Below are 72,089 nucleotides of genomic sequence, written 5' to 3'. Positions count from 1 at the left end.
ACTCCTTACAGCGCATGCGGCGCCTCTATAATCGCTTTACACCACTGCCACCACTAGCAAAATTTTGAACAGAGTTCGTGATGAGGCAGGAAATGACGTCGGAAAAACACAAAATCTCTGTCTCAACCTTTCTTTGTAATAATACGTTATAAGTAAGAATTCTCTTAAGTATGCAGGATATGATTGGCACCAATACTTGACATGCTTTTATGGACGAATGGCGGATGGCCTCCGTGGCGCAGTTGGTGAGCGCGCTAGCGCGGTGTAATGACCCAGGAGTGTCTCACCAATGCGGTCGCTGTGAGTTCAAGTCCAGCTCATGCTGCCTTCATCTCTGGCCGTACGTGGGAAGGTCTTCCAACAACCTGCGGATGGTCGTGGGTTTCCCCCGGGCTGTGCCCCGTTTCCACTCACTCTAATGCTGGCCGCCGTCGTATAATTGAAATATTCTTGAGTACGGCGTAAAACACCAATCAAACAAATAAATAAATATTGATGAATACTCATTAAATAGTTTCGCGTGAGGACACCAAGTAGTGGTGAGGCTAAGCCTAAACAAACACTTAAACACCTGCGTCGGACAGACTCCAAGGATCAAGCTTGTCTACTGGTGACAGCGATGTAAAGCAAGAGTGGAGAGCGGCACATGCCCTGTAAGGAGATGGAGCTATAGTCAACCGCCTACTGTCTACAGATTTGGAATAGATGCTTGAACATCATGGATTTCTTGATCTTAAAATCCATTTAATTTGTCACGCTTCAAAAGTAGCGAAGAATACAAGACTGCACTGTAATTTGTCTTTACTTACATGCATAACACTTTCCATCTGCTAGCCAAAAACACACACACACACGCTCACACACGCGCACACACGCGCAGTCGAGTGAATCAGGGGAGATAAATCTCCAGCACAGGTGACGGTGGACCCGAACTAAGTCCTAAACGGGGTTCTTGATGCCCTGAATGCTCATGATTAGTTGTAGAGTGAAAGCGAGATTGATAAGCTCGTCGGACAAACGAGAGATCAGAGCTGTTCTGAGGCGCGATCAGATGCACATTTATATTGATGAAAAATGAGAGATAATACCTAATATGGGGGCGAATGCTGCTAACTAACGTTCTCTCGCGTGAGATTATCCGAGCTGTGCCGGAATTAGGCTGAACTCTCATGCACGATGTGTCATGACCCGCTTTGCCACATGAGAGACTCGAAACGCCCCCCTGTTGTCAGAAAGTATACGAAGTAGGAAAATAGGACGGAATCATACAACGAGATGCAGTCAACAGCTTCCAGTGATGTAGGGAAGACACAAGGTATGTTCTGAGCGACTGAGTGAACTCACTATACAAATCGTGTACCATGCTAAAATATCAGTTGTCGATAATAAAATATGTATATCAGCTGCGCTTTGATTGCAACTGTTCATATAGCCAAAGCTACGATCTAATTCAACACGATGAATACACACTGCCTCTAGCCCCGGACTAATCGGAATTGGACACAATTATGAAGCAGAGAGTCAGAGATTCTGGAGGCTCTATCTATAGTTTCTTACAAGATAATTATACTCATTGTAAAGCTTAAGACACTAAGAGTGAATGCGTTTTATGGATTAATTTATTTGATTTGTTTATTTCATAGTTGTTTAACGCCATGATCTTTATTTTTTTTAATTTTTAGGATGGTGGGCAGTTTTATGGGTTGAAAGGATAAACCACCGACCTTAGGCCAGTTGTTGACTAACTGACGAACAGTCCACGCACAGATGTGTACCGGACGCAAACTGCTCAAACGGCCACATGCGTGTAACATGTGATGTAGCTGCTCACTCGCTATTGTGTACACACTGACAATGTTCGAGGCTATGTACGAGTTGTGAAGGTTCCCAGTAAAATCTTGTATAACAAGCTGAACGTGACTCGTCTTGTTACATCTCTGTAATGGCACAAAGACTCTAATACAAGTGCTGCATGGTGTCAGAAGGTGAGCCTGTAAGACGCTCCAGATCTTGCAGAGACAAAATTTAGTCTGAACTTCTCATACCTCGCCAAATGAAAACATTTCTATAAACCTCTCGACAACTGGACACCGGGTAACCCCGACATGGACCACAACAACGACTCTGTGGAAGTTTATTTTGCCGTGTGTGTATGAGCTGTAGTGTCCTCGAACATTACCGAACACTTTTTAGAACAGAAATAGCCTCCATGAACTGTACTCTACGTATCAAATAAGCTATAATTATGGCCGAGGCAGAAATTCGGGTACAACAGCCTGCTCAGCATCAAGCTTTGCCAATGTCTATACTAAAGCCGCCTCGTCAGCTTGATATGGACACAACCAACCTTCCTGACCATTGGAGGAAATGGAAGGAGGAACTTACACTGTACATGGAATTGGCAATGATTGGAAAACCTGAGGATTTGAAACTCAAACTGTTCAAATACTTAATAGGACCGCAGGGTAGAGAAATCTACTCCACTCTGGAATTTGATCAGGCTGAACAGGATCGTAATCTGAATGATGTCCTCGCCGTTTTTGACAGACATTGTGATCCTAAAAAGGATGAGACGGTGGAAAGATATCATTTCTTCACGCGTAATCAGGAAAGTGAGAGCTTTGATAAATACTTGACTGATCTGCGTATACTAGCTGCCACATGTAATTTTGGTGAACTTCACGATTCCCTTATCCGTGACAGAATTGTGTGTGGTATCTCAGAAATCCATCTCAGAGAGAGATTACTGCGAGAAGCTGACCTCACCCTGGATAAATGCGTACACATCTGCCGCGCATCTGAAATATCCAAGAAACAGAGCCTAGCCCTGAATGCCCAGTCAGCTGTACACGCAGTAAGCAACAAATCTGACCCAAAACAGAAAGCACGGAAATCCAGAAATTCTAAATCCTCTAATTCTAAACAAACTGGAAAATCTGGAAAACAGAACCTGCTAGAAAGGCCGTGTAATTTCTGTGGACTGCGACATGAGAAAAGACGCCACAAGTGTCCGGCATATGGAAAGGAGTTCAACGCATGCCATTCCAAGAGCCACTTTAGTTCTATGTGCCACAGCTTGCGTAATCTCAACTTTGTGTCAGAAACTTTGTCTTCTGAGGAAGAGGATTATTTTGAAATAAACACCGTTAACTTTACATCTGAAACTCTGTGCCTTAATTCTGTAAATGGACAGAGTTTTCCAAAGCGGATCTTCGCTACCATGCTGGTGAAAGGTAAGCCAGTAAGGTTCCAGCTTTACTGCGGTGCAACATGCAATGTCATCCCGTCACATGAACTTGGAGACCTCTCTGCATACAACATTCAGCAAACCTCACAAATGTTAACTTTGTACGACAAGTCTACAATAAAGCCTGCTGGCAAATGTTCGGTGAAATTTCAAAACCCTAAAGATGGAAAACGGTACAAAACTGAATTTGTAGTCGTGAACGACAAGGCATGTTCACCGATTCTGGGCTCTCAAGCTATCCAGGCCATGAACTTAGTACATGTGAACTTCTTGTTCACATGTACAAAACATCTTGTCAGTGAGTAAGAACACCTCTGAATCTACTCACAGTCCTATAACACTGGAACAGCTAAAGAAACAGTACAGAGACGTGTTCCAAGGCACTGGTTTGTTAGAGGGCAAGTATAAGATTGACATTGACCCCGCTGTTACTCCAGTTGTGCACCCCCCTCGTAAAGTCCCTGTAGCTCTTAGGGATAAGCTCAAAAGTGAACTTCAGAGACTGACTGACTTAAACATAATTGCCCCTGTTACTGATCCGACACCGTGGGTATCTAGCATGGTGTTAGTTTCGAAACCGAATAAACTCCGGATATGCATTGACCCAAAGGATCTGAATCAAGCCATAAGACGTAGCCACCACCCCATACCTACGATTGAGGACATTTTACCCGAACTCACAAAGGCTAAAATCTTCTCAACCCTTGATGCTAAAAACGGGTTCTGGCACGTGGAACTTGATGAGGAGAGCTCCTATCTGACTACTTTCAATACTCCTTTTGGGTGGTATCGTTGGTGTAGATTACCATTCGGTATTTCCTCTGCACCGGAAGTCTTCGAACTGAGACAGGAACAAGCTCTGGAAGGCTTGAAGTGCGTCAAGTCCATACACGACGACATACTGCTGTATGGAGAAGGTGACACCTATGAAGAGGCATCACGTGATCACGACAGAAATCTTGAGAACCTAATGGAACGTTGTCGTGAGAAGAACACTCAAATTGAACTTTGACAAAATCAAGTTTCGCCGACCGGAAGTGACTTTTATGGGCCACGTGATATCTGACAAAGGGCTGAAGATGGACCCAGAAAAAGTGCGAGCCGTAAGCGACATGCCCAAACCAACAGATGTTCCTGCTGTACAGAGACTGTTAGGATTTGTAAACTACTTGAGCAAATTCTTACCTCAGCTTAGTGACGTCTGTGGGCCGCTAAGACAGTTGACACTGAAAGACACTGCTTGGCACTGGGATGCTACTCATGATGCTGCACTAGAGAAAATCAAGACTTTAGTGAGCACTGATCCCGTACTACGCTTCTACGACGTGAAAGAGGAACTTACCTTGCAGTGTGACGCGTCCGACACAGGACTTGGAGCCGCGATAACACAGAATGGACAACCCGTTGCATTTGCGAGTAGAACTCTGTCTGACGCAGAACGCAGGTATGCGCAGAGCTGTTGGCTGTAGTATTTGGATTGGAGAAATTCCATAACTACGCTTATGGGAGACATGTGACCATACAGTCGGATCACAAACCCCTAGAAATTATAGCCAAGAAACCTCTCAACAAAGCTCCCAAACGACTACAGCGAATGTTGCTTCGTTTACAAGTCTACGATGCTACAATCGCCTAGCATCCTGGAAAAATCATGTACTTGGCAGATACACTGAGCCGGGCACCACTTCCTCACAAGCCCAGTTCATTTGTTACTGAAATGGAAACTGTTAACCAAGTCTCCAACCTACCTATAACACCCACGAGGTTACAAGATGTGAGAGACCATACTGCTGCTGACAGTGGTTTCCAATCTCTAATTCGAGTGATTCAGGAAGGATGGCCTGAACGTAAGGAAAACTTACCCAGGGCAGTGGTACCCTACTTCAACCTAAGAGATGAGCTGACAACTGAAGATGGCGTTATTCTCAAAGGTCAGCAAATTGTCATACCTCAATCTCTAAGGGCAGATATGCTACATCGTATCCACTCATCACATGTGGGTATTGAAGGATGTTGCCGTAGAGCTCGAGATTGTGTCTACTGGCCAGGGATGAGTGCTGCCGTTAAGGACTTCATTGAGAAGTGTGACATATGTTGTTCCTATGCAAGCAAGCAGCCAAAGGAAACCTTACATCCGCATGTAATCCCTGACAGACCATGGGCGAAGGTAGGCAGTGATGTGTTTACATTTGATGGCAATGACTATTTAGTCACAGTGGATTACTACTCCAATTTCTGGGAACTAGACTACCTGGAAAATACAACCAGTTCTACCATAATCCGTAAACTGAAAGCCCAGTTTGCCAGACACGGAATCCCAGAAATCTTTATGTCCGATAATGCATCCTACTACACATCGGAAGAGTTTCACAAGTTCAGCCGAAAATGGGATTTCCAGATGAAAACGTCCTCTCCAGGTTTCCCACAGAGTAATGGTAAGGCTGAAAATGCAGTGAAAACAGCTAAGTCCCTGATGCGGAAGGCAAAAGCGTCCAGGACTGACCCATATTTGGCAATTCTTGACTTCCGCAACACCCCGACACAAGGTGTCGACGCTAGTCCTGTCCAAAGACATGAGCCGTAGAACAAGGACACTGCTCCCGACTATTCCAAAACAGCTTAAACCACGTGTTTCCCTCTTCTCGTCGAAGTTCCGACACCAGCGAACAACAGAATGTACTACAACAGAGGTACAAGAGACCTTCCCATGCTAAGGAAAGGGGATGTGGTACAGATTCAGCCGCAAGGACAGGTGCGTGGACAGACTTGGCAAAAAGCCCAAATTACCGGATCAGTGAACAGTAGATCATACAATGTGGTCACTGAGGACAATCGAACATTACGCAGAAACCGTCGTCATCTGCGCAAGTCTGGTGTAAGTTTCAGTGTATCACCTCCCTATTACACTGACTCCCAGACACCCGATCAGCCGACGTCATCAAGTACGCCAAATGGAGAACGCGAAGTTCCACCTGTAAGTGACATTAATGCAGACCAACGAGTTACTAGGTCTGGTCGTGTGGTGACCAAACCGCACTGGTTTAAGGACTTCGTGATGGACAAATAAGTGAACCATATTATGGACTGTTAAACCGTGAAGTGACAGTAGTGATACTGACATCCCGTAGATGCCATACGCGTTTCGAAATGACTTTGGTGATTTGTGTTTTGAACTGTATATACAATGATTTAATCAACATAAATGAACATTGATGATGCAGAGACTCTAAAGTGAAATGGATCTCACTCTAACTTACATTCTATACTGTGGTGATCCAACTGACTTTGGGTAACCGCTTCGATGTGTTTTTACATGCTTTATAATGCACAGTGTTGCAATTCATTTGATAATGCATTAGCCCTCATTTCATCTGTTTATTCTTTCTTCCAGCTTGAAAGTTCTGAGCTAAAGGTTAAATGAACCCAACCAGTTATATCTGTAATGTTCTTAACGTAATTGCATAACGAATAACTCTAAAAAGAAGGGAGATGTAACATGTGATGTAGCTGCTCACTCGCTATTGTGTACATACTGACAATGTACGAGGCTATGTACGAGTTGTGAAGGTTCCCAGTAAAATCTTGAATAACAAGCTGAACGTGACTCGTCTTGTTACATCTCTGCAATGGCACAAAGACTCTAATACAAGTGCTACAATGCGTAATAATTACAAACATATACAAACATCCAGTTCCCCCCTCCCCATTCAATTTAGTATGTATAATTGTCTAAGCTCTCTCATATCTAGATGACTGGCTTGAAATCGCAAGATTGACTCACTGGATTCGTTTTATGCACTTTTCCAGACTCACGTCCGGTTTCAGAACTGAGTCATGTGCCACATTTACCCCACGAATGTAACGGCTTGGATACCGATTTACAACACCACTGAGTACACAGTTGTGGGATAATAAAAAGGACAGTATTCGGGCTGAGAATATAATTAAAGCCTTTCATTTTATAACTGTATTATTTATTATCGGAGAGATCTTTTGATTTTGCTAGTGTAATGGCGCACTCAGGATTAATGGTTGTTGGATGCAGCACGCCGACAATACGCTCAGACCAGAAGTCCAAACAGCAGAAACCCGAAGTCAACTTCGTTCTTTTGCGTTTTTGACGTTTTGAAAAGGGCGAAAGATAGAAGTTAACTTCTAATTGTCCAGTTGGGAAAAGGTCGAAAACGCGAAAGTGCAATGCAAACACCCGAAAAAACCGTCAGAAGTTGTACAGGAAGAGAAACAGGAACGTTACACTTTCTTTTTTTTCCCTTGCATTTTCTTACTTCCACCTCACACTTTTTCGCATTTTTGACCTTCGCCCTTTCGTCTTTTTGCGTATTCGACCTTATATTAGAAAGGTCGAAAGTATGAAAACGCGAGTGGCCGCAACCGTCTTCCATAATTCAGCACTAACGTACAAACATCGCCCAAACACGAGTTATTTACCTCTGGATCTCGTGAAAAATTTCATTCACTCAAAATGTCCTCATACATCCAGAATGAATGAATAAATGAATGAATGAATGATTATCTTTTAACGCCACACTGGCAGTATTTCAGCAAGTGTCAAGGATTTGGGGTGATACTGCTACAGAAACATTTTAGATTGTTGATAAACTATAAATTTCTGCACTGTTATTTTTTTAATCTAGTTAAAATATATCAGAATTTTCTTTGTTTTGGATAGAACTGAAAACCTTTCGCCCAGTGTTATTATCAACCCACTCTCACTGGAGGGTGAGAAAGGTCAAATTGTACGTGGAGGTATGGCATGGTACTGCGTGAAAGTTTGAGGTTGAAGGTAACAAATCTACGACAAAAATAGTGAGGAAAATTAATGCGCCCGTGTAACCTGGATGGGGAATCGCAGGCTTATAAAGAGTGCGTGGTCCACTTTTCTCTATTTATGTACATCTGTCATGGTTTGTCCAGTGTAGACATGCGATAGAAATAATGGTTATACTTGCCTTTATAGCCACAACAATAATAAACTAGAGCTATACCTGCCCCGTCACGGCCCCCAGTCCTCACGCATTGTTTTCAGTTCCTGCTCCAGTGCATTCATTTTGCGAAATGACTATGTGTTACAGTCGATCAGCAACACAGTTATGCTGCTATATTAACATACACAGCCCGTTTTGGAAAATCATGGCTAGGTATAAGTAAGTACACGTATATTAGTAAGCATAAATTTATTATTTTCTCTTTAGTCTATGAAGTTTAAGTTAAAATGAATGGGCTTAAATTTCTATTTGTGAAATAGGGAGCTGTCATTTAATAACATGTCACGTGAAACCTGTTGATAGTGGCTCAAGTTGTTCAACTCCCCACGAGAAGAGCATATCTTAAGCCTCAATCTGATGCAAATTATAGCTCTCGTAGTTATATGATATATAGTCGATTGAAATTACGAAATATTAAAATCCCTCTTGACGAACATTTTTTCAGGATATCAATACAAAGTGGGTGCACACAAAATGTCTTTAATCGTCCGAGCAAGAACAATATAGGCTGTAGCCTACAGCCTATAATATTTATTTATTTATTTCATTGGTGTTTTACGCCGTACTCAAGAATATTTCACTTATACGACGGCGACCAGAATTATGGTGGGAGGAAACCGTGCAGAGCCCGGGGGAAACCCACGACCATCCGCAGGTTGCTGTCAGACCTTCCCACGTATGGCCAGAGTTGAAGCCAGCATGAGCTGGACTTGAACTCACATCGGCCACATTGGTGAGAGGCTGCTGAGTCATTACACTGCGCTAGCGCGCTAATCAACTGACTTCACCGGTTACATGTGACAATTTGCCAACTGCTATACTGTTGTCGATGCTCTGTTTTTTTCTTGCCATGTCGTATTCTTTTTGTAATGTATCTGTAGATGTATTTATTTTTCATCTTCCCTGTGAATAACACAGGCGTGTGCGCCTGCAGAGCACTATCGCCGGAAGTATACTAACACGTGACAATTGATCATTAAAGGAGACGATAGCAAATGTCTTGTCACAGTTTTTTCCACGGTTCCGTTGTGATCGTTGAATCATAATTCCCTTTATACTTAATTATATCATAATTTGGTTCTGTTGAGTTCCTGCACAGAATTAAAATAGCTTTAGTTATATGTACAAGTTTTTAGAATCACGCAAGCTTTCTTACTTCCAAAGTGATATCTATTTACATATTAGGCTTCCGAGCTGAACTCTGTTTTATTCAGCAAGGTCTATTAAAAAATTCTTTCCAGAGAGGGGGCCTACATTTTGTCATTTTTCTTGAAATATGTAAATCAGAGCTAAAATTTGACAAGAACATTCTTACAGATATTATCCTTTACGGTTTTGAAGTTTGTTCTACTAGGTCATTTGGTTTGGTGGCCATATTGCATTTCGAGTAAAACCTTTAAATATATTCTTCCCAGAACCAGTGAACGGATCCTTGTGAAATTTAATATGTATGTAGTTTCCCCTGGGTTCTGCCCGGTTTCCTCCCACCATAATGCTGGCCGTCGTTGTATAGGTGAAATATTCATTTTCGGCGTAAAACCCCTGTCAAATAAATAAATAAACAAATAAACAAACAAATAAATAAATAAATAAATAAATAAATAAGTAAATGTAGCGCGATACTAGTTACATAAAGTTTGAAGAATGCAAAGTTTAATATCCGTTAAAACTTAAGACGCTCACCATTTGTCGAATATAACGCCGTAAAAAGTTTAGAATTTTGAAAGTCAAAAAATAATCTTAGGGTCTTGAATTTACATAATATCAGTGACCTGTAAATCGATATCTATTCGAGCTAGAAATCACACAAGATTGTACCAGAAGATTTACTCTATTCGTATGGTTCTGCTGTATTAAGCTACTTTCAATAGTTTTATTTCTACAAGTTTTTTGATGGTATCAACCTATTTCATAAATTTAAATTTACATTCATTAATTTATCCTAGATTAGAAGGGTTGGTGGACAATTGTATGCTCATTAACTGCCACGGTTACTGTCCATGATCTCTGATCGACTGTTACAACATCCAGACTGCTCTGTACTGAAGCAAAAGCTCAAACTATGTCTATGTTGTCTTGTCTGTGGTAATAGCTTAATTTAAAGGAGCTTTTCCTTCAGACTTTTCTTTATTTTCTGGAGATAACTTATTTATCTTATCTTCAAATAAGCACATTGTACTGACTGTGTGATTTTAGTTATGTTTTTTTCAGGGATTTATTCAGCTTGTGGCCATGGGAAGCACGCTGATGTATATTTTTAGTTACGGGGTACACCGGATGCTGGATTATTGTAAACTTTGAGCTATTATAGCAAATTTTGCACTACAAGTTACCAAACATTAGCAAGATGGCACCGAAAATAGTTCTGCCAAGTCACTTTGTTGGTGGAAGTCATTAACGTGTAGACCTTTTAAGATGATCAGGGGTAAACTGGCTCGAGTAGTGGAATACAAACCGCTACAATACATTAAATTGGATCAGCATTGGTCTGGAAAACGCCAACCATTCAACATGATATGACTCGCGACATGATGACGTCAGTGTATGGGTCCCGGAGATGGACAAAGTACATGGTTGCACTAATTCTGAATACAAAGAACACTTGAGGAAACTTACAGGGCAGCTTTTATCCATGCAAGACAATGAAAGTGCAGTTTTATGCTTACGTGCAGCTGTGTTTAAAACTGAAATACTGTCCACAGATGACTTGCAAGAGAGAGAGGAAGTAAAATTCTGGCTGTCAGGCAGCCAGTGTCCCGATGTTAAGTACTGCACTCACAGCTTGTATCCGGTATACCCTGAACTGGTTCCCCTCGGCATTTCACTGGCTTCTTGCAATTCTTGCAAAGTAATATATGCTATTTATCAGATCAAGACTGCAGGAACTGACTCAAATCAGTTCAGCCTTTCAATGTAATTCATATTTGGTGTCAAACCTCTGTGTCGTGTTATATCAGAATACACACAGCTAGTAAAAAACTTAACAAAAGCGGAAGATAATACATAAAAAGTAAAGTAGTTAGTACCACTGAGATTTACAAGGGTAAATATTTTTTTAATCCTTAAGTTTGTTAGTAAAAAGCTTTCAACTGACAGGCTTAACTATCCCTGGCTTATAACGAAACATAACCACATTTATGCCTGTAAGTATAAATGGTGTCACTTTTCAATAACAGCCTTAATAAAGTGTTTCCACCCAGTCACAGAAATCTACCAGACATGACGTCCTACCCAGTCACAAATAACAACAAGTGTGCCATGCTATCCAGTCACAGAAATCTAATAGTCATGACGTCACACCCAGTCACAGAAATCTACCAGACATGACGTCCTACCCAGTCACAAAATAACACTATGTATGACATCATATCCAGTCACAGAAATCTAATAGACATGACGTCACACCCAGTCAAAGAAATCTACCAGACATGACGTCCTACCCAGTCACAAAATAAAACCAAGCATCCCTTCCTATCCAGTCACCGACATTTAATAATGACGTCCCACATAGTCACAGAAATTCACCAGACATGAAGTGCCACCCTGTTGCAGAATGACAGCAAAGATGACATGCCACCTAGTCACAAGATGACACCAGACATGACTACCAACCGGGTAACAGAAATCTACCAGACATTATGTCACAGCCAGTTACAGAATGACAACAGACATGACTCCCCACTTAGCCACGCAATGGCACCAGATATGGCATCCAGAGAATCACAGAAATATACAAAAGATGAGGCAGCCAAAGGATAACTCCAGATATGACTACTGTGCAACCCAACCTGGTCCAACAGGTACGGCTCAGCAGTCCTAGTCTTAGACGTGTGATTTTCTTGTCCTTTTTTGGAATAACACGCAGTTAGATTTACAGTAAACTACAATGACTAATTAACACGTTGATTGGCTAGGCTAGAAACATATTCAGCTTCAGTTTTAGTCTCTGGGACTTTAGTTATGACACATCCGGAACAACGCGGCCTCTTAAAGCACGACTTGTTAGGATTAAATCTCATATGGAGCTGAGCAGAAATCGGCTGTGTTAGTACATGTAGTTAACAGGCTGTTTTGGACACATGCTGTAGACTCGTACAAAGATGCTGGGGATCAAATTTGTACCACTAACTCTGATGTGTCTAACTGTCCTAAGTATAACTGGCAGCGTCTTTGCAAAGAGCAGGTGAGTTAAATGCGCTTGATCGTCTGTGTTGTTGTTCATAAAAACACTGACTACATATTCAGCTACTGTTCAGTATAAAGTCGTGATCTTGTGTAGGCTTAGGCGCGTTGTTTTGACCAGCAACTGTTAACTACTATTTTATTGTGAAGGACCGGCCCCTGTTACGGCTGGCGGGGGGGGGGGGGGGGGGTGGAGGACGGGGGTTAATATTTGAGTCTTTTTCTAATGTACCGTACATTATACATCTTACCCTGCATATTGTAGCGGATATATAAGCTACGTTCCTCTTCTGTACTAACCACCACTCTGAACAGCAGCGAAGTGTGGATCCGTGATGCAGATGAAATCCAATCTGTGTGGCTCGAAGTCCGTGTCCACTGGACTACGACCGCTTTTGTATGGCCTTTGAAAGCAACAAATAATTATCACTTTATTTAACAATTGTATAGACTTATATTCCTTCACTCAAAAACTTAATCCCTTAATTTTAACAGAAAGTCTGCTGTCTGAGTGATGCTAGAATGTATTCTGCTATTGCAGCAGACATATTCCGTTAATTTAACACAAAGATTTTATTAGACTAACCGGATATTAAATTGGATATGACAGAAGATTGTGTTATAACAACAGAATACATTCTAGCATCACTCAGACAAGAGAGTTACTGTTACAATAAACAGATTAATGCTTTACTGTTGTTACGTGCGTGCAGTAGCCTTCTTGGTTTGCAAAGACAATAATAAAAACACACTACAAAGTACACTTTGCAACGTAACAATGATTGTAGTACTGAGTGGTAAGAAAAAATGTACACTGTTTTTTGCTTTATTCTGAATGATTGATCCACTTTATAGGACAGCTTAAGCGTTTTTTGTGAAGCGTGGTTAACTTTATTTCAGTAAAAGTTTGACCATCAGAGATATAATAATAAGCTCTTTCTGTGTTTCTTAAAGTGTGTTTTCACAAACTAAGCTTTAGGTGAAAAAGTAAATCTTATTTGTAACAAATACAGTACACAGGTGACGGTGCTGGCAAATGTAGATCAATAAACATATCACCATCACCACTAAACGCCCCCCCCCCCCCCAACTTAACCTCCACCCACCCTCACACTCCAGCGCTACTGTAATTGTACAGCAAAATGGTCACAAATTTGTCAGGCTGCACATTAACCATTTTTGTTAACACAATGCAGTGATTGCTAGACACCGTGACCTATACCCGAGTTTTTTTCACACGAATGCTTTGACCGGTAACCAGACCGGCAACCAGACCGGTAACCAGGCCAGTTACAATGAATTGTAATAATCCAGGTACTACTCTCCAGGTAATGGGTACATTCGCAAGATTAGCTGGACATTGCGGGGAGATAATTTATTGCACCTCACGTGGAGTTCTTTCATGAATAACAGAATCTATTACTGTTTTCCACGCTGATGGAAAGACAGGTTTCGATTGGTTACAAATGAATGTAAAAGAAAAAGGAAAATATCAACAACAGGTTTAATGAATTTTATGGTGTATATTATTGATTAGAGGCGATTTCTTACCATTTGAAGCATTTAACTGAGCTGCCGTAAATTGAGGACTTAATTGAGGAATTGAGGACAGTGTGATAGCTGGCAAATGGTTACTTGTAACCGGTGAAATACGGTCTCCTGTCAGTCTACATTACCTGTCCTAAATGTTCAACTAAAGACCTAAACAGTCCCCACTAAGACCAAGACTTCATCAAAATTATATACCAAAATGCACTGATGTTAATTGCAATATAATATACTTCGTTGATCTGGAATTAACCAAAATAATGTGTTGTCATCGTATTTAATAAGCATGCAAAAGGAACCGGTCTTGGGGATTCATCGTCCACCAGCAGAATACTGGTTCATGTACGCCTAAAACCTTTTTCTCTTTGTCACAGAAACACACCAGGAATTAACTTCTTGTACGCCCCTATCCACAAAGCGGATTTGATCATGACAGTTTCCTGTTATTCTTCTCCATTCCATCAAATATGTCGTGGAAATCGCTTTTCATTCGAGACTGCTGGGTCATTTCCTTTTCCCTCGGGAATTTAACCGCTCTTGTGTATGTAGTAGATAGAACAACAATCAAACCTTTGTAATTTACCGGTGCACATTCATTAGCCACCCTTCAGATTTCTTTCATGACAAACATAAACACTGTATAGGCTGTCAGCGGCCGATTCCACACAGCCATTTCTGACTTAAGTCAAAATTTGAAATGCGATCTTAAAACATTTCAGAGAATTGTGTCTAAATTTCAACTTCTAATGACAAAAACTGAGCATTGTGAAAAGGTTTTAAATTCTGACATAAGTCACAAGTGGCTTAGTAGACTCTGCCTCTGGTTTCTGTACATCGCCCCTGGATACGGCGTTGTGTATACTGAGACCGGATGAGATTTCACGTGTTGTGTCTGTATACTGTGAATGAATAATGTGCTCAGCTTGTTGTCTGTACGCTGTAAAAAACAAAAGGCGTCATGTCTGGTGTATGGATGTTGTGATTAGATGGGATGTCACGTCTGGTGTATGTATGCTGTGAATAGATGGGGTGTCGTGTCTGGTGTTTGTAAATAGATAGGGTGTCGTGTCTGGTGTGTATATGCTGTGATTAGATGGGGTGTCATCTCTGGTGTGTGTATGCTGTGATTAAATGGGGCGTCATGTGTGGTGTATGTATACTGTGATTAGATGGGGTGTCGTATCTGGTGTGTGTATGCTGTGATTAGATGGGGTGTCGTGTCTGGTGTGTGTATAATGTGATTAGATGTGGTGTCGTGTCTGGTGTGTTTATGCTATCATTAGATGGGGCGTCATGTCTGGTGTATGTATGCTGTGAATAGATGGGGTGTCGTGTCTGGTGTATGTATGCTGTGTTTAGATGGGGCGTCATGTCTGGTGTATGTATGCTGTGATTAGATGGGGTGTCGTGTCTGGTGTGTGTATTCTGTGTTTAGATTGGGTGTCGTGTCTGGTGTATGTATACTGTAATTAGATGGGGCGTCATGTCTGGTGTATATATGCTGTGATTAGATGGGACGTCATGTCTGGTGTATGCATGCTGTGATTAGATGGGGTGTCGTGTCTTGTGTATGTATACTGTGATTAGATGGGGCGTCATGTGTGGTGTGTGTATGCTGTGATTAGATGGGGTGTCGTGTCTGGTGTGTGTATACTGTGATTAGATGGGGCGTCATGTGTGGTGTGTGTATGCTGTGATTAGATGGGGCGTCATTTCTGGTGTATGTATACTGTGCTTAGATGGCGTATCACGTCATACCATGGCTAGTTTGAGTCACTGAGTGGTTTAACGTCGTACTTAATATTTTAGTCATATGACGACAAATGAGCCTTTAGATTGCATGTAATGTGCCTCCTAGTTGCACGACGGATTTCCACCGGTCTTTTATTTAGTGTTGCTTCACTGAGACGCCTTACCGAAGGCAAGTAAGCAGCCCCGCCCGAACCATTATACTGATACGGGTCAACCAGTCGTTGAACTATCCCCTTGCTGAACGCTGAACGCCAAGTGTTAAGGCCTTAGGTGTGACTCGACCCAGGATTGACCCTGGATCTACCATGGCTCGTTTGTATGTTGTGTCTGATGAATTCACTATGAAGTGCCTAATGTAATTTATTTAGAGCTACATCTGTACCATTAAATGAACGAAAGATGACAATACTCGGTGTTCATGTATATAAATTACAAACAAGAAAGTGAATTGGCACACAGTTCTTTATATGCGGAGAGAAACCAACATGGCTCCAATATCTGAGTATTTTTAACCACCAATGTTTTCATGTCAATATATCAAGAGAGATGTAATTTCATCTATTTAGTCAGACATTCTAATAAAGCTTACGTGAAACGTTTCCATTTTATTTTGAGTCCCTTGTCCTGTATATGCCAAAATATTCTGTTAGTTTACCTTAGTTATACCAGGAGGGCATTGTTTATTGTGCAAGAAAAATAAAGTTGTACAACTTCCGAGTTTCCTTAGCTCAACCCTAAAGTAATTTCTTTCTCTGTCAGTTTAATTGTGAATTTGCCAATACCTTTTGTTAATTTTATTACCGAACTTTATTTGCATATATAAACATGTAATAAAGTGATCCTTTGTTCTGTTTTCAGGCAAATCTGCTATAAAGTACAGAGAAACGACAGAAAGGAGAAATACTGTGCCCGGCGAATTTTCGGGATGTAAGTGATACCCTATTGTCCATTTCTCCATATATGTACACGTATATTTATTTATATATTTATTTATTTATCACCATGCTCAAGAATTTTTATCTGATATAACTGCGGTCATTTTTATGGGTTTAGGAAACCGGACCGCCCAAAGTAAACCATCAACCTTTGACAAGTTACTGGCAAACTTTCTCTGTTGTGATAAAAGTGGAATTCATCGAACATCAGACTGAGCAAAACAATCACAAATGATCGTATGAGCGCCACTGACCGTCTTCTGTCATCAAGGTATCACCCTCAGTGTCTCTCAGCACGACATGTGTCAGATGGATCAGAGGAAAAATTCGATAACCTTCTTAACTATGCAATCATTCCAAATATTTTAACAGTAAAATCTCTGAAAGAAACGTTTAGAACAAGTCAGTGTTTTGGAGGTGGGGTCGCCTTGACCTGCATTTCAAGTCAAAAATCCTTGAACAAATGTCCTAAACGACAACTCATTCAAAATATTTTATATTTTTATAAATCACGAATACAATATTTTCTTGAAAAACACGTTTAAGAGCAATTTATTGGAAACCGCTACCCCAATGACTACGTTTTCGTAAAATTAATGGTTATTGTATCTTCAGGCCTACCAAATATATTTGTTGCTCTTAAATACAAGGTTTACAGCACAAAGAGTTAACCAGAGAAGCGTCAACAGTGTAAGAGTTGGCAAATGGTCACAGGTAAACAATGATTTACGGCCTCTAGTCAATTTACTTAAAGGTTTTATACTAAATGGCCGAAAGGATAACGTGCCAGCGCGGCGCAATGACCCACGGGTCTCTCACCAATGCAGCAGTTGTGAGTTCAAATCCAGCTCATGCTGGCTTCCACTTCGATCGTACGAGTGAAGGTCTGCCAATCACCTGCGAATGACGGTGGGTTTCCGCCTGGCTCTGTTCAGTTTCCTCCCACCATAACGCTGGACGCGTTCTCAATGAGAACGACGAAAAACACAAATCAAATAAATAAATAAATGGATAAGTAGATAAGTAAATAAATCAGATCCAGCTGTTGGCCGCCAAGATATCCCATAAACATTTTGATAGGTGACCAGAACAGGCCAGAACGGTCACTGGTCGAGGGATATTGTTCCTCTGTCGGAACCCTTTAGTTACTAAAAGCCATATACATGATGTTTATTTCTCTTCTTTTACGTATAAACAATGACCAAACTAATATTTTATATTTTTAATGTAACTAGTTTTCATTATTTTCCTCTTTTATAGATGCTGTGAGTATAAGTACAGATGGGTGTGTACATACTCCCGGCGCTCGTACTGCTGTACTGGGTGGAGAACCAAATACAACTCTTCGCCGTGTAAGGAACGTAAGTATACTTACTTATTTCGTTCTAATTCACAATAATGCACAATTCACTGAGCAGGAATGCAAGAACAGTGGTATAAATTGTAAAGATGAGTTCGCTGGCAATTGTTCTTACTCTTTATCACAAACAATGTTATTACAAGAAAAAAAATGAATACATATTGCGTAAAACAAGCCATTATAGCAATTCCCCTGCAATACTTATGCTACCGTACTTATAACATATTTAGGTCACTTAAACCTAGTATACACTTGTAAATATTTTCTTGCCAACATGAGCAGCCTCGGTTTTAGGCTTTGTTTGTCAAAACCCGTTTGTTAATGCACAAAGTAAAACTGGTTTCTTGGGCATTTTCTTGTCTTTTCTTAAAAATTTCTTAATTCAGAAAAAATATATTCTCTAACGCAGATCAGGGAAGGATAAATCACTGCAAATAGATAGGCCTAACGCAAACATATAAATGTCTTCACTGAAAGACAAAATATCTTTAAAATTTTAAACTTATAAGAAAATAATTCTAGATGGCGAGACAAAATAAGAATTTCTTTATATTTTCTCAATTGGGTAAAATACGTTTTTTTCTCTTTACAAGAAACACATGCATGGTCACAATGCATGACTTCAGATATTCCTCGAACCGAATTTATTTCGTTTTTCTACATGAATACACTGCTTGAATTCGCTCTACATTTTCATTCCCTGATATACAGATGGGAAAAATGAAATTTCTCATTGAAGACATTTTACGAAAATCAAAGACAACCAAGAAAACTATTTTAAGTGTGTAGCCACATTGTTAAATTCAATTACAAGAAATGACTGTCATGTTTTTTTTTTAGGTTTATTGGGGTATAAACAAAAAAAACAACAAACAAAAAAACAACAACAACAAAACCCTGTATAAACTGTTTTATGAACCACAACGTGGATTCGTAGCTACGCGGTCAATCCTTAAACAAATGTAAGAAATCCTTAAAGCTAGTACACGTCATATTGTTGGATGATGCGTACTAGCTTTATTTAACGATAGTCTGCTCTTCGAAGAATCTGCTGAGGTACACAAACGATAGTTTGTTGGTTTCGGTGACAACGGCTACTGTGATAAGAAAGGGTAATAACTAAGGCTAAGACTTCCATAATTTCTCAATTCTTCTAGTTGTCCATTGTTTCCAATGTTTTCAGACAAAAAAAAAAACAACGCTTGTAATGACACGAATACTGTGTTTTTGGTCTTTTATCTTTTATGACCACAGCGTGTGAGAGGAGCTACAAACAAAACATGACTTTTATTTTTGTCGTTATTTATTATTTTATTTACGTTTGTGTTTTTCTGCAGCTATTTGCTCGTCTGGCTGTTTGAATGGGGGCACGTGCAAACAACCGAATGTATGTCAGTGTAAACTAGGCTACAAAGGAGCAACCTGTGGTACACGTGAGTAGAACAATTCGCAAAACAAAGATGCTTGTAAAATTCAGAATTCTGTTTCTAACATATAGTTGTTTAGCCTTGATCTTGCTTAGTGTTCACCTCTCTGTGAATCTGCTTAAAATTTAAAGTGAACATAAATGTTACAAACGGCAAGCGCGCAGCGTGAAATGCCCTTGTAAAATAATCAGATATTTAGATATTGGATAAATAATCCAGGTAATTTGTCGTGAACAACAGGAGCCACTGTATAAACGTAGCTCCTTGTTCCACGTCACGAATCTGATCTCTTTGTATGTGTCACAAAACCTACCACAAATGTACAGATGTTTTGCATATTAAATTATTTATTTAATTGGTGTTTTACGCCGTACTCAAGGATATTTCACTTATACGACGGCGGCAGCATTACGGTGGGTGGAAACCGGACACAGCACGGGGGAAACCAACGACCATCCGGAGGTTGTTGGCACACCTTCCCACGTACGGCCGGATAGGAAGCCAGCATGAGCTGGACTTGAACTCACAGCGACCGCATTAGTGAGAGACTCCTGGGTCATCACGCTCCTGGGTCTAGCGCACTAACTAACTGAGCCACGGAGGCCCCTTGCATATTAAATGATGTTTTTGTTCCAAGCAAGGTTAAAGGTTCAAAAGAAGAGAAAGCGAATACAGTAACCATAGTTATTGGAAGAAGAGCTGGAAAAATGCTCAAACGCTACAGCAATTGTCTTATGAGGCGCCTGGTAACTAACCGTAAATAACAGCTTTTAAGTCTTGAATTTTGATGCGACCATGACTACGGCGAATTAGGAAAAACGGAAATAGCATGCTGTGTAACTCGTACCTTGTGCTCTTACAGAAAGAGTAAGCCCCTACTTGGTTACAATTACTTAGAAACGTCATTGTATTTAGTGTCTCATTGTATGAGGCCGGTGTCTCCTTGTATGGGCCGGTGTCTTCTTGTATGAGGCCCGTGTCTCCTTGTATTGGCCGGTGTCTCCTTGTGTGGGGCAAGTGTCTTCTTTTTTCAGGACAGTGTCTCCTTATATCAGGACAGTGTCTCCTTGTATCACGACAGTGTCTCGTTTTATGAGGCTGGGGTCTCTATGTATCAGGCCGGTGTCTCCTTCTGTGAGGCCTGCGTCTGCTTGTATCAGACCGTTGTCTACTTGTATCAGGCCGGTGTCTTCCTGTATCAGGTTACTTTCTCCTTGCATCGGGCCGGTGTCTCATTGTATCAGGCCAGTGTCTTCTTCCATCAGGCCGTTGTCCCTTTGTATGACGCTAGTGTCGCCTTGTATGAGTTCGGTGTCTCCTGTCTTGTTAGTGTCTTCTTCCATCAGGCCGTTGTCTCTTTGTGTCAGGCTAGTGTCGCCTTCTATGAGTTCGGTGTCTCCTGTCTTGTTAGTGTCTACTTCCATCAGGCCTTTGTCCCTTTGTATGATGCTAGTGTCGCCTTCTATGAGTTCGGTGTCTCCTGTCTTGTTAGTGTCTTCTTCCGTCAGGCCGTTGTCTCTTTGTGTCAGGCTAGTGTCACCTTCTATGAGTTCGGTGTCTCCTGTCTTGTTAGTGTCTTCTTTCATCAGGCCGTTGTCTCTTTGTGTCAGGCTAGTGTCGCCTTCTATGAGTTCGGTGTCTCCTGTCTTGTTAGTGTCTTCTTCCATCAGGCCTTTGTCCCTTTGTATGATGCTAGTGTCACCTTCTATGATTTCGGTGTCTCCTGTCTTGTTAGTGTCTTCTTCCATCAGGCCGTTGTCTCTTTGTGTCAGGCTAGTGTCGCCTTCTACGAGTTCGGTGTCTCCTGTCTTGTTAGTGTCTTCTTCCGTCAGGCCGTTGTCCCTTTGTATGATGCTAGTGTCGCCTTCTATGAGTTCGGTGTCTCCTGTCTTGTTAGTGTCTTCTTCCATCAGACCGTTGTCTCTTTGTGTCAGGCTAGTGTCACCTTCTTTGAGTTCGGTGTCTCCTGTCTTGTTAGTGTCTTCTTCCATCAGGCCGTTGTCTCTTTGTGTCAGGCTAGTGCCATATAGACGTGTATTATTTAGGCCATTATTAACGTGTCACGGTACCAAAATTCGCTTGTTCATTAGAATGTTAGACTTATCACCACGTTTCCTGTACCTGGCAATGGGCGGTGGACTACTTTGGGCATACCGGTTTACTTTGGGCATACCGGTTTACTTTGTACATACCGGTTTACTTTGGGCATAGGCCTACCGGTTTCTGCCAACCATAAATCTTTACCGGACTGAATCATAAGGTAGAAAAAAGAAAAAAAAGATCCTCAACAATAAAATACTAGTAGATAAGCAAACTACCCTCACACTATAGTTTGCCCGTCTGAGAGTCAGCCTACATTATACGAAGGAAACAGAGGTTCTTATTCTTCATCGCCTTGATTTTATTGATAAGCTCATCCAAAGAGGAAACTATCCAGCTGCATGCCGAACTCCACTCTATAGGATGTTTTGTTACTGTACCCAAACCCGTAATGTAGATGAAATTAATAAGGTGTATCTGGTTTTGTGGTTTTAGCCCAGTGTTCATGGAAAAAGCCGTGTTACCCGGGTTTGTGCAACCCCAAGAATGGAAATTGTCAGTGTTCCACAGGCTACGGTGGAAGCTCATGCGATATTTTGCGTATGTATTTTATCAAAACATCAGGTGGTTCAAAATTATATTAGACAATACCGTTATTAGATTAGCATATATTTACGATTTTAAAAACACAGTAACCAATACACTTGTACAGAAACATCCAGTGGCTCAGCAGCAGGTTTAGTATTTAATATGCTTTTACATATCAATATCTGGGCCAAGTGAAAGTGAAAGTGAAAGCTTGGTGTTTTCACAGTTTTCAGCACTAGAATTCCCTGCTATGTTCAGAAAGTGTAATTCGTAATAACGATAATACTGTTAGTCTGACATAAATGATCACAAATGTTAGAAAAATAGATGAACAAAAGATATAGTAAAGGGTAAATAACAATGAGAGTGCAGTTCTGGAGCTTAATGCCAAGGATTATCTTTTCTGTAGGTTTTTTACGTAGTTGACGAAAAGCGGTGGTACTCTCTCAAAATTCCTCCCTCACATTTATTTAGTAATTTACTTGATTGGTGTTTGACACCGTATCCCAAAACATTTCACGTATACGACGTGTAGAGAAACCCAGGGTTAACTCCTGACCATCCATGGGCTGCTGGAAAACCTTCCCACGACCGGAGAGGAAGCCAGCAGGAGCTAGACTTGATACATGCACACATAATCTATTATACCTCAGGCCTGTTTCTGACAGATATAAACCTGTGTACATCTGTCTGTTCCCTCCCCCCCTCCCCACTACCACAACCTTGTGCACATCTGTCTCGTACCCCCCCCCACAACAAACCTGTGCACATCTGTCTCGTAACCCCCCCCCCCCTACAATCTTGTGCACATCTGTCTCGTTCTCCCCACCTGACAACAAACCAGTGCACGTCTATCTCATTCCCCCTCCAACACAAACCTGTACACATCTGTCTTGCTCCACTCCACCACATGCCTGCGCACATTTGCAAAGATATCCTGCCGTGATATGACTGAAATAATCAGGAAAGCAAGGTACAGTTTGAGCAAACAAGCAATAATAAAGAAGAAAGCGATAATAACACTGTGTGTAACTTTATCCTTTTTTACCACATGCAGCCCCCAACGAGAGACCTAAACTGACAACTACCAAGGCTACTCTTTATGAGCTGGACAGAGAAAGTGCTCGTAAAATCTACAGTCTTGAAGTGGATGCGACAAACTTAACCGGTGTGGAGAGTGATAAATTCTGGACGAATCTTAAACGGTTCAACTCCATTGTCATTCACTGGGAGAGTTTTCATGACTCTACAACAGATTTGCCAATGAAGCCGTCCTACATTCAGGAGGCAGAATTTGGAATAGTCGAGGGAAAGGCGAAAGTGTCGCACAAGAAATTGCAGATTGGAGGTCAGTAAAACTTTTAATCTTATACAGCAGTGTTTGTTGATTTCTCCCTTCAGTACAGTGCAGTTAAAAATGTATTTATTTATTTGATTTTACGCCATACCCAAGAATATTACACTTATATGATGACGACCAGCATTATAGTGGGGGAAAATCGGGGAAACCCACGAGCATTCGCAGGTTATCGGCAGAGGAAGACAGTATGAGCTGGACCTGAACTCACAGCGACCGCATTGGTGAAAGGCTCCTTGGTCATTACGCCGCTCCAACGCGCTAACCAAAAGAGCCACGCACGCCCTCAGTTAATAGTGAAACTTATTTTTAATATAGCAGCCTCTCACCTATGTGGTCGCTGTGAGTTCAAATGCAACTCATGTTGGCTTCCCATCTGGCAGGTCTGGCAACCACCTGCAGTTGGTCGTGGGTTTCCCCCGGGTCTGCCCGGTTTACCATAATGCTGGCCGCCGTCATGTAAGTGAAATATTCTAGAGTATGCACCAATCAAATAAATAAATAAATAAATAAAAAAATGTTAATACAGCTACTTGGCATTTTTAACTGTTGTCAGTTTCATCCTGTTCATAGTTATGCATGATCAGAATATTAATTAATCATATAAATCAGCTTTACAACTTTAAATGGAATTTAGTAGAAAACGACGCAGCTAAGTGTTATCAGTGGTCATATCGTAATTAATGGCATTCCTTCCAGGGGCAGGTTGGGTCATCAAAAAAGGACAAAGCGCAGACTGCAAACCAACTGTAAGCTGGAAGAATCCGGAGACAGGCATCCACAACTGCACGGTCCAAGTGCCTTTTGACTACCGTATAGACGATCGTGATATGTTAAGTATCGTCCTCCAATCCTAAAATCCACCCATGGATTTATCTTAACGTCTACATAAACAAGTATTTTATCTCTATTTTCACATCCACATATGGAAGATACCACCACAGATGACCCTAAATATGTCTTGATATGTGTGTGTTTTGATACGACATGGGGGCTGAGTTTTATCAGCCAAGAATACATAAATTTTCGTCATACCTTAACCAGAACTACTGAGCTTTTTGTGATCTCGCCGCGTTCGTCATGGAAAGGATCCCATATTGACAAGTGATCAGATAAATGTTGTAGCAATGATATAACTGCTTGACGAACAAGAATGCATATACATTTGTATGCTTGGGGTTTTACATCATATGATGACAAGGTGTCATTAACTGTGCGTATGTATGCTGTATTTTCTTGTGGCAAGTTCATGGCAGTATCCAAAATACCACCGCCGCCGCTGTATCATGTAGAAGACACCAGACATGGAAGCCTACGCAGTCATACTGTACTGATATCAGTATAACCAGTAATGTTTCCTTGCTCTGATCTCTCAATGCTGATTGCCACACAAGGCAGCAGCAATTCTTTGGTATGGCCTGACTGTGGTAAAGAAAGAAAAAACATTCGAGTCAGCAGAAATGGTCAGATCTATCGCTGCATTGTAAAAGCGTTACATACGACCATAGGAGCTATGTAACGTATGATTTGTCGCTTGATATTACCTTAACGGGACAGAGATTCGATGATAATTAATGAAAAGATAGAACTACAGATGTCTTAATTTGGCGTTTCAGTTTCATAAAAAAAACTTTTAGCTACCATGTGTGCTTGTGTACGAATGGTAGACGACTGTTGGACATGACGCTTTGATAATTATAATTATAACTATAACTATAACAATAATTATAATTATAATAAAAGCTTGAAATCATGTGAGTAACTTCGACTCGGAGATCAGATAATCCATGTATACGGATATTTTGTTATATATGTATGTAACCTGGGATCCGTTTTGAATTAAATTACATGTAGGACTACATGTACTTAAACTGACGGCCAAAAGAAACTTTACAAAGAGTTCAAATCAATGTTGCCAAAGCAAAAAAACAGGATGACTGAAGATTATGATATATTGAAAAGACCAATGACTTTAGATATTGAAAGTCTTGAGTAAGAACAAACAAAGCAGCCCTCAAATCATTTTACAAGTGAACAGGGGTAGAAAAATAGCCATTCCATCTTGGCTAACAAGAGTATACAAAAAGCTGATTATTTTTAAAATCAGTCAATATCAAAACCAATCAATATCGCTTGTGGCCACCCTTTGCTTCATTGTATGCAAAAACTCCGACGCATAGAAAAAGTCAGTCGTCTGATGAGATGGCGTGGGATTTGTTGCCATTCATCTTGGAGAGCGAACGCCAGTTTTTGCCGGTTGGTTTCAAGGTGTGGCCGTTGTCTTACTCGACGACCCATGATATTCCAAAGGTGCTCTATGGGGGACATGTTTGGGGAACGTGCAGGCCATGGCAAGACGTTGACGTTGTTGGCGCCCAGGAAGTTCTGCACAACTCGAGCTGTATGGGGTCTGGCGTTGTCATGCTGGTACAGGACACCACGTGGCTGCTGTTGAAGGAATGGCAGGACAACAGGACGTAGAATTTCGCTGTCTGCCATCGGCTCGGAACAGGCAGAGGCGGCTTTCATCCGTGAAAACAACACGTTGCCAATCACGTCGCTGCCAAAGGCGTGCAATTCGAGCCCATCGCAACCTCTCGCGACGATGTTCGGCTGTCAACAACTGCCCTCTGAATGGTCGACAGGCCCTAATTCCGTGAGCCATGAGTCTCCTGGACTGACCCGGTGACCTAATGCATTGATTGATGATGGCCTGCCCGATGCCTGTCCCGTATGTCTGTCTGTCACGTTGCTTCAAGTCTGGCACAGTTACACGAGAGCAGTCGAAGGGCCTTGCAATTTGTGAATGGGTGGCTCCCATGGATACCATACCCAGGGCCCGCTCGCGTTGTTCTGGAGTCAATCGAGGCATTACTTTGGTGGTTTTTAGTCAGTGTGCAAGCCCAGCACACTGTGTGTGACGTTTTTATACACTTATTACATGTGTAGTTGCGGGCATCCATGGGTCACGTGATTTTTAAAACTTTCTTCGTCGTCTCAAAACAATTCGTGTGGGCGTATATGACACTTGTTACACATGAGGATATTCTTCGTAAAATGTCTTCCTACAATAATTTGGTATTAATTTGCTGAAAAGGCCGGTTAAATTTAACTCACGGAGTGGTAAAGTTTCTTCTGGCCGTCAGGTTCTATATGAAGGCCTGCAGAAGAACATTGCTGTTGGCGTAAGTGTATGCCAATCTCATATCGCACATATATACATGTTCAAGTAATTGCAATAAAACATTGTTCGAAAAAAAAATTGTCATAACATTTTTTTTTTCATTTTTTTTTCACGTTCTCATTATTTCCACGCAGGCTTGAAATCAACGTAACTGCAAAGAATGGTGGATTTCGGACTATTCAGAGTGAAGGGAAAACGATGTTTACGGGAAACACCATCACGAAGACTCTGACAGTCCTGTTTGATTTAAAACCTCCGACCCATTGTTACCTGAGCCATTCGTGTTCAAATGAGAAACCGTTGTACCTCATGGGCGGTAATGACATAATCGAGGTAAGCTGGCGTTTGACACGGAAATCCCACACAGCTGTCCTGGGTGGATGGGTGGGGGGGGGGGGGGGGACGGGGAGGGGCTGCTCTCCCCAATGCGGTTGCTAAGAGTTCAATTCCACCTCATGTTGGCTTTCCTCTTCGGCCGCACGTGGGAACGTCTGGCAGTAACCAGTAACCGGCTCTGCTTGGTTTCCTTCCACCGTCGTATAAGGAAAATTTTCTTGGGTGCGGAGTAAAACACCAATCAATTAAATAAATAAATAAATAAATAAGTAATAAATCTTCTGAAAATTTTTTCTTAGCAGTTTGTACAGGGTTAAAAAAATGTGAAGAAGCGCTGTAGGCCCAAATCATGAGCGCTCCATTGTATAACTGTCATCATCAAATCATAGTTCACAACCTCCAAGCAATAAGGATCAAAATAGGGAAACAGCTAGCTACCTATTCGCTACCTCGCTGCCTCGGTGTAGACGCTTCTAGGATAAAAAAAAAATCCGTAATATAACAGTTATGCTGTCTATAATGTAATTATTATGTTTTATTACACTATGGGTATTTATACACACTTGGGGCCCATTATATAACACTATTTATTTACTTCTACACTAATATATTTGTGTAAAAATAGAATTCTGCTTTTAGATGATTAAGTATCTGTTCCAGGCAGTGTTCACTGCTGGCTCAGTGATCTAAAGTGTTGGTCGTCGATATGGATCGGAGTTGTTGACCAGTTAGGAATCATGATCAAATCCAGCTTCTGCTGATTTTTCCTCGGCTTTAGAATTTGTTTCCCTGGTACCTCGCCCGGGGCTGAACATTCTTTTTATCTCCTGGCAGCATATCCAACCATTAAACAAATATATTTGAAGATTCATGTATTTTACTATTGGTATCAGGGAATATATCTCTGGTATGTTAATACCAGGTTCTAAAAGGTCTTGAAATTGGAAATTTGTCAAACCTAAACGGGTGTAGTCCAAACTGGTTTATTTTAATATGCTTTTGAGTTTGAGTACTCTGAAACGGTTCTTTCACATTATTAGGCCCAGGTAATAAAGTAGAGCTTTATCGAAATAAAAAATGTCCGTTGTTCTTATTGTAAAAGGTGTTTTCAAAGTTGCAAGGGCAGGACATCCCTGGTATGATCTGGGGAAGATGTAAATAGCAGATTTGAGAACCGATTCCATGTTGGGTGCTGTGTGTTACAAAAAGGGCACCTTGATGCAATGCTCAGAAACATGCGTAGGTCAGGCTTACCCACAGTGTAACATATATTGCATAATGGGCAGAATGCACTCAGCCAAGGCCACCGAGTAATAGTCACTACATCATGGGTAATGTAATAATATTTTACTATGGGTAGCACTTTCTGGTGGTATACACGCAAAAAATAGATGTCTTAAATTTTACAGAATATCTGTTATCTGTCTTCAGGGAATGATAATTCATCATAGACTTTTTCTTAGACTAACAGAAAAATTTGGCTAAATATCCCACAATATTGTGTTATAATAAGAGAATACATTCTAGCGTACACTCAGACAACACACTTTCAGTTAAACTTAGTGTAGTGCAATTATTATTACATTGCTCTATCGGCTTTTATGTGCTGTATATAGGTAGACACCAATGCGGTCGCTGTGAGTTCAAGTCCAGCTCATGCTGGCTTCTTCTCCGGCCGTAAGTGGGAAGGTATCTCACCAACCTGCGGATGGTCATGGGTTTCCACCGGGCTGTGCCCGGTTTCCACCCACCATAATGCTCTCCCCCGTCGTATAAGTGAAATATTCTTGAGTTAGGCATAAAACACCAATCCAATTAATAAATAAATAAATGTATAGGTAGACCCTTCAATCTGCCTCATGCTGACAGCGTGACGTGTATAATCTCATATATCGTCTATAATTTTATATATCGTCTATAGGACGAAATCACGGTCAGCTGGAATGGATGGAAAGACCCTAACTCTGGCGTGCGCAAGTATGTTATCGAAGTGTTTCAACTGATGGCGAACCCATCAAGAAATCTAACAGAGCACGGAGATCCGATTCACACTGTCGAAGTGGACAATGGTCAGGACCAGTTGTCTTACATACCATCCCTTCCAGGTATGTACTCTATCGTATTAGAGGTCAATGACCTGGCCAACAACTCGCGGTACGCCAGACGTCTCTTTCTCTACGACCCAATCCACGCCGTGGAGATCAACACGGACGAAGGGGCGCAACTCTTTGTGTCCAGTGCTTCAAACATGTCCGGTCACCTTTGGCAGGTAAGTTTGACGAACAACATCGAGGTGAGATGGACAAATCATTTCGCTAACAGGTTCCATGAAAAAAATTACCTACTGAATCCCGTGTCGCCATTTCCCAAGATTGAAGATGACAGAATAAATTTCCGGAAGGAGGTCGAGTACGCTCTCGATGACCACGACGGGCAGAGAACTGTGCTAGGTATTAAGAACGTTCACGGAATCATCCGCTTCGAGAGAGCATACAAACGGTATCAAGGTTATATTGAAAACTGCGACGATCCTACAGACGCATTTTCAAAGATTCTGACGGATGAAACAGACGTTTTCAACGTTAAACGCGAATCTGGGGACACAATCTGCATATGGGTGACAGCGTGGGATGTGAAAAATACGCGCAAGACAGACGTAACGAGAGTACATTTCGACGACACCATGCCAACTGTAGAACAATCAGGTGGCTTTCAGCTCAACATGAACTCAACTGAACACCCCTTTTCTAGTCGGTAAGTGAATTTGTCATTTTCTTTGCCCGCAAATCTTCGTTTAATTTCGCCTTCAACAACGTTCGCCTTGGAATATTAATGACGGTCATGCCGTTTCCTCAACCCACTAGCACTGACAGCGCATGAATCTCGCCTGTGTGTTATATCCACCACGAGATTTATATTCAACACGTAAATAGTCTCCACTTCGTGCATTATATCCACCACGTACATTATCTCCATGATATCCATCGCCTGCATTATATCCATCACCTGCCTTATCTGCATCACGTGAATTATTTTCCCACGTGCATTATATCCACCACATGCATAATACCCACCACTTGCATTATATTCACCATGTGCATTATATCACCACTTGAATTATGTTCACCACCTGCATTACATCCACCACCTGCATTTTATCCACCACCTGCATTACATCCACCACCTGCATTATATCCCCTATCCGTTATATTCGCCACCTGCTTTACGTTAACCACGAGCATTATATCTACCACGTTCAATATCTCCATCATCATAATATCGTGTGGATCGACAGTGCATTATATCTTATGGGTCCACGAGGCATTGTACCCACAATATATTGTATGGATCCACAGTACATTATACCAAAATGTATTGTATGGATCCACACTGCATTACATCTACTATGTATCATATGGATCCACAGTGCATTATACCAACAATAAGTGGAATGGATCCACAGTGCATTATAGCAACCATAAATGGTATGGATCCACAGTGCATTATACCCTCCATATATCGTATGAATCCACAGTGCAGTATATCCACTGCATATCGTATGGATCCACAGTACATTTTACGCGCTATATATCGTATTGATCCATAGTGCATTATACCTACCATATATCGTAAGGAACCACAGCGCATTATACCTTCCATACATCGTATGAATCCACAGTGCATTCTGCCCTCCTTATGTGGTATGGATCCACAGTGCGTTATGCCCCCTCATATAATGTATGAATCCACAGTACATTATACCCACTATATATCGTATCGATCCACAGATCCTCTATATGTGGTATTGATCCACAGTGCATTATACCTACCATATATCGTATGGATCCACAGTGCATTATACCCACCATATATCGTATGGATCCACAGTGCATTATACCTGCCATATATTTTAAGAGTCCACAGTGCATACTATTCAGCATATATCGTATGGATCCTCACTGCAATATACCCACTATATATCGGATGGATCCACAGTGCATTATACCTGCAATATATTCTAAGAGTCCACAGTGCATACTATTCAGCGTATATCGTATGGATCCTCACTGCAATATACCCACTATATATCGGATGGATCCTGAGTGCATTATGCGACAATATATCGTATGGATCCTCAGTACATTGTGCCCACCACATATCGTATTGATTCACAGTGCTTTATACCCAACATATATTGTAAGGATCCGTAGTGCTTTATACTCAACATATATTGTATGGATCTATAGTGCTTTATACCCAACATATAGTGTATGGAACCACAGTACATTATACCCAATATATGTGGTATGGATTCACAGTACATTATACAGTACATTATACGCACTATATATCGTATGGATCCAAAGTGCATTATTCTACCATGTATTGTATGGATCCACATTGCATTATAGCGTCCATTTATCGTATGGATCCACAGTGCATTGTACCCACCATATATTGTGTCGATGTGTGTCTGCCGACAGGAAAGAAATGTTCAACGTAGGTTTGATGTGTCTCTGTGTTATGTTTTTAGAGTAACCTTGATCTCTGAAGACCTGGAGAGCGGAGTGAACAAACTCCGATGGAGGGTCATCAATAACCAGACAGGCTTTATGTACGGCGAAGACTTTTCAAATAATCGATTTAATCAGGTGAGCTGACAAACTTCTTGAAAAACCCAACAGTACATGCGCTGCTCGCTGCAATCAACTTCTTCTGCCTTATTTTAGGTCAGAAATCTTGAATGTCAGGCCAAGACGGCGTGGTCGGAAGTCTTGCCACAAGAAGAACAATAATAGCTTTTCAAGTGTAGATGAATGTTGATTTAAATTAAGGTCCACCAAGGCACATAAAACCATTAGTGGTGAAGCAGATCCAGCTTATTTTTCGCTGTCGGGGATTATGGTAATCAGTGTTTGAACAATTGTTAATAGAACTGAATTTTGATGAACTAATACAAGTGGCAAATTGGGCTTTCTTTGCACATTTTGTTTTGTTGTTTTTGTTTTGGCATATTTCATATTTTAAAATTTCTCCTGCATGTTATGCATGTTTTTCATCAATGATCTAAAATTTTCGAAAATGGCGTCATAAATGATCTCACTGTAAATGCGGGACGAGCATAGCGGACACTTTCAAAAATGTTGTGTTTGACAGTTATCAACGTTGATGTCACCAGACCAGGCTACTTTATTTCTGGGTCCTAGGGAAATTGTAATTATAAGGCAACCCCATTTCTCTTAGAAAAAGCAAGACTGGAAAATACTGGATTATTTTTACATATTAAGGAATTAAAGTTATATGTTTCATGTATTCCTCGAAATGAACCCAGGAGATAAGTTTTATGTTTTCTTCACTCAGACGTCCTCGCGTCGCAAGCGAATGTCAGTGTGCTCTGACCGCAAGGTGTGTTACTGTGTGCCTACGGACAGCGATAACTGTTTCCTAAGAGAGAACAGCGTCTTCATTAACCATTGTGTCATCAAGGTGCCCAAACAGGAAGTCTCAGGCCTCTCTGTGAGGTTTGAAGTTGTCGCCATCAACCAAGCTGGCATTTCCTCCCTGCCAAAGAGCTATACGGTAACATTCATTATTTCATGGGCCACACTATAACTTTCACACAACTGAAGCTTGTTTTTCAGCCGGAAAGCCAACTCATGCTTATAACATGATTTCCATGCTTCTGTGGCTTTGGTTACAATGGGCCATCCACAAAACTTCTGTGATTCTTTCCATTGGCGCAAGCTAGCGTTCTTTGAAGACAACTACTTGTCTTCCACCAGTTTGGTGTATCTGTACATGTACGTCAGTAACTTGCCAAAGGTCAGTGGTTTACGTTGCATGCACTCAGATTTCCTCCGCACATGAAATAGTCGCCATCGTATGGGTGAAAAATTATGACGTTAAACAAGATTGAAATAAATAAGTGAATAAGTCATGAAAAAATAAATTCAGGTAACAGAACTTGTGTAGAGGTTACCCTACCATATTTTACTCGGGAATACCATTTATGAAATTAAGAAAAGGTGAATTTATTTAGAAAATAAAGTAAATTAGCCATAAAGGTGACATGGTGAAAAACAATTTTTGGAACAGAAAATCTTTTTTTAATCCATCGGGCTTTCAAAGCCAAGTTTCAAAGTCTCGGGCCCGATTTAATATGTCAATCACAGGTCGTTTGGCATCAAACAGTCAATATCACTGCCAACGACGAGCGTCTGTCACTAGTAACTGCATATTTTTTACTAGGGTTAGATAAATAAATTGTGTTTTTAAATCAAGACCAAGGATTACAATGATCCCGATGGGCTACACAGGTCAAATCCAATCTGTTTTAAAAACACACCATTATCAGCTGCAACTCTGCAATAATGATGAACTATACAGAACTATACTGTAAGAAAAAAAAGACGATTTTCTCGACCCCAATTTTTTTCTCTCCCATAAATTTTTTTCAACTTGTTTTTTTTTTATTCTCTTCCCAATTTATTTTTCACCGCGTCACTTTTACGGCTCCGTATCTTGATCCTTTTAACTCTGTTCAATTTTTATTTCAAATCAGGAAGTTTGAGGCTTTTGTGTCAAAACTAACCGTTATTTCAAAAATGTACTGCGTATGTACTGTCTGCTGATCTTGATTTAAAATATTGTGAATCAGTGCTTTATTGAGATAGCTCAGAGATAGCCCTGATTGAGATAGCTCAGAGATAGCCCTGATTGAGATAGTCCAGAGATAGCCCTGATTGAAATAGCTCAGAGATAGTCCTGAATGAGATAGCTCAGAGATAGTCCTGATTGAGATAGCTCAGAGATAGCCCTGATTGAGATGGCTCAGAGATAGTCCTGATTGTGATAGCTCAGAGATAGCCCTGACTGAGATAGCTCAGAGATAGTCCTGAATGAGATAGCTCAGAGATAGTCCTGACTGACATAGCTCAGAGATAGCCCTAATTGAAATAGCTCAGAGATAGTCCTGAATGAGATAGCTCAGAGATAGCCCTGATTGAGATAGCTCAGAGATAGCCCTGATTGAGATAGTCCTGTGATAGCCCTGATTGAAACAGCTCAGAGATAGCCCTGATTGAGATGGCTCAAAGATAGTCCCGATAATCTGAACTGTATACTCCCTGTTTACAGGTCAAAGACGTTACGAAATTAACTGGCATCAACTCGTGTAAGTATAAATGCTTGAACGTGTTTCTCACAACCCGGTAATTGATTTATACTTTATTCACCAATTATGTTGCTTTCTTGTCTTTGGGATATGTTTGTGAGTTGCAGTGTAAACGCCTTTCTTGGTCTGCTAGGTGCTTCGGTTCCCTTCTCTTATAAAACTGACAGCCATCGTCTAAGAGAAACATTCTTGAGTAGGAGGACCTCCGTAGCCACATGGGAGTGCGCAATGGTCCTGGAGCCTCTCCCCAATGTAGTCGCTGCGAGCTCAAGTTCAGGTTATGCTGGCTTTCTGCCTGGTCATCTGTGGGAAGACCTGCAAGCATCTTGCGGTGGTGGTGGGTTTCCCCCTTGCTTTGCTAGGTTTCCTCCCACCATAAGGCTGGCCGACGTCGTATAAGTGAAATGTTCTTGAGTACGGCCTTAGTCAACAATCAAGCAATGCGTCAGTCAGTATTTCGGAAAAATTATATCCAACTTCTTTAAATCTGTGGAGTGAGTGAATAACACGACCAGAATCAGTGAATATCACGACCAGAATCAGTGAATATCACGACCAGAATCAGTGAATGTCACGACCAGAACCAGGGAATATCACTACCAGAGTCAGATCTAAATTGTGACACATATAGTACCAAAGGCATAATACTTGTGAAAATTCGGGTTGTGGAATCTTTGTATGTATGTTAAGAATGCATTTACCTGTGTTATCTACATTTCCCGTTGGCTTCAAGCCAAGATGTTTGTCAGGTAGGCCTCCAATGTTACATAAGTGAAAAATTTTGGGTACGGCGTTAAACCCAATTAAAGACGGAAATAGATAAATCTAGACGTCAAAACAGACATTCGCTGTCAACGAAGATGAAAGTTCCTTGTCAATAATTGCAAGACCAGTTTTCAAAACAGCATTCAACACAAACCACCAAAGTATGCAATGTAGGGAATTATGCGAACAGAAACAGTCCACAGTTATGTCATGATTATGAAAAGACGCGAGAAATGTTCTATGCGAATGAATTGTATCAAAATTGTCCAAATTGTGTACCAAAGTACTTTATAAGCTGTCGATAATGTATATCTTTATCTCAGTTGCGCTTTGATTGGAACTGGTCGTGTATCCCTCGTGGCCATCTTATTGAACATATTGAATAGGCCTATACCTGCTGTAACACCGGATACGGTGGTGTAGTGGATAGGGCTCCTGCCTGGTAACGGCAAGTTCTGGGGCTCAATCCCTGACCTTAACTGAGCCTCGTGCATTACATTTATTTATCTGGTTATTTATTTGATTGATACTTTACGCCGTACTCAAGAGTATTTCACTTATGCCACGGCGTATAGCATCATGGTGGGAGGAAACTGGACAGAGCCCAAGGAGAAACCCACAACCATCCGCCAGGTTGCCGTCAGACCTTCCAATGAAGGGCCGGAGAGGAAGCCCACTGGACTTGAACTCACAGCAACCGCATTGGTGGGAGGCTCTTGGGTCATTGCGCCGCGCTGGTGTGCTAAGCCCTCTCGGCCACGGATGCCCCGATATTGCACTGAGGCAGCATTGGGACCGGCCTTGGTACAAGAAAAAAAAAGTCATCACATACCAAAATAATGTTGAAAGTGGCGTTAAACCCCCAATGAATGAACCAAATAAACATCGCATGAACATTCCAGATGTGGCTCCCATGCAACTTCGTGTCCGCAACAAGACGCACGCGTCGGTCACAGTGGTCTGGGACAATCCCCCTAGTTGTTACGAGGTGTCCTCCATCCAAGTGATGTACAAACCCTCGACGGCATCCCGCTACTTCAACAATACGTTCTTTAAAAAGAACAAACAGATCAGCCTGAATGCGCTGCTGGCCGACACCGAGTACACTATTCAAGTGTTCAATATATACGGCGAGGAGCCAAGCAAACCGACAGTGTTCACCTTTAGGACTGCTGGTGAGTAGAGAAGCAAACTGACAATGTTCATTTTAGGACAACTGGTGAGTAAAGAGGCAAACCGACATTGTTCACATTTTCAGGACAGCCGGTGAATAGACTAGCAAACCAACAGCGTTCACATGTAATACAGATGGTGAGTAGACAAGCAAACCCACAACGTTCACTTTCAGGCCAGATGGAGATGCAGACCTGCAGTGTTCACACTGAGGGCAACTGGTGAGTAGACAAGCAAACCAACATTGTTCAAGTTCAGGACAGCCGGTGAGCAGACAAACCAACCATCTGTGTCCGCATTTAGGAAGGATGGTAAGAAGACAAGTAAAGCGACAGTGTTCACCTTAGGGGCAACCGGTGAGTAAAGCGGAAAACCGACATTGTTCACGTTCAGTACAACCAGTGAGTGGACAAGCAAGCCATTAGTCGTTACATGAATAATTAGAATAAAATATTTGTTGCTAAATTTTCCACACTTATACCACATTTACTCCATTTGAAGCAATCCAAGTTAAAGTGACTTGACTTATATCATTTATATTTCATCATACGTTTGTAAAGAAATTATTTTTTGCAATTCTTTGGGCACTTTTCACCTAAATTTTATACCAGTTTCACATACTTGGTAGCCACCTTATTATATGATAGACATGACTTATTTGTTCCTAGTTCTTAGACCCTTACCTGTAATGTCTAGTAAGCACTCTTTCTTTTGAACACCTTCAGCTAGGTGTGCCAATCTTACACCACTACTGAGGATTTACACAATCACACTGTTCATTTTTGATGATCTTGACCACTGGGATCGGTTAATTCATACTTTGTCACAAGCTTGAAAATATGGTATATCTGGAACTCTATGCAAATTTTGACCACATGAGACAGATTTCAAAGAGAGCTGTTGCTTTTCACTGACCTTGATGTGCTTTTCCAAGGTAGTTGAACGTGTGTCTAAATTATCTTGCAAACACTCCGGTTTACCAGCTTATACCATACCCTTCGGCATTGGGAATAACCATATTCATTTTGGTGACCTTGGGGACTTTTTTCAAAGTTATTTGGGTCATTGGAGATTTGTGACAGACTTTGTGTCATCTAGCTGTCTCTTGAAGTTTCAAAGCAACTGTCATCTATCTAATTATATTATATATTATGCGCCTTTAATTATTTTGTAAATATACATATGGTTGTTGTTGTTGGTTTCAGAAAAGCCAAAACTCTCGGGAGGTGCCATATTTGGGATTGTTGTGGGTAAGAACAAAGGCACAAAGAATTGCTTGCTGTTTCTTCCAGTTTGATAAGGAAAATTCATAGTTAGTTTAGCACAGAAGCCTACAATCAAAGCACATCTACTGGTATGCGAACTATTGTTCATTGATTTATTGAAACGTTCCACTTTACTAAACAATCAAAATCTGTTCAGAATTCCTGTCTCTACGTTGCGGGATACATATGTGTATGTGTATATATATATGTATAAACTAGTTCAATTCATATTTGTAGAATTTTTTCAACCTAGTAAACTGCATTTGAAAGATTGTATTCTACGGTGAAGATTTCTGACAGTACAGGGATTAGTGAGATCACATGTCAGGTTTTTGTCACTGAACACACAGAGGTTGCTACATTTCTTCATTAAAGATGCATATACATATAAAATTATGAAGACATTCACAAAGTAGACCTTGAAACGAGCTATTTCAAGAAAAAAATATGGATGTGACCTCACCGATACCTTCTGGTTCACAACAGACCATTGTAGAATCTAATGCTTTTAAAACCATTTTAGTCGTTTGGAAAAACCCAAGTTAAATTGAACTAGTTAGTTTTTAATGGTTTTTCATCTGATATACATCGTGTTTTCTTTGCCTTTAACTGCTAAATTAGCAGTGGTTATGACCCATGTACAACCACGTTTATTTCCATCTGTCCCCGTTCGACTTCCACATATCTAGGATTTCTCTTTTGACATTAACTATAACATTTTCCACACGTTCCTACCAAAATAGGACATTCCTGTCTGTATATAGCTTGTACATTTTTCAGGTGTTCTCGTGTTTCTGGCCCTGTGCTCGCTGCTTGTGTTCATGTGCGTTCTCTGGCGTAGAGGCCAGTTGAAATCCACATTACAACGTAGGATCACGCGAGTCCAGACGATAATGAGAAATAACGTGAGAAGGAGAGACAGAGATACAGTGCGCCTGACATATGTCGTAAGTGTGTAAAAGTACAAAATAATTTGGGTGAAGAAGCACATTAAATACCTTTCGAATGAGAATGGAGAAATACACCAGATCAAATGCTTCGCACGGGGTATGGCTTTCCTCTTTGAAGAGAGTATTGTTTAACAATTTTAAAATCTTTTACAATTTAAACTTTTCTCCACAAGATTCTGTTAATGTTTCATTTCCACAATTTCTATGCACTGATTGAGATAAACCGATAATGTGGGTCAAGGCCAAGGTCAATGTGCCACGAATGGTGTAATCGCAAATGTGTCAAGATCAATATTAAAATTAGCGTATCAAAAAAAAGGATGACAAATGAAAGAAGTACTATGACAAATAACAAAAACATTTTTTGTCCGTATTACCCTGTATAGATCCATCCAATTAAATAAAGACAATATCCGGGAAGTATTTACATTATGCATGTCAATAAAGTCACTGTGATCAGATATGATATTTACGTTACCTTAAAGAACGTAAATAATGATTTGTTACATTGTTTCATTATACTTGGCATTTTTGGCAAATTGTCTCCAAGTGCACTTTCGGATTTCGTGATATACCAAAATATGGACTCGAATAGTCGAATAGCTACCGATATCCAAAATCATCTACCTTGATTTACTGAGGCATATTAACCCTTCAAAGCCCCAAACTTTCCTTCATAAATATGCATGATTCACGGCTCAATCAGGTTCTATTTGACAAAGCTCGACAGACAACTAAATCACTGACGCTGATCAGAGTTCAAAACAACATGGCAAGTGGGTGTAAGTGTAGAATAGGATAAATTTATTTCGGAGTAGACGTACAAAGAGTGTTAGCGCAACAAATAACTCTGCACTTGTTAAAGGGTATCGGAAGGGGGTGAGATAAAATAAACATTATAGTAATTAGCGGCGAAACAATAAACATAGGCTACATAGGCTGTTCCTATTTCGCTAGCAACGATATAAGGCAGTATCTTACCTCTGTCTGTTCGTCTCACCAAAAGCACATAGTCTCAGCACTGCTTATTGCTGTCTTCTGATGTTGTGTCAAGGAATAAACTGGATCGGAACATTTATTTCAAAACAAGGAAATACACAGTTATAAGTGACTATCAATGATTGGCTGAAAATCCCCTGGCTGAAGTACCCAGGCCACAATTCACTGGCTGTCAAACGAGTAGAGGCGCACTTACGATTATGCCGAAACAACGGTTTTGCCAGTTTATGAGGACTAACCATGTAAAAATAACGGCGAATAACGTCATACGATTGGCTAGACTAGGCTAGGCTAGGCTAGGCTGGCGACACCGGGTGTTTCCTCATAATCGTAATCACCCTTGGTTTCATATGTACAGTGAAGCATGGGTGATTACGAAGCCTATAGCTCATACAACATCAACCTTGCTGGAAAATGGTATAGTGACAGATAACGTCCTTCTAGATCGCGACCTCAGGGACCCGACAGCCTTCGTGCCCTCCAAAGTGTTCAAGAAGGTCGTGGTTTAATGGGGAACTCGTAAAACTCCTTCCCGCCCATGTCAAGATGGTCCAAAGCTGTGAACTCATTTGTGCTTTCCTTTATTACGTCACAATTACGTGCGCTTATCAAACATATATGAAGTACACACGCACTACAAAGTCACAGAAGAAAACCATGCCTTCTAGTGCCATTTGGACCGTCTGTCTAGCTTGTCCACAAGTCTTTAACTGAAACGCCGCCCCCGAGACCTTCGCGCCCTCCGTGCTCTCCGCGCCCTCCGCCATCTCAGCGGGATCGCGAAGGTTGCGGTCTAAAATGAGCGCTATCAGCCACCATGGTTTGGAACAGCGTTATTTTATACCTTTACAATTTTACAGTATAATAGTTTGTCATCATAGATTCCTGTTAGCTCCATTCTCGTAAATAAATGGAAAACATTGCCCATGTCACGTTAAACAACCATTCATTCATCTTTAGCCGGTGTTTTGTTTTTGATTCTCTTGGGGGTTTTGTTTTTTTTTATAAAATGCAGTCGTGCCACAATCTCTAGCAATGACATATTGGTTATATATTGTTTACATCGTTTGAATTATTAAGCTTTCCAGACAGTTGTCAAAGCACTTTGCCATGGTGTATGTCTTCACCACGATAACGTACCAATAAACTTAAAGAATTTTATGCTCTACGGATCATTATGCTTTTTCATTATCTCCGTTTTGGAAAATTGTAACGCGTTTCATTGATTAACCATAATCAATTAAAGCACTAGAACAGATTTTGCTGTTCTGTTTGTTGTGAAGTAAATTACATTTTCGTTATGTTTGTATCATAGTTACAGTAAACGGTTTTTTAATCTTAACAACCTTTTATCCAATTTTGTCTGTACGCAAACTGCAGTGAGATGTGTCATCACGCTGGTAAGAGGATATATTTTGCATCTCAATAATTAAATAACAGTCCAGTATTTATTGTTGATTGTTTATTTGTTTGTTTTTTGTCTGTCTGCCCGTCTGTTTGTTTTGTTATTTATATATTTATTTATTTGTCTGTCTGCCCGTCTATTTATTTAATTATTTTTTTTATTTAATGGCAGAATAATCTGAAAGAAGACGATGACCTATATATTTACGGGAACATGGAAATTGATGGGAAGCAGGACTGGCAGATTTCCGGAGCTGACTTGGATTTACAAGAGTTGATCGCTGAAGGAATGTTTGCGAGGATCTACAAAGCCCAACTCACCCTCAAAACACGGGAGACCACATTGGTAGCGGCCAAAATGCTCAAAGGTATAACACTAGGAATCGTCCATTATTGCTCATGGGAATGATATTATAAATTATTCAAGACTGCCAAATGGAAGCGTCGAAGAAGACCCCCGTCGTTCGTAATGATGAAGGTTTCGGGTCAATTTCCACCTCAACGTTCAACACAAACCGCCAAAGAATCGAGAAAGTAAATAAACTGAGAAATTAGGACAGGATTATACACAGATTCAACCTGTCATTCAACAGGCAATTGATGCCGCAAGTAGAAAAGTTAGGACAGGATTATACACAGAGAATCATTCACCAGTCTTCATTGATGCTGCAAGCAAAAAAGGGATTAAGGGAAGGAGAAAACTGTGATTGAAAAGTGTATCAGGTTTGCTCGGTATTTTGAATACATATGGACGATAGGAATCAATCTAGAATCGAATAAATAAGTCAATAGATCACCCAATAAATCAGTTAATCATATGTGCAATTTCAGTCAGCAAGCTGTGCAAAGAAGAGATTCTGATAATGAAGGCGAAAATAAATTTCATGGCCACAAATGCGTTAGACCACGAGAATGTTATCCACTTCATAGGAGCCATAATGGACGACAGTGACCGTGAGTTTCCTTTCAGTAGTGATTTTTATTTATCTGTTTTTATATATTTTTTTTAAAATTTATTTGGTGTTTTGACTTACCCAAAAATATTTCACTTATTAGACGAGGGTAAGTTTATTAGCTAAGATAACCGGTATGACCATTGTAGTTGAGGAAAGCCCTAGGGGGAAACTGCTACATTTGTCTACAACCGCAATACTGATTTAACAACTCAATCCTTTTTTTTGTATGGTTGCAGTGGTAACGTATGTGTCAGTTGTTGGGTGTGTCATCGTCCGTAAATTTGACTGAGTCTTGTTAATGGGCGAATTATGTTGCTGTTCTTCTTTAAGTCAGTGAGGTTGCAGGATCAAATCCAGCTCCCGCTTTGTTTTATTTGATTTTATTAGGTTTAAATCCATATGCGCGAAGTTTTACGGTTATTAGAATTGAAATATGGTATTTCCAAAGTCGTTCTGAACGTCTCGATACAGAAGACGAGTTCATCACCAAAGAGATTGTGGGATCGAATCCAGGTCTGAGCGGTTCTGTCACGATTTTACACCTGGAATATTTTAAGGTAGCTAACAGAGCAAAATGGTTTCCACCAGAAAACTGTTTTTAAATAAGTGAAATATACATGACCACAACGTAAGGTCGAAACAATTAGCATAAATTCAAAGGTAGAGAGAAAACATCTGAATACATAACCTTATTCGTGGCATGCGAATATTGGAATCACGAGGAAGGAACGTGTCGAAAGGTGAACTTTCTTTGCAGAACAAACAATTCTGGAGCACTGGCGTCTAAGGTATATGAATAATTACGTCTGTCGTTGACCTGAGCTTGTTTATTTTCTGTAGGAGGTCCAATCATGCTGTTAGGTTACTGCGAAAATGGCCGCTTGATTGATTGGCTGGTCCAGCGACGACAGCAGGGAAAGGCCTTTGACCACACTGTGGACAACTTATTTAAATTCGCCTTCGGAACCGCTAAAGGCATGGAGTATCTCACCCACAGAGGCGTAAGTTAACCAAAAAGACTTGTAACTGCTGGGTCTTGTCAAATGAGAGGCCTTCAATTTTAGTTCCGCAAAATATTGTAATAATATTTATTTAAAAAAATGGTATTTTATTTAAAAAAAAAACGGTTAGTACACCGAACATGAACTCAAAGTTTTTCTTTTATCTGGAGCACGAGAAGAATCCAGTGTCCACCACTGTGTTTACCCCTTGGATCAGATAGCGGTATTGTCGGGTTTGTTCCCTAAATTACCTTATACCTCTTCGGTGGCTTAAAGGTTAGACCATCCGCATCGAACTCAGTAGACCAGGGATCAATGCCGGGTCGGGTCATACCAATGACTTTTAACAAAAGTACTTGTTGCTGCCTCAGTGGTTTACACCTTTTACTCTGCATTACAGACGTCATCCGAATGGACAATTCTCGAAAACACTGTTGAACACCAGGCCCAAGTCCAAATTTGTGAAATCACAACGCTGGGCCAAATCCCACCTCATATTTTAAAGACATATTTTTTATTTTTTGCGATGTTAAATAACCGAGACATCGCTGTTCAAAGAAATGTATGTAAAAACGCCTATATCGCGGAAAAAGAAAGCACAGCAGTGTTGTCAGTTTTAATCAATCAAGCACGAGTTACGTACATAGTCTGAGAAGGGGTCTGTTTCCACTGTGACGTTACGGGAACCCTGGTTTTCTTCCCCTCCCCTGCCATTTAGACTGAAGAGAGTAGGGTATGCAGTCATACTACTCACTGGTTCCGCGGTTTCTCCAATATAGCGCATTCCATGACCTTGACAGAATTCCAGATTAAAATTTAAACCATAGAGCTGCCAAGCACGTCAGGAAAGGTCTGTTTTGACCTCACGTCCGAAACAACCAAGGTTGTCTTATTTGTTTTCTTTCAAAGGTAACTCACCGGAAGTTGGCGGCACGTAACATCTTGTTGGACTTCAACCTGCATCCGAAGATAACGGGATTCGGACCTGTTCCAGATGAACTCAGCGAAGAAAGCAAGAAAAAGGTATTATTCAGTCAGAATTATTGAACGAATGAGTGAATGCTTGGAGTTTATCGTCGTACTTAACAATTTTTCAGTCATATGACACCGAGGAGTCATTAGGTATGTTTACATATACTGTGTCTCCCTGTAGCAGGGCGAGTCCATGCTGCCAAAGTGCTGCCGTCACTGAACTATCATGCCGAAGACACCAGACATGGACAAGGAGTCATATTTTCCTTGATCTAACCTCTCTGTGCTGAGTGCCAAGCAAGGCAGCAACAGGTACCATTTTTAAAGTCAGAATTATTGGTAGATGCTATTCGGTATGACTGAAAAAATATAGCCAGCAAACATGCACTTAAAATGCACTCTGAACAGAGAAAATTAAGAAATTGCTATTGTCTCCTATTACATGTAACCCCTTTCTTTTCGCTCACGCTGGGGGAAGATATTACAGAGAGAAGGAGATGGAACAGAGTGATGTTGCCTCTGATGTGATAACTAAGTCGGTTCTGATTTCGTCTAATCGATTGATCACGTAAAACGGAACTTTGAGGTCAATTGAGGTCAAGAAAGGAAAAGCAAAAAGCACATGATCGTATAAACAAGGGAAAAACAGACACTTCACATTTATATATGACTTTTAAGAAAAGTGTTTTTGTTTTTGTAGTTTTATTAGTAGATAGTAGATTAGTAGATAGAAACCGAACAGCTACAGTTAGGGGATATTTCGGAGCGGTCAGCGTGCGTCAGCCTGTCCGTACGTGCGTACGTGAGTGTGTGTGTGCGTGCCTACGTCAGTCTGACCATTTCTTGTCAACAGTCTGCTGTATCTCTTGAACAGTTTACCCCAAGATCACCAAATTTATACCACACTTACACTTTGTTAAGAGGAGGAACAGTGTTGATTTTCAGTGATGTTATGAAAGGCTTATGAACGTAGAATCAAAGCTTTTTGAACATTATTATCTTAGTCGCATTTCACTTTCTGAATACAGCACAGATTCTAGCGCTGAAAACTGACTGAGACCACAGCGGGTTTCGAACCAGCGACCTCAGACCCAGGTACCCCTTGGGAGGCCTGTTGGTGATCTAGACAGACAGTTGACATGTATTGCTGGCGATTTGGTGTAATCCCTAATAATGATATAACTGTTATTTAAAATCCAAGTTATAAATGACATCTATACCAGTCTAATACATATAACATGTGATCCTATATAGGCATGCACATTTAGAGGAACCCGGTTTAATTTCAACATTCCATGACAAATTCCTTATTTATACCACTGATCGTTTCCCCACGAACATCATATTCAAATTCATCAAACTATACCACACTTACACTTTGTCACAAGGAGGCACATTACATGCAGTGTAAGAATTACTTCGTCGTCATATGACTGAAATATTGCTAAGTACGACGTTAAACCCCAAGCACTCACTCACTCACTCCTTTGTCGTCGTATGACTGAAAAATTGCTAAGTACGACGTTAAACCCCAAGCACTCACTCACTCACTCCTTTGTCGTCATATGACTGAAAAGTTGCTAAGTACGACGTTAAACCCCAAGCACTCACTCACGCCTTTGTCGTCATATGACTGAAAAATTGCTAAGTACGACGTTAAAGCCCAAAGCACTCATTCACTCATTCTATTTTTCTTATCCGTTTCCTTGTAAACGTTTTGAGATATTGAACTTGTTTCATTGTAAACATCTTTCGAACAAATGAGATACAACACATACAGTCACAAAGAAGAGCCCTGTTGATTTTCATCAATCAAGTTCTCCACATACCTGTATTGAGTGCATTGCACGGTGTTTCTGAAAAAGCTCTCGGTTCGAGGCCAATTCCCGCTGCTCCTTTTGTCAAGATGTTTGCCAAACACGTGACGCAGGGCGACAGTCATATAACGTCAATAAAAAAGTCTTCACTCGTTCAGCCATGAAGAATGTATCGGTTGTTAAATCAACACTTTTAAATTGTTTGTTTTAATTCCTCTATATCTGTCATTGCCATTAGGAGAAGCTGCCGTTGCGATGGTTGGCACCTGAACTTCTTCGGGCTAGGTCCACGCGCTTAGCTGACGAGAAAAGTGACATCTGGTCATACGGAGTGGTAGTGTGGGAAATCTTCAGTTTTGGTGAGTAGGTCAACACAAATGTTTATTTCTACAGGGTCCTAGTGTGCGAAATCTTCAGTCTGGTTGAGTTGGTCAACTCAGACCCGGGTGGAAGTGTGTAAAATCGTCAATCTGGGTGTGTTGGTCAACCCAGGCGTGTGGTCCTATAGGGTGGTAATGTGGAAAATCTTTCATTCTGGGTGAGTAGGTCAACCCCAGGCGTGTGGCTCTACAGGGTGGTTGTGTGGGAAATCTTCAGTCTGGGTGAGTGGGTCAAGACAGGCGTGTGGCTCTACAGGGTGGTAGTGTGGAAAATCGTCAATCTGGGCGAGTGGGTCAACACAGGTGTGTGGTCCTACAGGGTGGTGGTATGGGAAATCGTCAGTCTGGGCGAGTGGGTCAACACAGGCGTGTGGTTCTACAGGGTGGTAGTGTGGAAAATCTTTCATTCTGGGTGAGTAGCTCAACCCCAGGTGTGTGGTCCTACAGGGTGGTTGTGTGGGAAATCGTCAGTCTGGGCGAGTGGGTCAACACAGGCGTGTGGTTCTACAGGGTGGTTGTGTGGGAAATCGTCAGTCTGGGTGAGTAGGTCAACCCCAAGTGTGTGGTCCTACAGGGTGGTTGTGTGGGAAATCGTGTCTGGGCGAGTGGGTCAACACAGGCGTGTGGTTCTACAGGGTCGTGGTGTGGAAAATCGCCAGTCTGGGTGAGTGGGTCACCTCCGGCGTGCTGTCCCACCGGGTGGTAGTGTGGGAAATCTTCAGTCTGGGTGAATAGTTTGTGAGATGCTGCGTCTGGTGTCAGTACACTGGTACCGGGTAGATTGTCCATTTATGTCTGGTGTCAGTCTAGTGGTACTGGATAGAATGTCCACTTATGTCTGGTGACAGTACACTGGTACCGGGTAAAATGTCCATTTATGTCTAGTGTAAGTCTATTGGTACTGGGTACGATACCCAGTTATGTCTGGTGTCAGTATACTGGTACTGAGTTAGATGTCTAGTTATGTCTGGTGCCAGTATAATGGTACTAGGTTAGATGTCCTGTTATGTGTCGTGTCAGTATATTGGTACAGAGTTAGATGTCCAGCTATGTCTGGTGTCAGTATACTGGTACTGGATAGAATGTCCAGTTATGTCTGGTGTCAGTCTACTGGTACTGGGTAAAATGTCCAATTATGTCTGGTGTCAGTCTACTGGTACTGGGTAAGATGTCCTGTTATGTCTGGTGTCAGTATACTGGTACTGGATAGAATTCCAGTTATGTCTGGTGTCAGTCTACTCTTACTAGGTTAGATGTCCAGTTATATCTGGTGTCAGTGTATTTGTACTGGGTAGGATGTCTAGGTATATCCGGTGTCAGTATACTGGTACTGAATAGGATGTCCATTTATGTCTGGTGTCAATATTTCGGTACTGGGTAGGATGTCCAGTTATATATCGCGTCAGTATACTCGTACTGGGTACGATGTCCAGTTATATCTGGTGTCAGTATACTTGTACTGGGTACGATGTCCAGTTATATCTGGTGTCAGTAAACTGGTACTGAGTACGATGTTTAGTTATGTCTGGTGTCAGTATTCTGGTAGCGGGTAGGATGTCCAGTTATATCTGCTGTCGGTATACTGGTACTGGGTAGGGTGTCCAATTATGTTTGGTGTTAGTATAATGATACTGGGTAGAATGTCCAGCTACGTCTGGTGTCAGTACACTGGTACTGGGTAGGTTGTCTTTTTATGTCTGGTGTTAATATAATGATACTGGGTAGGATGTCCAGTTTTGTCTGGTGTTAATATAATGATACTGGGTAGGATGTCCAGTTTTGTCTGGTTTTAATATAATGATACTGGGTAGGATGTCCAGTCTTGTCGGGTATTAGTATAATGATACTGGGTAGGATGTCCACTTTTGTCTGGTGTTAGTATAATGATAATGGGTAGAATGTCGAGTTATGCCTGTCAATATTCTGGTACTGGGTAGGGTGTCTATTTTTGTCTGGTGTCAGTATTCTGGTGCCGGGTTAGATGTCCAGTTGTATCTGGTGTTAGTTTAATGAGACTGGGTAGGATGTCCAGTTATGTCTGGTTGTTAGTATAATGATACTAAGTAGAATGTCCAGCTATGTCTGGTGTCAGTATTTTGGTATTGGGAAGAATGTCCAGTCTGTATTCTGGTACTGGGTACACGTAGGCTGTACGGTTATGTCAGGTGTCAATATACTGGTCAGGAGTAGAATGTCCAGTTATGTCTGGTGTTAGTATACTGGTACTGATTAGGATGTCTTGCTATGTCCGATGCCAGTATAAAGGTACTGGATAGGGTGTCCTGCTATGTCCGATGTCAATATACTGGTACTGAATAGGGTGTCCTGCTATGTCCGATGTCAGTATACTGGTACTGGATAGGGTGTCTGCTATGTCCGATGTCAGTATACTGGTACTGGATAGGATGTCTTGCTATGTCTAATGTCAGAATACTGGTACTGGATAGGATGTCTTGCTATGTCCGATGTCAGTAAGGAAACAGCATGTTGTTTGTAGTCTTTATTAACAATATAAACCTTAGCGAGGCAGAGATATAACTTTGCAGTTTAACACGCTTGATATTTCCCTCTGTTACAGGTGAGGTGCCCTACGGGAAGATTCACTGGCGTGAACTTTTGAGTAAGCTTAAGCAGGGATACCGCCTCCCTAGACCAGAGTTTATGAACGACGAGTGAGTTTCAAATCCATATTAGTCGCATTTTTCATACATGTTGGGGAAAAACTGCCACATGAATACACAGTATATTTACAGACATTGATATTTTCTCAGTATTAAATAACATGTTAACTTAACAAGTAGGTTAAGTATTCATCAAGTGGGGCTTCTTTTCCACCAGATTTTTACATTTTGGGGCAATAATCCAGGAGCTAAATCCAGGCACCGTGAAAACAGTGTGTTCGGTTATCACAGTTCACAGCACTGTGTCCACCGTTAGTATCACGAAGAGCGTCAACTGTGATTACCGATCACCGTGTTTTCACGCTGCCATAGGTCCTGGATTATTGCCCTAAAATGTGAAAATCTGTTGGAAATGGAAGCCACAATTGATAATGAATACCTACCCTAATAGTTGAGAAAACACGTTATTTAACACTGAGGGAAAACAACATAAAAATGCTTCTGGCGTCTATATTTTTGTGCAGTATATATACGTCACTACGGCTCTGTTCTATATTGCAGATATGACATGATCACAAAACGTTGTTGGAACGACATGCCTGCTGATCGCCCTGGTTTTTCTACCTTGGTTAGAGAACAAGAGACATTGCTTAGACCAGTCTCGAGCTCGTCGCTGTATTACGAACTATCAGCCAAGTACAACTCCTAAGATCCTGTAAGAAATTAAGGCAGATGTACTATTACGGTCTTTTTTTTGTCAGTTTACTTTTGTGGCTCGTGTACCTTTATTTCTTTTCTATTCTATTAGTTATTGTATTGTCTAGACGGTTGACATGTATTGCTGGCGGTTGCTGGTCGCTGGCTCGAAACCCGCAATGGTCTCAGCCAAATTTCAGCACTAGAATCTGTGCTCTATTCAGAAAGTGTAATCCCTATTAACGATAATACTGTTACTTAATCCACTTTCTAAATGAAATCTATACCTATCTATTACGGTCTTTTTTTTGGTCAATTTACTTTTGTGGCTCGGACACCTTTATTTCTTTTCTATTCTATTAGTTATTGTATTGCCTTGTATATTTAGCCCATGATTGACGCGGACGAGACAACGTTACATCGAGACGAATGCCGTGTCTATTGTGGGCTTACCAGTTCATCACATACTGTCTATTTCAAGCAACAAAGTATCACACCCAACAAGTTGTACTACAGAGAACAAAACTTTCAAAGACCATGGGTACTATACCCAAATCCTGCCGATTGATTGGTTGAGCACGGTGAGAAAAAATAGACGGTAGGGCCCACATGCTAATAGTATAACGGAGATATGCTATTAGTTTTTTTTTGTTAGTTTGCTTTTATGTGTATTTTAGATTTTTTGTATTCTTATTGAATGAGTTATTGTGTTGAGTATAGTATTTTTCAGGTCTGCAATTGCTGGACATGAATAAATACCAATAAAAAAATTTGGTTTCTGGCTAGGCTGACCACTCCAAGGTTTCCATATAACAGTCCTCCTTCACATTTCGCACAGACCTGACATTCTGTCAATTAAGAACATGCATTTGACGAATCCTAATCAATATTGTTGTAAGTAGGCCAACCGGAAGTCCCACACATTGATTACAAATGTTCAATTGTTCTGTGATTTCATGACGTCACAATGGCTGTCGTAAGGAATCGAATGAAAAGAAACGTTGTCACGAGAAGGAGTGGCCTGACATTGGATATGATGGATCAATTCATGAAGAAATATGAAGAAGGTCTGTTGTGAACGTCCTTTGTTGTTCTTTTTTTTTGGGAAGGGGGACATCTGAGAAACATTTGTGAAGAAGTGGTGGGCGTGCAACGGAACATAAAAATTATTTTTTATATGTGTCTTTTATATTTCTATTTGTTTTATATTTGTTTCTAGTTCGTCTTAAATTCACACGTGCATGTGACGTGCCTTATACTTGCTTTCATTTCATCAAAAGCCTGTATAGGCCTACAGTTGCCTTCAGCATGAACAAGGTTAGAGCTGTTTCACTGAGCCTTGTATAAGCCCAGTCTTACTACCGTAATTGACCTCAAATTTCACCCACAAAATTGCATTTTTAGTGGAAAAGAATGTCACAAAATGTTATTTTTGGTGCTGACGCAATTTTGCAGTAGAATATTATCCCATGTTTCAAGCAAACCCCAACACACCTTTCTAAAATAAAAGGAATCCCCAGTTTCAGGAAAAATAGGCAAGTTAGTCATGGACGAAATTCATAGTAATTTACGGTATACATAATAAATATTACCATTTTTATATTCATACTAATTATTGTTATATTTACATTGATAACCCACACACAGATTATACTTGCTTCAATTTCATCTGTGTTTATGTGTATGTGTATATACGTATGTAAGTTTTAGTCCCGTTTTAGTTGTAATTTGTACCTAATAAATACAGTTGTACTGAATGTGACCGCCTTCGTGGCGTAATGGTTAGATTGTCCGCCACGAAGTCGGGAGAGTCCAAGTTAAAACCCGTTTGGGATCATGCCAAGCACTTTAAATATGGTACACGCTGCTGTCTCGCTCGGCGCTTAACACTGAGAGGTTAAAGCAATAAAGCATGACTGGTTGGCCTGGTGTTGATATAATGTGACTGGGTGGGGTGTCATGTCTTGTGCTTTCAGCATGACACTTGAGTGGAGGCAGCACTTTGGCGGCAGCACTTTGGCGGCATGGACTCGTCCTGTCACAAGAAGGCACAGGATATACACACGCTTAATGATTCTTTGTCGTATTTTTATATTGATATATTCACATACTTTCTCATACATACTCCTACCATTCCATATGTCGTGGCAGCATCCTGCGGATGGTCGTGGATTTTCCCCGGGCTCTGCCCGGTTTCCTCCCGCCATAATGTTGGCCGCCGTCGTATATGTGAAATATTTTTGATTACGGTGTAAATCAATCAAATAAGTAAATTAATTCCATATGCTAATAAGCAGCGCTCCTATCCTCATAACTCTTCCCCTGCCTGTATTAATTCATATTACATTGAGTGTTTGACAGCCCAATAAAATAATCAATCAATCCACCTGACCGTTTGTTATCTCTATTTATTTAATATTTCGCTGGATTTTAATAACGTACGATAAACTATATCGTATAAAATATTCGATCTTTTCGTTTCTTTTTGTGCTTTGTTTCTTTTTAGTGTTATCGGCAATATATCGGTCATCTCTAGCCTGTGGCTAGCCGTTTTCATTACCAATGTGTCGGTCATCTCTAGCTTGTGGCTAGCCGTTTTCATTACCAATATATCGGTTGTCTCTAGCTTGTGGCTAGCCGTTTTCATTACCAATATGTCGGTTATCTCTTGCTTGTGGCTAGCCGTTTTCATTACCAATATGTCGGTTATCTCTTGCTTGTGACTAGTCGTTTTCATTACCAATATGTCGGTTATCACTAACTTGTGGCTAGCCGTTTTCATTACCAATATGTCGGTTATCTCTTGCTTGTGACTAGTCGTTTTCATTACCAATATGTCGGTTATCACTAACTTGTGGCTAGCCGTTTTCATTACCAATATGTCGGTTATCTCTTGCTTGTGGCTAGCCGTTTTCATTACCATTATGTGGGTCATCTCCAGCTTGTGGCTAGCCGTTTTCATTACCAATATGTCGGTCATCTCTAGCTTGTGGCTAGCCGTTTTCATTACCAATATGTCGGTTATCTCTTGCTTGTGGTTAACCGTTTTCATTACCAATATGTCGGTTATCTCTAGCTTGTGGCTAACCGTTTTCATTACCAATATGTCGGTTATCTCTTGCTTGTGGCTAACCGTTTTCATTACCAATATGTCGGTTATCTCTTGCTTGTGGCTAGCCGTTTTCATTACCAATATGTGGGTCATCTCTAGCTTGTGGCTAGCCCTTTTCATTAACAATATGTCGTGATGCCCCAGACCTCTGGAACGCCACGTTCAACAAATTCATAAGACATAGTATACTGATACCAGGACGGCCATAGTACTTTGTTCATTACTTTATGCCCAATGCGACTGGAAATGAAGTGCAAACGTAATTTGATCGTGGGTTTAGCCTGGATTCTGTCCGGTTTCCTCCCACCATAATGCTGGCCGCCATCCTGTGCGCGAAATATTCTTGAGTACGGCGTAAAACACCAATAAAGTAAATAAATAGAATAAATAAATAAATACAAACATAACCAATCATTAAGTTTTAAGCATAGTCAGGCTCAGAATCGGGTCATTAGGACATAAAATGAGTCGGCAAGATACATACGTAGCCAGTAGGTTTAGTGAATAGTCGGGCTTAAAGGGGACAAATCAAGGAACCTCTTACCAATGTGGTCGCTGTGAGTTCAAGTCCAGTTCATGCTGGCTTCCTCTCCGGCCGTACTTGGGAAGGCCTGGGAACAACCTGTGGAAGGTCGTGAGTTTTTCTCGGGCTCAGTCCAGTTTTCTTCCACCGTAATGCTAGCCGTCGCCGTATAAGTGAAATATTCTTGAATATTTCGTAAAACAACAATCAAATAAAAAAAAGTATATGTATATTTAAAAAAATCAGAACGGTACAGGACGGGCCGCATTTACACCAGCACCACATCGGAGAGTTAGTACGACTCAAGGAGACATAAAGTGAGTTAGAGCGACAGCAGATTTGGACTACCGGTACATCAACATGTATATTGTAACATATAACCAGTCCGTCGGTTACGGTCATAGATCGAGCCGGGTAGACGAAAAACCTAGGGTACACCAGCTTGTTGTCATGTATAGCGAGTCCGTCTCATGGGGACATAAAATGAGTTAGGTACGCGACAGACCCAGGCAACAACAGTCTGTTGCTGTATTTAGCGAGTCCGTCTCACGAGGACATAAAATGAGTCAGGTAGACGACAGACCCTGGTTACTCCAGTCTGTTGTCGTTTACTGCGTCCCTCTCACGAGGGTAAAGAATCAGTCAGCTACACGGCAGTCACTGGTTACACCAGTAAGTTGTCATATATACGACAGACCCAGGCTACACTAGACTGTTGGTGTATACAGCGAGCCCATCTCATGATGAAACAGAATGAGTCAGACAGACGACAGACCCCGGGTATACTAATCTGTTGTCGTATATAACGCTCCCGTCTCACGACGACATAGAATGTTTGGTAGACGACCGATCCAGTCCACACCAATCTGCTCTTTAATTGCATACCTACGAACCTCACCAAACTGATAAACAGGCATCCTGTATTTTTCCATATAGGATGGTTCGTATATATGCATCCTTTGAAAACAGACTGCTTTCAGTGTATACATTCAAAGCGCCCTCTACCGGAAAAAGTCACTACTCATTGCTCGTTTTGAAAATTTCCAGTGGAGTCACCGCAGCTACAGCCACACACGATCAACGGTTACCCGGCGGATGGTGGTGGGTTTCTCCTGGGCTCTGTCCGGTTTCCTCCCACTATAATGCTGGCCACCGTCGTATAGGTGAAATATTCTTGACTACGGCGTAAAACACTAATGAAATAAATAAATAAATATACAGTGAGTCAGTCTCACGACGACATACATGACACAGAGTGAATCAGGCAGACTACAGAGTACGGGTATATATCAGTCAGACATTATTCATTTCCAGTAGAAAGTCCGGTAGCGAAATCGCCAAAGTTCAGAATGCAAGAAGTGCTTTTGCTTTCCGTTGTGTGATTTGCGCATTAAGTTCTTCCACGACGCCAATTTCCACCATGTGCGATAGTTTACTGATGTACGCAGGAAGACGTCTCAACAAAAGTGAAGCAATAGAGGGCCAATGCGAGTTAAATGAGTAAACAATGTGTGGCACGCCCATGTCGTTATTTCCGGATATTTTTGTCTATTGGGTTACAGGACCGACCTGCGAAAGGTCGTGGGTTTCTTTCAGGCTCTGTCCTGTTCCGTTCCACCATAACGCTGGCCGCCGTCGTGTAAGTGAAATATTCTCGAGTGCAGCGTAGAGCTCCAAATGAAATAAACAAATGCAGCGAACGTGACTCTCTCTGTCACCTACCGTACTGTATGCGTAGACAAGCTTGACCTTTATCGCCTATGCGAGGCACGTAGGCTTGTTTAGACTTTGGCTAATCGCTGTTCTTGTGCGGACCAGTAGTGTGTATTCATCAATGAAATTGTTTCTGATGTGCATTAGACACTTTACATGAAGATGACGTGCATCAAGTACAAATAGAAACAAAGCTTGATACAAGAGTGTAAAGATTTTCTGACATCACTTTTCTGCCTCATCACCTTGACGAATATAGGCCTCAACAAAAATATAAATGTACAAAGAAATTTTTATATTGCTTTCTCTCAGTAAACTCACCGGGAGTGGTCATTTGAGACTGGGCCAGTTGGTTTGATGAAAACAAATCAATCAGTCTACAAAATATAAATAATTCTTCGGGGCATGTTTCCTGAAAGGTCATTTCAACGTAGTAATTTTGGTCTGTGTATTTATACTTTTGCTCAGTATACTACACGTACCCCCATTTTCAGAAAGATAAACTTGAAACCAAGAATAATACACAACTAACAGGGCGATTAATCACTTGTTCGGACATCCCAGTTTCACAAATCGGCGTATGACATTGATTTTATAGTACGATGTTGTACAACACGAACACCGTACCATTGTCCATATACATGCGATATCGTACTTGTGTACGATAAAAAAACGTGGTACGTCGCTTTGTGAAAGTTGCCACAGGGTCCAGTATCACAAAGCGGCGTACGATATTACACAATTATTGCATGTTTCAGAGTGGAAAGCTGTCGAGAGCCAACAATTCAGGATGTTCCACTCTGAAACATGCAATAATTGTTTTATTATACCGGATACTCATCACTCAAGATCTTTTTTGCGTTTCCATACGTGAATGGGTTAGAGTAGGGCAGTAGCAGTAGTCAAAATAGCGATTCTCAAAGCAGAGGGCAGATGTGACGTAATATAATACAATGGGGAAACTACCTATGATGCGATCAAAATTAAATGTGATGCCCTGAATTTGTTCACTTAACGTCACAGCGTGCAACATCACGAAATGCTGAACCCCACGTGACGTAATATTATCCAATTGGGCAATGATAAATTTACGTAGGATATAATAATTTATTTTTATCGTACATTTGCCGGGCCATTGTCCTATCTGTACAAGTATCGTATACCTACATCTTTGTGAAACTGGGTGGGGGGTGGGGGTGGGGGGGGGGGGGGCGTGGCTCAGTCGGTTAGCGCGCTAGCGCAGCGTAAAGACCCAGAAGCCTCTCACCAATGCGGTCGCTGTGAGCTCAAGTTCAGCTCATGCTGGCTTCCTCTCCGGCGGTACGTGGGGAGATCTGCCAGCAACCCGGTTTCCTCCCACCTTAATACTGGCCGCCGTCGTATAAGTGAAATATTCTTGAATACGGCGTAAAACACCAATCAAATAAATAAATAAATAAATTGTGAAACTGGGCCCTGAACTCAGAGCAGGCCATATATATTAATTGGGACGTTATGCATGGTATTTACCATCCCGGTACAATGCACGAGACCAAATGAATTGACAACTGCCTTAAGGTCACAATAAACCAGTTTTCGTCGTGTACAGCTTTCAGGGCTTTAGTTTTGTCCTTTTTCTTTACCCGAATCCAAGTGGATTCTCGCAGATTTTCTTCGCTGAAATTGAGCAGAATGTAGTCCAACTATAGTAACGATATCGAAAGAAGAGAAGATTTCAAAGCATATAATTTTAAGCAAGCATATTTTACGGGTTCTATGTTCATCAAATTAGGTCTGAAACGATGTATTATTTACTATAATAAAAGTAGGAATGTTAAGAATTCCTACAGATTTTGTTTACGAGAGTCGTGATGAGAGTCAGATTCCCAGACTCCTGTTAAAAGTTAAGTCCTGGCTTTGTTTCGCCGCGGGTGACAGGAAACAAAATCCAGTTAAGTGAATGTAACCATTCAGAAGGGTTTACCTGGACGATGATTTGGGAACATTCACCAACCGATCTCAGGCTATCCTGAAACAAAGGAATGCATCGGTAATTACACCAGACCGACCAGGCTTATTCCTTTACGCTGTTCCGAAAGCCAGGCAGTACGATGTAAAATTTTGCAAGCTGTGCAAATTTGGCAAATGGTCACAAGTATAACGTGTGCAATCCGGCCTCTTATTAGTGTACCTCCGTTTGGGTTTTGTTCCCCCATAAGCACTTCCGTTTCTTGGGAGGGACGAATGTAATTCTGTGTGTTTTAGAATGTAAAGTCTTTTTTCGCTGACAGCCTGCGATTTTTGGTGTATACATGTAGGTACAAGCAAAATGATGGAAAGTATTTAAGCCATAGGCAGGTATTAGTCTTAATAATGAAAATTAGAAATTCTGGGCAATAGGACACAAGGAGACAGATGGTGACGAGCTCCGAGTGACGTGCCATTGACCTTGCTAGGCACCCCTCCCAGTTACCGGCGTGGAAAGGTCCATTCTACGTCAAGATGTTTATGGCTGCTTTCTCACACGTTGGACCAGATATGCACTAAAGTTTACTGGTCACGGAATGTTTGGGACTGAGCAACTGCGCTAAACGTTGTGTGGAAAATTAATGGGGGTCTGAGGCCATCTAAAGAAATACGCCATGTTATCTGCCATATATTAGACGGCCTTCGTCTAGAATTGCTCAATGTATTGTATTGTTATCACGTTTAATAAATATTTAGATGACAACAATGTCTCCGGGACTCACCAGCAGAATCCTGTACACAGATTACAGTATGGACAGTATAACTTAGCCCAGCGACAACATTGTGATACAGATGTTGCCTGTATATGTGTATCAAGATCCAAACTTGCAGTAGGGAAAACAGACAAAGAGTCGTGTTTCTGAACGATGGCAGTATTATGATCTTTATTACACATTTAACCACATCGTCAGGAACATTTTGATCTCATTTCAGTATTAAGACCCTCGGTTATGCTCCCTGCTTTTCCCATCAATATATATACCTTAACGATCAAGTATCAACAAAACGCGTCCGAGTCTCTGGCATACACTTTGAAATGCCAATTACACTACCACCTGCCACAACTGAACTCACAAACACAACGCCGGATTACTATTAACACGTTCATATGGTTACAATGCACACCAGTCTCTTTTGCCAAAAGATATACGCATGGTTCCATTACCTGTGTCTCATAAACTGCAGTTGATTTTACCTAGCTGTGACTTTTTACAATCGGCCACATTATTCAGTGTTTTGTCTTTCTTGATTTTGCCGAAAGCTGTGCTTCGTCACTGTCAACGTTTCGGTGTTCCGTTTTATTCAGATCTTGTGGAAGGTGGTTTTCGGTTGCATTCTCTGGTATATCAGGGCTAAGTTTGTTTAAGAGCAGTGCAAATGCTGGAGGCATAATTTGGGCTGGTGGCGCACAACAATTCCTTCCAGTATTGAAATGTCCTTAACCACTGCTCCAGATAGATAAGGAAGACTTCGAAGTTTTAGCTTTGCCGTAAGTTAATCTGCAAAAATACGCCACACTTACAGGACGAGAATCAAATTTCAGTGACTGAACATAGCGACGAGATCACGTTGCATATCCGTTCTCTTTTGATTATCCTCTCAAAGCTGTAAAAATTGATAATCCACACTTACAGGCGTTCTGCTGCACGCAGTGTAACATACTCTTATTCCAGACCGTGTTAGTTGACTGTACTCACAAGGTTATTGTGACAAAGGCTACAAAGCGATATCGGCTGCAATGGGGTTCACAAGCCTTCCACAAAGGGAGACAAATGTTGTAACTGATTGACCAGTAATCTCTTGTCTTCTTGCACAACATGGCCACTCATTTAAATAACAATACAAATCATGAATAATCATAGTATTATTTATTATGGAATTATTATTCAGGTAGACCGAAGGACAGCTGTTCCATCAGTTTCAAGATCCGGGATCTATTTCCAAAAGCGTCTTTAGTCCTATTTCTCACAAAAAACATTGTATAGGTTGTAGCGTTTTAAGGTGACGTGATTTACGAGCAAAGTTAGAAAATATCGACTAATGAAGCTTTGTAAACGTCTCTTATGTTTCCCCATATAGCGGACTGCTGAGCCCCACTGACATAATGGAATTCGCCAGTCAGGTTGGGAAACGGAAAAACAGTGACAAGTGACAAGGGCACGATGCGCAGGACGAGTCAGATTTTAGTGACACCATCGCTCCAAGTACTGGTACTTCTTCGTAATTTTAAGTTTTTTTATGAAACCCCTAACCAGACTGTCCACTGCATGCCCAGTGATAAGAGCCAATGATTTGCGACACTAGTTACTTCGTTAATTCCAAAACCAGTCTGATCCGAAATTATCGGCAAGTGAACAGTCGTAACATAACCGTATTAGCGCTGTCCACGTGTTGCATGGTGGGCCTCGCCTAATTTTGTAACTACAAGCTACTTTATCACCACAGGGGTGATGCACCCTGTGTTACATACGGCTGACCTACACATTTGCCATCTGACGATCATTGACAGCAATGTGATAGAGGCTAAATGTTCCACGCTACATTCTAAGAGAAGAATTTGTTAACTTTAACACAATGCTATGTTTTCTCGGTGATGCTAAAATACTCTAGATTGTGTTACTGCAGGACAAGATTGTGTTACTGCAGGACAAGGTTGCGTTACTGTAGGACAAGATTGTGTTACTGCAAGACAAGACTGCACTACTGCAGAACAATATTATGTCACGGGCAAAACAATATCCCGAAGTATTGTGTTGGGAAAACAGAACTCATAAGACCTAAGTACCAAAAAATTTTGTTGGCCTACCAATAACATCATAGCATTCTATTAATGTAAGGCATCAGTTTTAGAGGGTAGTCGTCATTGACCCGATACAAATCGTCCATGGCTTGTGTAATGCCGCCTATGATATACAAATGCTTTGCGTCTGAGTCAGTTCCAGTATCTATCGAAGTGTGGACGACATATTACTTGTACTATACAAGTGCGCAAGTGATGGGAAAAGCCATAGTTAGGGTACCGAGGGCGTTAAGTACTGAACACGTTTGATCACTGAATGCTGGGCACAGTCGCCCCACGGTGCATGATTTTAACCCTTAAGTAGATGTTAGGTTCTGAGACAGATAAAAGAACACCTTATAAAATCTGGCCTACTTCAATTTGATTTAAAATAAAATACAAATGGAAAAAAGAATAAACACATGTCCCTTGTTTGGAAATATTTGTTCCGTTATTTTAAAAAGGGACGTCGAACACAGACGGCCACTAAAGGTATGGTCTATTTACACGCTGTACTGTAAATCCAACCCGGGGGGCATGCCATCCAGACCCAAAACGTGACTAGTTCAAGTGTCTGTAGTTATCTCCCCTGTCGCTACTGCCGAGTATACCGAGCCCAACACTGTACAAGACGTAGAATATAACTCCACAGCGATGATCAGGGAAAACAATGATACAAATAATGCTTCACAAGGTGTACACCTTGTTATAAAGAGATATTTACAATATACACAAAAGTGGAGGTGTGTTGGAGGGGGGGGGGGGGGGTATACACTTACCACCTTGATAAAGGTAATGATACAAATGTGTACTATGTATATATATTTATATGCATGCACTAAATACAAAATGGCTCTGCTTATGCGAGATATACAAAATGAGCTACCCTACCCTAGCATACTGGCAATGCTAGAAGGCGTTACACTTCTGTCAGCAGTATGTAGACTATTAACTGGCACAATCGGTTCAGGTGGAGTCTTAAAATGCCGTTTCTTTTCCACTTAGAAAAAAAAAATTTAAACAAGCCAAAAGGAAAAACACATCAACTGATAGTCTACCACTCCGCCATGGCACATTTATATAACACAGACCGACCTGACAAAAATGTAACCCATAAGACTGACATCTGTAGTCAGAGTTTAACACAAATATGTATGACTTTATACTCAATTGGGATATTACTGATGCACTTCAAAAACTGTTCACAGTAATGCAAACTTGGGCCAACAACTCAAGACACGTCATACATACATTCGACCACAAAACTATTAACAATATCATGGATTATTCAGGGATGGAGCGAGATACGTCTGCTGTCGCTTCCCACAATAGGGCATCACTGTACAGTTAGATGGTACTTAAGTGGCTCAATTAAAATCCTAGGTAATGGAGATGGTCAGTTCATTTACTATTCCACATCTATTTAGAGGTTTGTGGAATATCCCGCCTATCATACTACAAGTCGCGCACATTTTGGTTAAACTTGCTAGCGTTAACACTGCGACAGCTTCTTGCTGTAGTCTGCTGCACAGCTACAGTTGTGTAACATCCAACCTATCGAAACAATGCAATTTCTTCCTAATTGTGACAGGTTCTTGCTTGGATCAGCTTGGCAAATACGGTTTCTTTTCGATTGTTCAGTTTATGAGTGTCGTCATTTTAACATCAACTTCTGTGAGGAGGAGAAGAAATAGTACTCACATAGTACGCACCATAATTCCAAATTAGAACGCAGTATCCCGCATTTATTTTCCGAGTCCAGATACCAAGACAGCTGTCTAAACTGATGCTCTACTTTTTTTTCTATCATAGCAAATTTCTCTCGCTTTACATCATGTAACAAAATAGCTTGCATGAATTTGTGGCCTCTAACATTAAAAAATAGCTACCTGATGAGGTTTAAGGGCTTCGGAAATTCTAACACGAAAAAAAAATTGTGTGAAATCTCATCGAGGTGGCCACAAAACACGTTAAGCGATAGCTGCATCTTGCAGCGGACGCCAGATGTTGTGGTCATAAATGTAAATACTGTTGGTAAAAAGTTACATGAACCGTAATACGTGTAATTTACCTATTAGGTCAACATTTCTGCCCAAATAAATATTTGTTGGGAAGTAAATAAACCTTACCCAGCTTCGTTCTTGTAATTTTTAAAAAATAAGCGCACATCATGAAATGATGCTTTGTCTATTTCAATGCCTCGTTATGAGGTTCTGTGGTATTCTAAAAATAAAAGATAACGATAAAAAAGTTCTCGAAGGTTAACATTCGGTCAAAGCAACGCAGACTAACAAGCTTCGGTGTGAATCATTACAAACTCTGTTAAAATACGATGTACCAAATCACTGAGGACGAATTTCTTTCCTAATGGTCCTCCTTCTATGTTACCCATACAAAGAATGTCTATACTCAGGGACATTTTTGTTTTACGTGGCGGGTGTACATCAAACTTTTGGCACAGAACTTTGCAGATAATGCACGTGACATGATTTGACAACGTTACTAACTGGGCCTATACATTAGCAACATTACAAATTCATTCTGTCCAGGAAGAAATTCGCAAATGCGTATGCCTATCGGAGTATCCGCATTAAAAATGTTGGTGTGTGGGTTTAGTAATGACACTACATAAGAAAGAAAATCTTGGATATCAGGTGCTTGTACAGTATAAATGCATACTGCTACAATAAAGTTGGACAACAACAGTGGGATAATCAAGTCATGAGAACAATATTATTGCCGTATACCAACAGTCCTAAGTGTTTGTCTGACAATCCAATAGAACCAGTGTTTTGGCAATTGAATACATAAAGAAACACTAACAAGTGCCCCAAATCCTTACCAAATTCAATCTTACACACAGTGCACGTTTTGGCACGCGGGACTCCTGTTGCTCTAACTGCACAGGCCTTTTCATAATTGCTGATAAGTTTATGTGCCCACACCTAAATAACACATTTCAGTCTTCAAAAAATCTGATGAATTTTGTTTTCAAACTGCTTCTAAATTTGTACCTTTGTGGTTGAATTTAGAGGAGGATTTAGGGTTATCCACAACAGTAGTAATGTGTCCCCCAAGTGAATTCCTTTGCTTTCTAACATCCCCTGGATTGTTGGTTTTAGATATCACATTAAAATATGTACACAGAATAAGCATGCTCATATTCACAATCAATATCCATAGAGATTAATAGTCATATTGATTTTACTGTGTGTCCTGCATCAAGAGACGTGCTGAATAAAAAAAAGAAGAAAAAAAAAAAACGCTTTTAAGAATGAGAAGAACCACCTTCCGATCGTGGATTCCATCACAGGATACTACAAAATAACAACTGGGGAAATTACACGTTAGCCTTGTAACAGAAAAACACGCCTTCTTCAAGCGTTCACCTTAATTTACACTACAACATTTTCTTTAAAAAATAAAACAAGAAGTGGCACGGCTCTTTGTAGGTTTGACTGAAGACTGCTTTTGACATAACACTATGAATGGTCCCGAATGCTTCATACACAAGTGGTTGAATACCCTGCAAGGAAAGTAGCTGACCAAATGAAGAGGGGTTTCTAGGTTGGAATACTTCACTGAAGTTCAGCCAAGCTGAAGAGAACTAAACTGAAAACAGGTCAGATGTTGGTTGAATGGGGTAAAGTGTTCCAGCCCTCCAGCCCCACTTCCTCACATGTGTGATTTTATAATGTAAAATTATTTTGTTTTGCGTACTAAAATTGAGGAAGAATTTGTGCAGTTAAAGGGTGATTCATGTTTATATGTATCCCTTCAGAGAGCAACTTTTGAAAAAAGTGGAAAGAAAAAATGCAATGAGAGAAAGAATGCGGTGAAAAGGTGATGGGAGTATGGCTGACAATGCAATACTATAACTGTACATTTAAATAATTTTTACATCATAATTGTGTACAATCTAATTCTGTAAACCATGCCTCCGATGTAAAGCTGTGAAGTCTCATTCGATGCACTTGGAAATGAAGTCGAGGAATCGGCGGCCATACTGGTCAGGACGCACGGTGGAAATCTCTGCTCCAGCCCCATGCTTGACTGTCTTCGCCGCCTGAGCCGTGCGCTTCTTAACACCGTACTTTGTGAGTATGTCTATCATTGCCAAGAAGTAAATCTCTTTTCTGCTGCTCTCTGAAACACCATCACAGATCAATGTTTTTAAAAATCTTGATTTTGATTTTTTTGGTTTTTGATTGTTGTCGCCCACCAAACTCAACAATTATCCACTCCATACAATAGTGGACTGGATATTATGGGTAGAGGAAACTGGAGTGTCTAGAAAAAACCACTGACCTCTGGCAAATTACCCCGGCAAACTTTTCCATGAGTGACAGAAGACATATTGGCGGAATGCAAGCGAAATCGAGCCGATTCCATGTAAGACAACATGAGACAGCACCATTGTGGAGCTCTGGGCGAAACAGCAGCAGTGGGGTCGCGTAAATTTCCCTGAGGAAGGTACTGAACCTTGACCGCAAGACCTAGCATCTGAAAGGCCACCACCCTAACCTTCCCACATACAGGTAGATAGGAAGCCACCAGGACCTGGATTTGAACTCACAGCGACCACATTGGTGGGGCGCTGCTGGGTCATTGCACTGGGCTAGCGTGTTAACCCCCTCGGACTACGCCCACTTAGGTGTTTAACTTTATTTATTTATTTATTTATTTGATTGGTGTTTTATGCCGTACTCCAGAATATTTCACTTATACGACGACAGCCAGCATTACGGTGGGAGGAAACCGGGCAGAGCCCGGGGGAAACCAACAACCATCCGCAGCTTGCTGCCAGACCTTCCCAATTATGGCCGGAGAGGAAGACAGCATGAGCTCGACTTAAACTCACAGCGACCACATTGGTGAGAGACTCCTGGGTCATTACGCTGCACTAGCCCGCTAACCGCCTGAGCCAGGGAGGTCCCCTTTGGTGTTTAACATTCAATCTGCACTAATTACAGCGAATGGTCAGTTGGGTTTGTATGTAACAACAATAAATTGCAGCCCTGGCAGTACTTACAGTCAAAAAAAAAAAAAACAATAAACGTCACAGTGATGTAGAAGGTGTTCCTAAACTGACATATCGCTAACTATATCTGAAATGACATTAATTTGTTTTGACACTGAATATTTATGTTGGAAAACAGAGTGTGAGTGAATCAACAGGTCTGAACAGTCTATAGATCTGCATGTGAAGAATGCAGTTAGTGAGTGCTTACGGTTCAACATCGTACTTAACAATTTTTCAGTCATATGACCAGTCATATGGCCTCCTTGCTGCAAGACAGATTTCCACCGCTCTTACCTAGTGCTGCTTCACTGAGACAAAGTCCAAGAAGGCAAGTGAGCCACCCACCCAAGCCATTATACTGATATGAGTCAACCAGTCTTAGCACTTTCCCCTTAAATGCTAAATGCTCAAGCGAGAAAGCTACAACTTCCTCTTTTAAGGTCTCAGGTGTGACCCGACCCAGGATTGACCCTGGGTCTACCGCCCCCGAAGTGGACGCTCTACCAACTGAGCCTTCAGGGCCGGTATGTTAAGAATGGACCTACCTGGGCTGGATTTGATGGCATAAAGCTCTATCTTTGGGTCAATCTCTCCATTGAATGGCTGAGGTGACATGGTGAGTGGACTGTCTGGAGGTGTAGGTGCCCCATACATCTCTGCCCCATCTTCGTCCTCTCCTTCCACCCCGTTAGACTCCTCCCCCACCTCGTCAGCCGCTTCCCCACTGTGCTCCTCTTCCCCGGGGACTGGAAGTGGCGGCTGCTCGAGTGCAAACTGAAGTTCCTGCTCTGCACGTTCGCAGTCATGGATGCCCACGATTAGACTGTAGTCCATTAGGTGTAGGTGACTTAAGAACTAGAGGACAGAACAGAGGTATTTTATCATGAGGAAAAGTGGGTTGATTTTAGCATATCATAACACGGCGATCAGACTATTTTATTTGATTAAAGTTTTGTGCTACACTCAAGAATATTTGAGTTCCCTTATACAACAGTTGCCAGCATTATGGTGAAAAAAAATCAGGCAGAGCCCGGGGAAAACCCACAACCATCCACAGGTTACTTGCAGACCTTCTCACGTACAAGAAGAAGCCAGGTTGAGCTGGACTTTCACTCAAAGCGACCATATTGGTGTGAGTGAGTGAGTGCTTGGGGTTTAACGTCATGCTCAACAATTTTTCAGTCATATGTCCTGCCCGAGCCATTATACTGATACTGGTCAACCAGTCGTTCCACTATACCCCTTCCTCCTGAACGCCAAGTGAGGAAGTTACAACTTCCTCTTTTGAAGTCTTAGGTTTGACTCGACTCAGGACTGATCCTGGATCTAGCGCTCCCGATATTGGTGAGAGTGAGTGAGTGCTTGGGGTTTAACGTCGTACTCAACAATTTTTCAGTCATATGACGACGAAGGAATCATTAGGGTGCATGCACGTGTAATGTGCCTCCTTGTTGCAGGAGGACGGACCCCCACCGCTCTTTTATTTAGTGCTGCATCACTGAGACGACTTACCGAAGGCAAGTAAGCCGCCCCGCCCGAGCCATTATACTGAAACGGGTCAACCAGTCATTGCACTATCCCCTTCATGCTGAACGCCAAACGAGGAAGTTACAACTTCCTCTTTTAAAGTCTTAGGTGTGACTCGACCAAGGATTGATCCTGGATCTACCGGTCCCGAGATATTGGTGAGAAACACAAGAATTGTCGTTTTGCACTAATCACCAAGGACCCGAAACAAGCATTGGTGCTACACTAGTGAGATGTTTACTGCCACTTGAGACTAGTGTCATGAAAATCAGAGCTCAAATATTAACACCTGTCACAGACAGGCACAATTAACTTGGGAGAAATGATCATAAGCATGGTCATGGGGTAGGTGCTTGTGTAAAATTCAGTTCTATATTTGTAACAATGGGACAAATGGTTTAATTTCGTGGACAGGTAATACTGTGAAAATAATAACTATGAAAATAATTACGAAAATAATACCATATAATCACAACAATTTTAAAAACTTGATTAAAGAGACCAGTACAAATCACTCACAAGTACTGAGGAGCCATGCAACCCAGAAAAATAGTGCAATCTCATGTGATTTTTCACGAAACTAAACACTCTGCTGTATTAACTTGGAGAAAAAGGTGTGAGATTATGTGATTTAAAATGAATCACTTTAAACTCCACATAATTTTTCACTAGTTTATATCAAAACCTTCAGTACTGTTACTGTGGTAATAAGTGGGTCAAAAAATACATAAAATTATAAATGATACATGAAATTTTCTTCTCATGCAAGTTATTGAAACAACAATCAAACAATACAAAATTTATTTCACCTATTTATTTGACTGGTGTTTTATGTTGTACTTCCCACAAACAACCGGAGAGGAAGCTAGCATGAACTGGATTTGAACCCTAACAACTAGGCCACAGAGGCAAGGATTTTACAAACAATTCCAAAGAACTGGTACTTTATAAAAAAAAGACAAAATTCAGTACAATATCTGAACTCACATCAACATCCTTGGTAAGAGTGGCCATAAACTTCTCTTTTTCTGCTGCTCCAATCTCAATACTGGCTCCGTCTTTCATGAAGTCATTGTCTTTAAAGGTGGGAAGATCCTTCGCCTGGGACAACAGAGTGAAATCATAAAGTGCCGAGGGAAAAGATGAGCACTAAAACGTGGCACTGCTGCAGGAGGAGAAGGGTTTCATGGTCGTCCATGTCAAGGTGGTGTGCATAGGTGAGTGGTGTGCATAGGTGAGTGGTGTGCATAGGTGGTGCTTTGCTGAGACCATAGACCTGTAGGTTTCTTTCGATTGTTGTTTTACAATGTACTCAAGAATATGTGACTTTTTAATATATATTAGGCGACCGCCCTTAATATGAATGGGAGGGAACTGAGCCGAGCCTGAGGGAACTCATGCCTGATGAGAGAAAGGTGAAGTTGCACCAAGAGGGAAAGGAGTTGAATGTTCCGCCCTGAGAAAATAGTAGAACAATGGGAAAAGGCATAGTTTATTTTATTCATTTTTTTGATTGGTGTTTTTTACGCAAGAATATTTCACTTACACGGCGACAGCCAGCATTATGGTGGGAGGAAACTGGGCAGGAAGGTGTATTGATGAACTAAAAATTGTAAACATAGAGCATATGTAAATGAAGTTGACATATATGTAGAGTTAACAGGCAAAAGTTTGATGCCCAAGCATAATTAACAGTGCTGCAAAAGGGAAGATGGTCAAAGTAGTGACTCAGCCAGGTGGTCCATTGTAGTCAAGCAAAACAATTCAATGTGGTAAGCATGGCAGATGATTCAAGACAGTGCCACAGGGAGGCTATTCAATATTTAGTGCTTATTTAAGGCACATTATTCACTGTGCCAAAAAAAAAGGAAGGTCAATGTGGTTCTTAAGCCTGAAATATTCAAGACAGAGCTAAAGGGAAACAATTCAATGTAGTGAAGGCACATTTTTCACTGTGCAAAAAAAAAGGAAGGTCAATGTGGTGCCTAAGCCTGAAATATTCAACACAGAGCTAAAGGGAAACAATTCAATGTAGTGCTGAAGGCAATTTATTCATTGTGCTTAAAAGAAAAGAAAAAAAAAAAAGGCAAGTGTAGTTCCTGGGGCAGACTGTCCAGGGTAGTGCCAAAATTAGATAATTTATTATACTGTCTAAGGCAGGTTGTTCATGGCAGTGTAAAGGGCAAGCCAAAATAGTCCAATACAGCATTGACACAGGTCAATATGCAAGCACATGTAGGCATGTAGGGCTATTAACATAGGCAGATATTTCATGGTAGTACTAAAGGCAGGTAGTTCACTCGGCTCTTACTATTCACACCATGAACATCATGTACGCAGGGTAATTCATTTCCAAAACTGTGAATTGATTATAAGTCATCTAGCCACCTTATAAATGACAAAAATTGTACAAAATGCATGTACTGACATAAAGCCAAATTCAAAACTTCAGACGCTATTGGGATGGGTCCGACTATTGCAGGTGAAGACACAGATCTTAAGTAAATGTGTGTCTTTATTAATGAAATATGTAGAGTAGTGAGAAGGAAGAAGTTTAAGGTGACTGGAGAATAAAACTAAGGCATGGGAGTGTGTGTGTGTGTGTGTGTGTGGGGGGGGGGGGGGGGATATTAATGAATAGGGATGTGCATTAAAGAATGTACAAGTTATTGAAATAAATTTTGCTTTTCTCTTCCAGAAGATGAAGTCCTTGAATACATACTAGTTGTCATTTACAATAATTAGAATTTAAAACTTTTCAATTGTTCAACAGTAATCCGGTTTTTGTGGGTACAGCATTGTCAAGAGTAAACTGTAAGGAGTAAACCACTGCCCTTCACCAAGTACCTGACAATAGTCTTGACTTAAAACGACAACCAAACCAGAAGGACCTGGATTTGAGCCTGCAACCTCAGTGGTCAGGTTCTGATTGGCCACAATGAGAACAGTGATTTGGCCAAGGGAGCTAATGCTTGTCTCAACTGGTAGGATACGACCTGATTCTACCACGTAATTCCAAGTCTATTCTGTTTTTTTTGTTATTAATTTAAGATTCTTACAAGGCAAAATACACATTCATCTAAATGTATATATACATATATATATATATATACACAGTCTCCCAGTGAACAAGAGAAACATTCATTCAAAGTCATACAAAATTTACACTCTGCAAATTGAAACTAAAAAACATTCAGGAAAAGAAGTAATGACAAGCAAAAACTGAAACCGAAAGCGATTTCATGAACAGTCTTGATAAAAAGAAACCAAAGAAACTGAGCCAAATTAACCAAATTACATTTGAGCCAGAGTTATGCATCAAATAAAGTGAAAATCTTTAAAACTTTAATTTAAATCATAGCATTCAGAAAAACATAAGTGAAACACACATCAGTCAGGCCTTGCAATGTGTAGTATAGCCTAAACTGGCTTAATTACATGAGCTAGAAATGGTTTGGGAGAGCTGTCACTAAACTTGCTAGGGGCAAGCACTTCATTAAAATAAGAGCTGTTGGAAAAACGAAAGCATTCTCATTTTAATGACTAACAGTCACAAACTCAGCGCCACTTTTCACGACACTTAACATTTCTTGTAACTTTTTTTCCTAAAAAGCTTTGTCCAGGTTATAATGCAACATCATTTAAGAGAAAAATTTCAAAGAAATGATTTACAAAGTTTGTAAAAGTCACTCCAGGGTGCTAGGTGTCCACCATATCGGCTCATGACAGACGACCAAATTTTTTTGGAAAAGACGAGAAATAAAAAAAAAATTACAATTTTCAAATGGCCATTAAAGATTATTTTACTGATGATTTGTGTAATCAATTAACTGCTTGTACAAATCTCTCAACACGTGTGCACTGCAAGCAAGGAAGACTGCTCGCTGGTCATTGCAAAGCCTGTGTGTTCTGGAAACTTAGAAATGTCAGATACAATAAACTTTACTAGGAAAAGAAATGATGGCATGCTGTTAGTATGTTCAAGTTAATTCATGATTCATGCATCTACAATGATGAATGGGTAAGCTAAAAACATTGCAAACAGAATGCAAAGAAAAATCAAATAAATGAAAAAGTAAAAAGGAAAAGAAAAAAGAAAAAAAAAAAGAATAACCAATCGTCTTTATAACGAAAGAACTCATTTAAGTGTCCCATACATTTCTCTCTATTCAGTAATAAAACAGAGTTGATTTCATACTGGTATGAGATGTAGAAAATTTGTGTAATTGAAACTAAATCTGGGTTATAAATGGTCCAAGAGTAACCTGATGGAAAACAAAAAACATCACAATAACCTGGGACATATTAATGAATCTTTAATAGTTTGATATTTATTTATTTACTTGATGGTTGCTTAATGCCAGACTGAGTCTTTAAGATAAACATATACTACCTCCAGTGAACAGAGTATATATATATCACTCTCCCCTAACCTACCGCCCTACCCACGCCCCACCCAAATGTGCTGTTTATTGAATTTGTGACACTGGACTCATTGTCTCAAGACCAATGGAAATTCTGTGAAATCAAGTGAAAACAGATTCATTTTTCGCCTTATTTTCCTTTATTTCTGGAGAAATATGATTATACTGAGTGTACTGACTAGGACAAATCCACAAGTAAACCAAATCAACACACATAAATTAAAAAAAACCAAATATAAAAGAGAAAAGCGTGAAATAATAAGCAACAAAGGAGTTAGACAAAGGAAAGATGTTCAGTGAAAAAGTCCATGTCACATGAAGGCAGATTAGCTCTTCATTTATTTACTGAAAAAAAAAAAAGAAAAAAAAGAAACAGGAATCTTTCACTGAACAGAAAACCAAGCATGTTACAAAATAAAGCTAGGCAGACTGCTTACGATCCAAGGGCACAATACAAAACTAGCACTCCACAAAATACAGATTTCAAAAACTCACAAAATTTAAAACAGGCAAAACAGGTACCCACAGTGGGACAAAAATCTTGCTTTTCTTTATTTTTCTCTTCCTTTTTAATAATTTGTTTTTCACCAACATTTCTTAGACTCAACAAATTTTGTCCACAACTCATGTCAGGCCCCTTGTGTATATTGAATACCCTCAATTTTTTTTTTTTTTTTTTTTTTCAATATTGAGAATTTTGTGAAATCATCATCATGACACACACCAAATAAACTGTACAAATCTGGACAGTCCAAAAATTTTTTGCACAATGATTGTCTCACACTAATGTTGGAACTAAACATAAGTGAAGTTTATTCCTGGCTCATTTATTTCATGCTCAATGTTTCAAAATTTATGAAATGTGACTGAAGGCAACCACTACATCACAATGTTTTTTAAAAAGAAAAAAAAGAAAAAAAAAAGACAGATACTATAGCAAATTAAGAATATTATGAAATATCATGTTTAACTTATAAAATTTACTGAAGAAGTGTAAAAAAATTGTACGAAAGAAAATGTATTGAATCACCTTCTAAAGAAACAAGATGAATTTTATACCAAAACAAGATACTCTAGGCAACAGATTTATAAAATGTTATGACTTCATAGTTCAACTTTATTAGACTTTAACAGAAATACTAGGCTGACTTCTGGATGGGATAACAGGGACACTTTACGAGTTGTGAAATTTTATGTTAAACAGAGTGGGTCATCCCCTAGTAGTTAAAGGAGCCTGTCTTTCTATCACGAGGACACGTGAAGTCAGGGTTCAAACCTAGTCTTGGACAGAGAATTTATCAATTTACCAGCTCTCACTGTAAGTGGGGCTTTTGTACAAAAATAACCGGCTAGCAATGACAGAAATCTCTTCAAAGATTAGAGAATTAAGACTGTGCTAACATTCCACGGGTGCAGCTGATTGCTTTTGTGAAATTTCCCCAATCAAATACATACATAAACACTATTTCAAGAAAATCTATGTTTTCTGTAACTATGCTATGTAAAAATATTTTGGCCACCTTTCTATACTTCTCAGTTAACAATCTTCCAAAAAGCTTGCTGAGTTTACATTCAAATCTTAACAAACATGATTCATGTTTTAAAATGTTCATAGGCTACTTCACGGTTTTAATATCTGTATGGTGCAAAAACAGGATGTAAGCACTACCTGCACAGGTAAGCTTAAACCTCACCTGATTAGGCTAGCCTCACTTATAAGTACCTTCTGTTAGTCGCACAATTGAGCATTCCAAGAGTTTTCTATATTGAAATGCGATCATAAGCAGAACCTTTTAAGAGACTATGCCAAAACAAGTGTTGCAGGCGCTGCATTGAGTTGCACTTT

General features: G+C 40.6%; 4 protein-coding genes across 6 annotated transcripts in view; 3 read left to right on the top strand and 1 right to left on the bottom strand.

The window, feature by feature from the left end:
* The first annotated feature begins 2,245 nt into the window (after positions 1 to 2,245).
* LOC135478234 (uncharacterized) lies at positions 2,246 to 4,259 on the top strand. The gene is made up of 2 exons (XM_064758506.1): positions 2,246 to 3,233; positions 3,547 to 4,259. Exons 1-2 carry the CDS (start codon positions 2,246 to 2,248, stop codon positions 4,257 to 4,259), a joined length of 1,701 nt encoding a protein of 566 aa, XP_064614576.1.
* A 705-nt stretch (positions 4,260 to 4,964) lies between these two features.
* LOC135478233 (uncharacterized protein K02A2.6-like) lies at positions 4,965 to 5,831 on the top strand. The gene has a single exon (XM_064758505.1). The coding sequence runs from the start codon at positions 4,965 to 4,967 to the stop codon at positions 5,829 to 5,831; it is 867 nt and encodes a 288-aa protein (XP_064614575.1).
* A 6,475-nt stretch (positions 5,832 to 12,306) lies between these two features.
* Positions 12,307 to 51,526, top strand: LOC135477587 (uncharacterized). Of its 2 annotated transcripts, XM_064757744.1 has the most exons (23): positions 12,307 to 12,436; positions 16,594 to 16,662; positions 17,931 to 18,031; positions 19,368 to 19,463; positions 21,993 to 22,097; positions 23,143 to 23,433; positions 24,142 to 24,274; positions 26,761 to 26,959; positions 28,884 to 29,716; positions 31,497 to 31,614; positions 32,324 to 32,542; positions 34,100 to 34,136; positions 35,804 to 36,076; positions 37,280 to 37,324; positions 38,120 to 38,286; positions 40,865 to 41,060; positions 41,524 to 41,646; positions 42,489 to 42,649; positions 43,559 to 43,672; positions 45,677 to 45,797; positions 48,397 to 48,490; positions 49,001 to 49,154; positions 49,524 to 51,526. In XM_064757744.1, the coding sequence occupies exons 1-22, from the start codon at positions 12,354 to 12,356 to the stop codon at positions 49,146 to 49,148; spliced, it is 3,726 nt and encodes a 1,241-aa protein (XP_064613814.1). In that variant the 5' UTR covers positions 12,307 to 12,353; the 3' UTR covers positions 49,149 to 49,154; positions 49,524 to 51,526. The 2 variants fall into 2 exon arrangements, with proteins under 2 accessions (XP_064613814.1, XP_064613813.1); XM_064757743.1 differs by having other exon boundaries at positions 49,001 to 51,526.
* Positions 51,527 to 59,260: 7,734 nt separating this feature from the next.
* Positions 59,261 to 72,089, bottom strand: part of LOC135477503 (phosphatidylinositol 5-phosphate 4-kinase type-2 alpha-like) — a 21,806-nt gene continuing 8,977 nt past the window's right edge. For both annotated transcript variants that reach the window (XM_064757625.1, XM_064757626.1), the window contains exons 7-9: positions 66,807 to 66,920; positions 64,838 to 65,147; positions 59,261 to 63,415 (exon numbers count right to left, since the gene is read on the bottom strand). In XM_064757625.1, coding sequence (XP_064613695.1) covers positions 63,231 to 63,415; positions 64,838 to 65,147; positions 66,807 to 66,920 — 609 coding nt within the window. In that variant the 3' untranslated portion in view covers positions 59,261 to 63,230. The remainder of the gene's footprint in view (positions 63,416 to 64,837; positions 65,148 to 66,806; positions 66,921 to 72,089) is intronic.

Source organism: Liolophura sinensis, chromosome 11, assembly GCF_032854445.1.
Source record: "Liolophura sinensis isolate JHLJ2023 chromosome 11, CUHK_Ljap_v2, whole genome shotgun sequence".
Lineage (NCBI taxonomy): Eukaryota > Metazoa > Mollusca > Polyplacophora > Chitonida > Chitonidae > Liolophura > Liolophura sinensis.
The sequence above is the reverse complement of the archived record's forward strand: the minus strand, read 5'-3'. Positions and strand labels throughout refer to the sequence as shown.

Coding starts and splice junctions, on each gene's coding strand:
- LOC135478234 (XM_064758506.1), top strand. CDS start 2,246: ATGGCCGAGGCAGAAATTCGGGTACAACAGCCTGCTCAGCATCAAGCT. Junction 3,234..3,546: donor CGCTACCATGCTGGTGAAAG/GTAAGCCAGTAA, acceptor ACATCTTGTCAG/TGAGTAAGAACACCTCTGAA.
- LOC135478233 (XM_064758505.1), top strand. CDS start 4,965: ATGGAAACTGTTAACCAAGTCTCCAACCTACCTATAACACCCACGAGG.
- LOC135477587 (XM_064757744.1), top strand. CDS start 12,354: ATGCTGGGGATCAAATTTGTACCACTAACTCTGATGTGTCTAACTGTC. Junction 18,032..19,367: donor CTCTTCGCCGTGTAAGGAAC/GTAAGTATACTT, acceptor GTTTTTCTGCAG/CTATTTGCTCGTCTGGCTGT. Junction 41,647..42,488: donor CATAATGGACGACAGTGACC/GTGAGTTTCCTT, acceptor TATTTTCTGTAG/GAGGTCCAATCATGCTGTTA.